The sequence below is a fragment of the Argopecten irradians genome, chromosome 14, assembly GCF_041381155.1.
Source record: "Argopecten irradians isolate NY chromosome 14, Ai_NY, whole genome shotgun sequence".
Taxonomy (NCBI): domain Eukaryota; kingdom Metazoa; phylum Mollusca; class Bivalvia; order Pectinida; family Pectinidae; genus Argopecten; species Argopecten irradians.
This window is the reverse complement of record NC_091147.1, coordinates 33,461,594-33,533,682: the sequence shown is the minus strand read 5'-3', so window position 1 is coordinate 33,533,682 and position 72,089 is coordinate 33,461,594. Positions and strand designations below refer to the sequence as shown.

The 72,089-nt window shown below is 34.2% G+C and overlaps 1 protein-coding gene across 2 annotated transcripts; it reads left to right on the top strand.

The window, feature by feature from the left end:
- The first annotated feature begins 24,696 nt into the window (after window positions 1-24,696).
- LOC138307531 (protein Wnt-11b-2-like) lies at window positions 24,697-69,372 on the top strand. Of its 2 annotated transcripts, XM_069248331.1 has the most exons (6): window positions 24,697-24,904; window positions 24,999-25,278; window positions 63,605-63,837; window positions 65,931-66,211; window positions 67,440-67,732; window positions 68,091-69,372. In XM_069248331.1, the coding sequence occupies exons 2-6, from the start codon at window positions 25,193-25,195 to the stop codon at window positions 68,263-68,265; spliced, it is 1,068 nt and encodes a 355-aa protein (XP_069104432.1). In that variant the 5' UTR covers window positions 24,697-24,904; window positions 24,999-25,192; the 3' UTR covers window positions 68,266-69,372. The 2 variants fall into 2 exon arrangements, with proteins under 2 accessions (XP_069104432.1, XP_069104431.1); XM_069248330.1 differs by having other exon boundaries at window positions 24,697-25,278.
- Window positions 69,373-72,089: the final 2,717 nt, after the last annotated feature.

The window sequence follows — 72,089 nt, the reverse complement described above, 5'->3', positions numbered from 1 at the left end:
CTGTATGTCGGCTTTGATCTGCTGTCTGTCTATAAGTAAAATCCGGGTATTAATAAAGTTTCCCTGTCAAATGATAAATTTACGTCAATTTTGCGGTTTTTGTGGGATTTAAATGTGAGGGATAGTGTATGCAGGGTATCATATGAGGATGATAACGCTAGTTATCATACCTGTTGGGCAGGTGAGTCTCTCTGGCAGTATACGAGGTCATAAACACATCCGGGTGTTAGGTTTACGCCGTTAACACCTTTATCCGCTCCTTTCCGATAATTCTGATACAACGGTGCAATAAAACGCGACCGGATGCATCAGGTTCCAGCCTCACTATCGATTCCATTGGAAGTATCGACACATCTAAGACGTAAGAAGGGGGAGGGGTGTGGAGGGGGAATCGGGAAGAGGGGCTCTACTGCTTTTCTTCATAAAACAGGTAACGATAAGTGAGTCATTTGTAAACTCATCAGTTTCTCTAGTCAATTTATGACATGCTAAATAGATATTATTGCAGTTGCATGATATTTTTTCTTGATGAAATATGTGACAGGAAATGAAATAAATATTACAAGTAATCAAACACTCTGGAGTGAATTCTTTACTATCTTTACGTACAGCCATTAAAACAATATTTACGGTAACCAAACAGAAGGATCGTGCATAGAAAAATCGGAAGTAGAAATAAATGTCGCGTAAAATATTTGTTTATTTGTTTTATCTGTCCTAACACACACATGAAGACTATGTGGTTATTTTTCCTATAAAATATAGAATGCCACAAATTCAGAGGAATGGTTGAAATTATATTCTCAAAGTAAAAAAAAAATTAACGCAGACTGGTGCGTTGCTCGATTTAACGAGAAACCCAAACATCTACGGACAGGTGGCCGGTTGGTAATGTACCTGTATACTGTATGATCAATAGACTAAGCTTATTCAAACGTATGAAGGACGAGTGAAATAAGAAGAAAAACGTAACCGACATCATCCGATAATATTATCCTCCAACAAAACACTGATATTCTATATAAAGATTTACAGCCGATACAGCTATCACGACTATCATCGTGACGACAGAGGGCGCTCGGGTATTTGACAAGTCTGCGAAGGCAATACGCCTCAACAAGAATGACACACCGTTACTTACAACGTTTTATAGACAAAAACTTATCCACACCAATCTTGTTCGTACAAAAAGTGTTAATTTGTTTCTCGCTATTTCGGTTTATTAGAGGTGGGATGAATGCTTGTAAAAGAACACCGAGAGATATAGGTGTCAGTGCTAGCGAAAAAGGTGAGGATAAGGGATACTTGTACCAGGGCAAGACCTTCAGCTTACCATAATCCTCTATCAAACGTCATCAAATCACGTGTTAACATTCACACTATTTCCATTTTATCATTTTAGTTATTCAAATGTGTTATGCCACGTGGTTGACACTTTAATCGATAAAATGTTTACTTCGTTTATACGATTTCAAGCGTATTTGTGATTCGGAATAAAGTTGACGTAGTTGTGGACCGGCTGCCCTCGATCTCGTTAATTTACGCAGGGCAAAGTCAGAAAGACTAGTACACAACTCGACTGTCTGATTTAAGCTCTCATAAAACACGGATCAAAGATGGCGTGCAAATTACACAGACCACGTGACGATATAAATGACACTAGTGTCAGTGGAAATCTCACGCGATCAGAAGACAGTACTGGCGCGCTTGTTCATGCCCGAAAGTTTCCGGAATGCACGAGGGCTCTCGTAAACAGAGCAGATGAGGAAGCTATTTCAGTTTCCGTGTTTTTCTTGTACCAAAAAAATTAATGCTGTCTTATAGACGAGAGAAAATGCGTTTAAATGTTTTCATTTTGTTTTTGTCTTTTTTGAGTCAAATGGAAATTACCTTCAAAAGTGATTGACCCTCGTGGGTGATTTGATAGTTTTGAACCAAGTACGTCCTCTAGTGAGGCATGGATTGAAGCAGTTTGGTGAAAGTGATAGTTACTTCTGTCTAGTGCTCAGCGGTTACCTTTATATATAATTATATATATAAGGTGAAATGAGTTTCCTGTATCACAATAAGACACATCATGTTTTGTTAAATTGATGGTTACTTGTGCCTAGTGCTTATCGGTTATCTGTATAAATATAAATAATGTAAGCGAGTCGAGTGCACTGTTCGGAGTCTTTGGTATTATGCTTTAGTTAGGACGTACTCAAAGGTGAAAAGAGTTGCCTGTATCACAAAATGACAAGACACGAATGTATCGAATACCCCCCAAAATACAAACACAATCGTATTCGCAATTGCAGTCGAAAAATGTTAAGAAAACTTCATGCATTTCCTTCTATACGTGATGCGATTCCTTCATCACAAATTCCAATTAACTGCTCTTCAGTTTGGTATCGGTAATATAAATATAAGACTGGATGACTTGTCTTAGTACCAATTCTCTCCGCTAGGCAGCGCTCATAAATAGTCTAAGAGCGACACCTAAAGGAGGGTAGAAGAACTACGGCAGATAATCCAGTCTACGGTATAAATGAACAATTTATATCATCATTTTTTTCCGCGAAAATTTACGTTGTTTTTTTCTGTCAATTATGTCATCATATAGACTACCCACAAAGGCAGATACATCTGTAATAACATACACCTAATATCGTCATTCGTCAAATATATCACAAAAACGCTCTCTTGAAATGTTGTCCACATGGTGCTCGTGTCCAATCAATTGTTTATCATTGTCTCTTTTGAAGACAACCTTTGCTTTCCATTGTTATTCACCAAAATTCATTGCAATTCTTTAGTATATAGGATGGGTCGTGATTTATGCCTTAAAAGTTCCTCCAAGATATGTTAAAGAGATCCGCCGACTCGGAATACCGACGATAAAATGCTGACAATCGGCACTGGAGATGATCCATGAAATGGAAGATGCCGAGTGTGGGTGCATTGCGCTGTTTTATAGTTCTTCTGCTGTTTTGGTGTAGTGTTGACATGAAAACGGAATGCCGCCATGTCCTATACGCATTCCAAATATTCTGAGATACAACAGGGGCTTGGTACAAACAAATAAATAAATTATAAACGACGTTTTTGACGTCATTATGATATCTTCGTTTTATATACCAGTAGATAAGACAAAATTCTAGTATCTAACAAACTTGATTTTATTGAATACAGAATAGCATAGATAGGGGTAGGTTTACCACCAGTCTCTATGATATTATATACATGTACATCACAAAAATTTGGCTTAATAATTTTGCCTCTGAGACATGTCCGATTCTAAGTTTCAAACTAGGGGAGATAATCTAGTATTAGAACTTTGCTAAAAAAACACACACGCAAAAAAATAAAAATAAAAAACGATTAATAAAAACTGAGGGTCTGGTGGCCAGACTAAGATAAAGGGCTTAGTTTGGTTTATTGTTTAATGTGCTATAAATAGACACGGTTGTTGACGGAAGTGCCAGGTTTAGGATTTGGAGGGAGGTCGGAGTACTTTGGATTTTCTTTCGGAAAAGAATAATGATAAATCACTTTAAATATTTTAAAATTAAAATTGTCAGATGTATATAGAGGACACTGTGTCCCAACAACGTGCATTGTATCACGTAGTAAAGGTAATCGTACCAGGAACTGAGATTTTTCTACGAGTACTGCGGCTATCTTCCACATTCGGAACACGCATGTATTAATGAAAATAAACTAAACTATGTTGACTACGAGTTACAAACTCATCTTTCACTGTCAAACAATATTTTGATTTATCAGTTACTTCCCCTTGTTTCACTACTAAGACACTTGCTAATACAAAAGAATCGTTGATACAAGCCGGAGTTTTTTTTTTTTTTTGGTCTTTGTTTTTTGTTTAATGTTGTATTGACGACCAGGATTTTTCGTGAGTTTTCACAGATAAGTAATCAGTACCAGGCGTTGGTCTCATGTAAGTTTAGAACTCGCAACCCACAGATGTGGGGCTAGTGGGGCATGTAGAATTTCTAATTAATCCACCTGTTGCCGCTACCACTCATAAAATACGGACACAAGACTAACACCTAACTATAAAGGTACTATAATAATGGAAGTACAAGTTTAATTAAAAGATAGATATTACTAATCGACTGACCAATTGTATAATATAATGCTACCACGTAGGTGTTGATACGTGACAAACTAAAACAGGTTAACTTTTACCCCTGGAAAATGTAAACATTGGTTTTGTAATGAGATAGAAATTTTAATTAGCAAATAAGAAAAAGTGTCCCATTTTAACATTGTCCTTTCTCGGAATTGTTTAAGTGTTTTGTATGATTCAATTGTCATGGTTTGTTCAATGATGAATTTGCAGTAACTTGAATTCGCTGAATTGAACCGCTGTACGAACTATGTTTATGATAACCATATTGATTCGCTAATGCAACGTAATGTAAGAACTAATAAAAACTAACAAAATAAGCTACCGAATTTAAGGAAAATTAACCTACAGATAAATAAAATAGATAAATGAATTGCACAACAATAATCGATTTTAAATTTGGACATTTTGTTGATAAGTTAGTTCAGAGCTAAAGAGTACAAAATATTGTGCATTGTGTGTTTGTTGGAAAAATAACATATTTACCTCTACTATAAGGATAGCAAAAACGAAAATGTCTAAAACTCGTTTCATAAAATCTCCATTGAGATTTACATCCATCAATCAAAATCGATATTAATTTATTAATTTAAACAAAACTCTATGAAATGTGTTTTAAGATCAAATTTAATATATGTGGCTGTATTCAATAACCAATGTTTAAGTCGAGGCAAATTTGACTCATCACTTAAATGTTTTAATTATGTCGTCATAAACATACATATAAGTATATAGTTATGAATAGGAAGAAAATGAAAGAAAAGGAAAATTCTATCGGATTTGACAAATGTTTGATATTATGAACTAGATAATTATTGGTATCATGTCGGTTTTCTTTATTAGACATTTTGTTAGATACCTGTCATATCTACATAATCTGCGATATATACGTACTAATTGAGGAAAATCACTTATACACAGTAGAAAGGGTAAGTATGGGTGTAACAATGAGCGGCGTGTAGTGTCGGGCACCTGCCACACACGATGTATATATCATACCTATACTTACCTGTCCCAGGTGTGAAGACAACAGGTGTTCTCACCTGTCGAATGTCTTGTAATACAGAAAATTGCGGTGAAATCCCATTAATCGCGATGGGATGTATATACATCAACGGGTAAGTTATCTGTAGCAGACAACTATATGGACATAGTTTAGTCCAACCATTGGCTGGAAAATCGCCGTAAATATAATAGATGATGGGGCATAAACTACTCCAAGTTGAAAGAGCAAATGCAATGGTAAAGAAATAAAAAGGTTAAACAATTCTGGTTTGTAAAATTACTCATGTCGGCAATCTTGAGTTTTCTGCGCGGACAAAATGATGAAAAACTTGGTAAAAAGCAGTCATGATTTTGTGGCCTTGTAATAGAAAATAAAAAAGTAAAGACTTTATTTAATCTTTCGCTCACTTTGTCAAATTATTAGATCTTCTCTCCGCTCATGGGGATTATTTCATGTTAGATTATTTGGGATTTAGGGAGATTCATTATTCTCTCCGGCTTAGCTGTGCATATGGAGTAATGGAAAAATCGCTGTATGTACGATCTTCAACATTGCTTGTAAATAAAAACACCTAACTATTACCAGTAGTGGGAGCTCGTTGCATTAAAACTTAAATTTAACACTTATGATTACGTTCGCAGGTGGGTTATCGGCAATTATACGTAAACCAAATAAACCTGTCGAACAAAAAAAGCCTTAGATTTAGACAACCTTCGAAAGAAACGGATCAACATGCCACCGTCACACTCAATGTGTGGTTACGTTTCCTAAACCTACCTATGCTCATTATATGTCCAAAAACCTCTGATAATTTCCCACTATTGCGATGCTTATTTATTTTTAATCACGAAAAGGTGCTGTTTTGTCAACAATTTAAGCGCAATTTGTAGTATAAACTGGCAGATGGGATTACGACAAATATCAATATCAACATGCGATATTTCTTTTCACAAGAAATACCATAAGCAACGACCACTTGTTGCGTCACAAACACTTACATCTATATAACTTATGCGTTAAATCTTCATGTCGTGTTAATTTCTTTTCAAATATTTGCGTATTAAAATAAAACTAATCAACTCGGATTTCCGTTAGATGCCTAGATGACCTGTTCTCTGTAATTTTTCTATCAGAATCAATATAATGACGTCATTCAAATGTTCAACAGTTGTATAACGTGAACAACTAAAAAGTCCTTCTATAGAAGAGAACCCACCCTCGACATTGCAGGGGTTACTATAACTGTCGTTATACCAACCCTGACTCACCCTTGATACTCCAGGGGTTAATATCACTGTCGTTATACCCACCCTGACTCACCCTTGATACTCCAGGGGTTAACATCACTGTCGTTATATCCACCCTGATCCACCCTTGATACTCCAGGGGTTAACATCACTGTCGTTATATCCACCCTGAGCCACCCTTGATACTCCAGGGGTTACTATCACTGTCGTTATATCCACCCTGACCCACCCTTGATACTCCAGGGGTTAATATCACTGTCGTTATATCCACCCTGACCCACCCTTGATACTCCAGGGGTTAATATCACTGTCGTTATATCCACCCTGACTCACCCTTGATACTCCAGGGGTTAATATCACTGTCGTTATATCCACCCTGACCCACCCTTGATACTCCAGGGGTTAATATCACTGTCGTTATATCCACCCTGACCCACCCTTGATACTCCAGGGGTTACTATCACTGTCGTTATACCCACCATGACCCACCCTTGATATTCCATGGGTTACTATCACTGTCGTTATATCCACCCTGACTCACCCTTGATACTCCAGGGGTAACTATCACTGTCGTTATAGCCACACTGACCCACCCTCGATATTCTAGGGGTTACTATCACTGTCGTTATATCCACCCTGACTCACCCTTGATACTCCAGGGGTTAATATCACTGTCGTTATATCCACCCTGACCCACCCTTGATACTCTAGGGGTTACATCACTGTCGTTATATCCACCCTGACCCACCCTTGATACTCCAGGGGTTAATATCACTGTCGTTATACCCACCCTGACCCACCCTTGATACTCCAGGGGTTAATATCACTGTCGTTATATTCATCCTGACCCACCCTTGATACTCTAGGGGTTACTATCACTGTCGTAATATCTACCCTGACCCACACGTGATACTCCATGGGTTACTATCACTGTCGTTATACCCACCCTGACTCACCCTTGATACTCCAGGGGTTAATATCACTGTCGTTATATCCACCCTGACTCACCCTTGATATTCCAGGGGTTACTATCACTGTCGTTATACCCACCCTGACTCACCCTTGATACTCCAGGGGTTAATATCACTGTCGTTATACCCACCCTGACTCACCCTTGATACTTCAGGGGTTACTATCACTGTCGTTATATCCACCCTGACCCACCCTTGATACTCCAGGGGTTAATATCACTGTCGTTATACCCACCATGAGCCACCCTTGATACTCCAGGGGTTACTATCACTGTCGTTATATCCACCCTGACTCACCCTCGATATTCCAGGGGTTACTATCACTGTCGTTATATCCACCCTGACCCACCCTTGATATTCCAGGGGTTACTATCACTGTCGTTATACCCATCCTGACTCACCCTTGATACTCTAGGGGTTACATCACTGTCGTTATATCCATCCTGACTCACCCTCGATATTCCAGGGGTTACTATCACTGTCGTTATACCCATCCTGACTCACCCTTGATACTCCAGGGGTTAATATCACTGTCGTTATATTTACCCTGACCCACCCTTAATAGTCAAAGGGTTACTATCACTGTCGTTATATTCATCCTGAACCACCCTCGATATTCTAGGGGTTACTATCACTGTCGTTATATCCACCTTGACTCACCCTCGATATTCTAGGGGTTACTATCACTGTCGTTATATCCACCTTGACTCACCCTTGATACTCCAGGGGTTAATATCACTGTCGTTATACCCATCCTGACTCACCCTTGATACTCCAGGGGTTAATATCACTGTCGTTATATCCACCCTGACCCACCCTTGATACTCCAGGTGTTAATATCACTGTCGTTATATCCACCCTGACCCACCCTTGATACTCCAGGGGTTAATATCACTGTCGTTATATCCACCCTGACTCACCCTTGATACTCCAGGGGTTACTATCACTGTCGTTATATCCACCCTGACCCACCCTTGATACTCCAGGGGTTAATATCACTGTCGTTATATCCACCCTGAACCACCCTTGATACTCCAGGGGTTAATATCACTGTCGTTATATTTACCCTGACCCACCCTTGATACTCCAGGGGTTAATATCACTGTCGTTATATTTACCCTGACCCACCCTCGATATTCTAGGGGTTACTATCACTGTCGTTATATCCACCTTGACTCACCCTTGATACTCCAGGGGTTAATATCACTGTCGTTATACCCACCCTGATCCACCCTTGATACTCCAGGGGTTAACATCACTGTCGTTATACCCATCCTGACTCACCCTTGATACTCCAGGGGTTAATATCACTGTCGTTATATCCACCCTGACCCACCCTTGATACTCCAGGTGTTAATATCACTGTCGTTATATCCACCCTGACTCACCCTTGATACTCCAGGGGTTAATATCACTGTCGTTATATCCACCTTGACTCACCCTTGATACTCCAGGGGTTACTATCACTGTCGTTATATCCACCCTGACCCACCCTTGATACTCCAGGGGTTAATATCACTGTCGTTATATCCACCCTGAACCACCCTTGATACTCCAGGGGTTAATATCACTGTCGTTATATTTACCCTGACCCACCCTTGATACTCCAGGGGTTAATATCACTGTCGTTATATTTACCCTGACCCACCCTCGATATTCTAGGGGTTACTATCACTGTCGTTATATCCACCTTGACTCACCCTTGATACTCCAGGGGTTAATATCACTGTCGTTATATCCACCCTGACTCACCCTCGATATTCTAGGGGTTAACATCACTGTCGTTATATCCACCCTGATCCACCCTTGATACTCCATGGGTTAATATCACTGTCGTTATATCCACCCTGATCCACCCTTGATACTCCAGGGGTTAACATCACTGTCGTTATATCCACCCTGACTCACCCTCGATATTCTAGGGGTTACTATCACTGTCGTTATACCCACCCTGACTCACCCTTGATATTCCAGGGGTTACTATCACTGTCGTTATATTTACCCTGACCCACCCTTGATACTCCAGGGGTTACTATCACTGTCGTTATATTCATCCTGAACCACCCTTGATATTCCAGGGGTTACTAACAGTGTCGTTATATCCACCCTGACTCACCCTTGATACTCCAGGGGTTAATATCACTGTCGTTATACCCACCTTGACTCACCCTTGATACTCCAGGGTTACTATCACTGTCGTTATACCCACCTTGACTCACCCTTGATACTCCAGGGTTACTATCACTGTCGTTATACCCACCTTGACTCACCCTTGATACTCCAGGGGTTAATATCACTGTCGTTGTATCCACCCTGACCCACCCTTGATACTCCAGGGTTACATCACTGTCGTTATATCCACCCTGACCCACCCTCGATATTCCAGGGGTTAATATCACTGTCGTTATATCCACCCTGACCCACCCTTGATACTCCAGGGGTTACTATCACTGTCGTTATATCCACCCTGACCCACCCTCGATATTCCAGGGGTTAATATCACTGTCGTTGTATCCACCCTGACCCACCCTTGATATTCCAGGGGTTACCATTGCTGTCGTTTTATCCATGGCATAGTCCAAGGTGGATATTACAACAGTTGGTTTATTTTGCGTTACTTGTTAGTATTTCCACATTACATACGGTGAATTAAAACATCTGCCAATAAAAGCAAATATACTATGTATGTCTGGAATTTACTACTTTTTTAATTGATGACGGTTGAAAAGTACACATGGTCATGATCAAAAACCTGTTTTTCATACATGTAGATATGTAAATATCTGTTGGAAATTGATTTTATCTTTTAGTTGCTAATCAACATTAACACGACTTAAAGAATCACTCAAAAATACAATGTTTTCTAAGGAAAAACAATTTTACATACTCAACGGATCGTGACTTGCGAGATTTTCAAATCGAATAAAAACCTGAGCATTTTAAACCTAGAATCTTTATCTGTAAACGTGAATTTTAACAATATAAGCGCTTATTTACAAGCCCCCTGTCGGCTTTCTTCATTATAAAGCGACTTTTACACTGATCAGATATACCGTTATATAGCCGCACTTGCCACGGGCAAAACTTAAAATCTAATGTGCGTCTAAAAGCCATAATTCGAGAAGATTTTTAAAACATATATCGTCGCGGAGAGGTAAACGACTTGAGCAATATGCAATATGGAAAATTTTGTGATATTTTATGTTGTTGGTTTTTTTTCAGAAGTCTGGTAATTTCTCAATCAGGATGGGTCGAAGCGGAACTTGTGTCTTAAGTAAGAAATGGACTTACTAAGTAAAAACTGGACTTTCACCTGTACACTAAGGTAGACATTAATCCACCTGTAAAATGACAGAACAAACTTTGAATCGGGACGAGCTTACGGAGTTTATAGACCCCTCTTTTTACAACAAGACGTTTGTAATTTAAAATGGTGGACCTTAACCTAACGGTATAAAGTTATTTCAGGACTATACAACGCATTATTTGTCGTAAGTACAAACTCAAGGGAATCATTTTTTAACATTTCTTGTTATTTCATTCCTTTAGTGTATCTTGAGTTCATAATATTGATATTTTGATTTCTTGCTAATATTGGTAGTGCTGAGAGATTAAACATAGCTGAAAATCGTCTAAGGTCATGATTTCTGCTATTAGGAATCACGATGAATTTTCTATATGTATGATAAACTTGATTGAAATGTAGAATTTGATTAGCTGGCTTGTTTGCTGGTATTTTAAGTCAACGCTAATTTGAATACCGTCAATACATTCTGTCATTTAGTTCATACGTTTTCCTCCTGTACTCCTCGGATCCTGTTGAAGAACACGAATCTTATCTTTCCATATGAAATTTTAATTCCTTCTTAAAATATATTATTATTTTTAACATTTTGGTCTATGAAAATTACCTCCCCTTCTTTTTCCTCTCGATGGCAGTGCGATAGCTTGAAAGCCGAAGGGCCTAAAATACCCTACATTTGTACTTGACATTTGGATGTATATCGTACCTTTAAACTGAGGCGTGTATCGTTTCAAATGATCATGCTAATGTACTTAGGTATGAGGTAAGCTATCTAAGGAGTTTTTTCATTGTAAAAAAATTCTTTTTTGCGTCCTTTAAGTATCCAGGGTGGAGGAAAACCGGAGTACTTAACGAAAAATCCTCCTCCTACGGCCAAAGCCTGACAACTTTATAACTGTAGTTGATTACATATATATGGGGAGTAAATCTTGTCATTCTAAATAAAACGATTATCTCATTAGTTAAGGCGGTTAACTGCATTAAAATGCTTTCGAACTCACTACTCGTAGGCGGAGGTATACGTAGGGGCTAGTGGGTAATGTGTCCCTGACCCTGTTTCACTATAGGCCACCATTGTCCCTTAACTAATAATGTCTTACATTCATTACAGGTGGGGTACAGTTCAAGGTGTTCTAATAACTCCAAACATAGTATCATCGTACTTCGGTGTGTCGGTACTTATCATAAATATAGCTTGATAAAAATGTCAGTTACGACAGATAGAAGTTATTTTTTTCAGGCCGAGATAATTGTTTTCAAAAGTACAGACAGATATAACCCCAGCGGATGGGAGGAGTGCGAACTTAAGTAGTTCCAATTATACACACATACCGTCACAGAACACGAAATACCAACCTATTTTTTAACTGTAGCTAATTTATGATTATTGAGTGACTTTGACGTGAACTTAAAAGAGAAAGTTAAGTTACGACGATAAGTTACGAAGGTAAAATTACCGTGTAACCATGAAATTAATTAAAACGTAAAATTTAAAACTGTTTAAATGGACCGGTAATATTATAGGTTTAATGGTATATTACCCAATGCGCGCAAGTTTTTTTTTCATAACACAGTAACATGTTAAAGTAGATACATATATCGATGTTTTCAGGTTACATTTGGATGCATACCCCTGAAATTCTATTGAGGACTGTATAGTGCTATTTAGACATACCCAACGGATTTGGTGAGTACCGTATATGTAAGTATATTCCTTGTATTGTTTCATACTGCGTAGAGATCTGACCAGGTTAAGAGAACTGGTGTTTTTGATGACTGAGGTCCTGTCCTTTCATAGCATTAATTTAAAAGAGTTTTCAGTAGACGTTACGAAACATTACAGACCCATAAATACTCACGTAGTGTTATATATATCGGTCGATGATTTTCCTCCGATGTTTCCATCTTACATATTAGCAACACGTGGACATAGAAATTAGTTACAGTTACATATATTTGGGACATTTCCTAGTGTTCGTAGATACCTTTTAATACGAAAAGGTAACATTTTGATATCTGTATGCTATTAATGCATTCAAGTTGTGATATTTACAAATTTTTGATCAAAGACCACTAAAATATTTAAAAAGGACCAATGTACAAATATACACCGTAGGGTAAGTCCAAAATATTTAAACTGTTTCTGCAATGTAATTCATTAATGTAAACTCATGCCTTGTGATTATGTAGATTACGTTATGGGGATGATTCAGCGACCCTGGCTGTTAATGGAACGTTACCCCTAAACAGACCAACGGTCAGAATGTCTAGATCTGGTGTAAGGGTTAGAGGAAACTCGGAGTATGTATGGAAAATTGTTGTATCTATGGGCGTACCATTTATTTGCCGAACCACGTGTTGTAACCAAAATTATATGTACATATGTACAGTATGTATATGATATTTAAAGCTAAACTAAAGTCAAACTTCGCGAATTGGATATTCACATAAGTCGAACCGGAACATAGTTTGCCTCGACTTAAGTGATGTCGGATTTTCAGTTCATTACGTTCGATGTAACCAAATTGCAAGGAATTGTAAGAGTTTATGGCACCTATCTGATTAAGTCAGATGTTTGAGACATGTAGCAAGGAAGAATGAAATCAGGATTCAAGTAAGGGTGTATTTGTACTTTCATTTGACTTTCTCAATACTCCTGGGGGCTACTATTACTGGCGCTAGAACGTTAGAAATAGTAACTCATGGAGTATCAAGGATGATCCTTTGAAGAAAAATGCATTTTCATTTTCATCTGAAATAAGCACTACTTCCAGCAGTTGTTTTCCCGCAATACAAAGTAAAACAATCTAAATATACCAGGAATATCCAGTTTGCACATGTATATGTACATCTAGTAATCTACACATGCTAGTTACCTTTTAAAAGTCAAATTACAATTGAATATTATGAATAAAACCAAATAAGATGTTGAACAAAATAACAGAAAATTCAACCAGATCTTATATTATAACGTTTTTAGTTTACACAACATCTTGTTCGCCTAAAATGAACATAGAAAATGCATGGGACCGGAGAGTTGATATTATGTATAATATCATTTTATAGTAAATTATTTCAGGACATTTGCATATCTACCAAATAACTCTCCTGAGCTCTTCAAGTATTGAGAAAATAAACTTTTAACCAAAAGAATGGAAAAATGTTTAAATCTAATATTCTGAATGCCAATCAATATGAAAATTTATTAAGATACAGACATACATGTACTGTAAGATCGACTAATTGACCAGCTTCAATGTCAATCAGACACGCGTTTGGACCGTTCCGGAGACATTAATTACTTATCTGATAAATCTACTAATCTGTTGTCAATCACCTTTTGTATTAAAGTAGTCATTGTTACCTGTCTCAGTCTAGCTGGCATCCCCATTAAACCAGTTCTGTCCCACCTTCTGTCTGTCCGCCATCGGCATGTCCGCCTATAGCCAATCAGGGACAACTTCCGGTGGCTGTCTCGCTTCCGGCGATTGTGTCTTACTTTTCAAATTGTAAAACAATCGATTTGTCAAAGGATTGGAAATTAAGGTATGTTATTTTAATTTTAATTAATTAATGATGTTAAATTAATTAGATTATGGATTTATTATGAACTATTATTGTAATTTTAATTAATTAATGTTATTCAATTAATTATTTTTAGATAATTTTTTACCAACTTTGCTAGCAAAGGTGTGTTCAATAAGATAGGAAGAGTACCATACCGAATACCTTTAGTTACATGATTAAAAACGGGTTTATTACAAATTAAGGGGATATTCATTGTTTCATGGTGAATAACAGTTATAATTTCATCAAGTTGGGTGGAAGTTTGTTATTTTTCACGAATGCGAAAACACATACGCTTTCTTAGATAAATAGACATGGGATTTGCTATTTAAGTAAATAGGTATGGTGATATGTTTGTGTTACGTATGTACGGACATTCAAATCAAAATTAAGGTCTATTTCTGCTATATACGCAGCCTCAAGATCGTGAAACAGTTGAAGGTCTAGAATAATCTTATATTTATCCAATATAAATAATGATACATTTTTGATTGTCTAAGTAAAAAAGTTGGCGTAAGATCGTTTCATGGTCTCAGAGGTCGATTTAAATGGTAATTTTCTTATGGGTCCCATCCGTTGGTGTACCGAGAAGTTTCACATATAAACTATACTTAAAAAGTATTTTTCTATTTCTAAAAGTGAAATGAAGAAAGTAATTCTCATTTTTTATGATATTGATGGCATTGCGGGACGTATTACTTTAGCAAATTATCTGTGTTCATGTTTTGATGTTAGTTGTTGATATTTTAATTCCGGACCAACTGAAAGCATATGCAAGTCTGTTTATGAGTTCGTGGAGTTAGGCCTATTCATCGCTGGTAAAATAAAAGTGTATTTCTTCTATTTTTTCTTCTTCTGGAAGCTTGTTAGCATTTTGACAATGTCTGTCATGTTCGTGAAAATATATAACCACGTTATAGGAATGCGTATCTATATACTCCCCCTGTGGTACTCACACGGGATCTGTCGACGAGGTACTAAGTCACGTGAAAGTCGGACAAAAGTGCACATACGCAGCCTTGAGCCGATAAAGTACATAGTGCACCATTAGTACTCCAAAAAGGGATGCCTCGCCTGACCTTTGACCCTGATTCGACTAACCAGTTCTCCCAAAACAGTGACAGAAAATGATACAGTCTGGTGCATGAAATCAAACGGTGCATTCCTGACTATAAATACTATGTGTTAACACCGGTTTTCGAGAGTCTTGATGGACCACAGAAGGCCCGCACGCAGTCACGGATCGTTGCCATGATGTGACGTCACTCAACGAATTTCTACTGAAGTATTGATTCAATTCGCGCCCAAATCGTTTTATAATAGTAAAGAATTAAGGAGCTATTTGTTTTTATATCACCAGTAAGGTTGTGTCTTTTAATCTATAAATAGGCCACGTCTAGAAGTCGGTTACCATGACGAAAAGTACCTATAAGCACCTACTTAGTCCTGTGTTTACAAAAGATTTACAAAAATACTTACGATGTTATGATACGTGTGGTACCAATGCGTCTAGATAGCGACAGAAAATTTCACCTTAACTTAGTATGACGTAAGAAAAATAAACGATGCTCATTCATTCTAATAGTGTGTTACTAAACGGTTGGAAATACAATATCACTATATGAAAACACATGTTGGCAATTTAGTATAGCTAAATTTGTCTTATGTATTCATTTTTTTCTATTCTGAAGGCTAAACTACAGTATACAGCCGTTTCACAGTCAAAACGTCTGGGTCAGTTGAATTCGATTTTTGTCGACCTTTATTTTAAGTACATGGAGTTGAACCGCTTTTCTGTTCACTTTTCGGGTAGTTGAATCTGACCGATTAAATTGATTTTGTCATGAAGTTTAAATATGGAATTGTTATATCTGTTCAGATGTCGGAAAGTTGAAATATTCTGTTCACTGTATTTTCTAGCTGTGAAGAATTTTTTTTTAAGTTTACATAAGTTAAATCGATTATTTCTATTGTCAGAAATTAAAATTCGTATTCAATTCACCTATCTGTGTATCTTACCGTACCTGTTTTCTGTCTCCTCCTTCCTTCTGCATCTGTCCCTCCCTCTTCAAATTGTTCATATGTATTGTCATCATTCCTTTCCAATCATAAGCCACTTATGTCAGCGTAAAACAATACATCCTAGTTGTAAATTATTCGAAAGTTAATCTTCCATGAACCTTTGGCAAATCAAAACACATAAAGAACTATGTTTTTGATAAAAACGCAATCAAGCAGGTACAGTTTGTATAGACAACACATATCCTTATAATAAATATGAAACTTTACAACATATATGTGAAAACCACATCATTTTTGAAGTTTCCGATAAAACAAATGACCAAATGTGGAAAAAAACAATTCGATTTTGTTTGTAGTTTGCCCATGAACTGTAAAACTCCGGCGAATTTTCACCTTTATCTATCTTATTTGAAGTTTAAATGTTAACCAAGTTTATAATGTTTCTTAAATCAAGTACGAAAAATATTTCATCGTGAAATTACCATCGTCGAGTCACCACGGATGTTTAAAATCGTTCTAACATCCACATGCAGATAACAATGATTATTCTCTGCAGCTTAACGTAACAACGAAGAAAGGTCATAATGTGTTGTTATAAAAGTTTAGGAATATACTAAATGCTATATGTAATACTATGAAACGAAATTCTTCTGTGATATTGGCATTTAGTTAATTAATGCTCTTATCGACAAACAAATTTAACGTTGTTGAGTTATCTGTAAGTTATGCCGACCAAAACAGAGCAGAGAGAACTTGGGCATGTAGTATTATTTTCAACCAGCTAAATATGAAGGTATAATTACTTAGATACAAATATTTGGTGTTAATTAATTTATGATTTCCTGACCGACACATTATCTACACACACTAAAGTCTTCATATCATAATATCGGGTTGGATAAGGCTTATTACCTAACCGCAATACCGCTTAACTCAACTCCGCGCACTGAGACAAACGCGAACATCCGCAAGACATTTGTAATCATAATTTGCCAAACAAAAGTTAAGTGTGATAATTGAATTGAATTATAGGGCTGTATAGAGTTATGGTGTCTGAATTTGTCCCACCAATGCTATCGTTAACACATGCCTCAAGGGACAGCGCAGTTATGGTGTTTTAAAAGTGACGGCAATTTTTACGACTCCGCGACCCGAGGCTACAACTATTATTAAGCTGTAAAAAAGCCGTTCGTCTTTGTTCCATACCTCGATCCAAACTCTCTTCCATTTCTAAACTATAACTTCTAAGACCAAATTATGTTCTTGTCATTACCATTGGACCGCGGATAGTGCTGTTAGGGAACTTGTAGGCTATTGTCGAAACGCTTGCTTTCGTGACCAGTCTTGACCGCCGAACTGACCATAGTTATTTTTAGGAATTATTTCTAAGTGGTAAGTGTTGTTTAATTTAGTTCTGTGTGTGCCTTTTTCTTGTTAATTTGTATTTTCTTTCTTAATATGTTTTCCCCTGTCCATTTGTCGACCCTAATATTTCAAAGCTTATTAGACTTTAGAAATATCTTTAGTAGTATGTAATATGATGCATAAAGTATTCTAAAAAGAAAGTTAACATTGTGAAAAGGTTTAAGATGAAATCAATTATTTCTTTCGATGGTTGGATATTGATTTTATTTGTGTAAAGTGTAGGTGTAAAATATGCTAAATGAGAACAACATATCGAATCTATGTGATTTGTTTTAAATAATTTATCTTCTGTCTATCCGTATATGCTCCTTCCTTCTGCCGGTCTTGTAAGTAATATAATAAACATCTTAAAATCAAACTGAAATTTCAAAACACAATATCACTTTTGAAACTATAATAATGACGCCGAAAATTTATGAATGGTTATTAAGGATACCAGAACTACGCGTTAGACTTTCCCTACACATTTTCGTATATTGCATCAAGAACTGAAATCAATAGGACGTTTGCCGTTCAACTATTTCGCAACATTCTTTATTACGGATGCCAAACTTGCACTTGATGTTAGCTCTCAGGTTTTAAGGTTATCGAATTAACCTCCATATCCTAATGAAAGTTTCCAACTAAGTCACTGCATTTCACACAATTATTTTATCTGAATGTTTATAACTTTGTCAGTGGGTAAAATACGTTTCCGCTTGGTCGACTTGTACACAATTACATGAAATAAAGTATTAGGAACTTCGAAGTGCAATTTACGACTTAAAAAACACTAATTTAAAGATTTTACGATTACACGCATAACGAAAAAAAACCCGGTATTTTTGCTTGTAAGGCAATCCCATTTCAACACCTGTATTTTAAAAATTACGTCCTGTGCTTTAAATAGGAAATAAACGAAAGGGGACAACCCAATTACAAAAATGATAACTGGGAGTTATATCGAAATGTCAAATATTTTCAAGTAATAACTCTTTCTTTTCGATTTGAGATCAAAAGTCAAGATAAAAAAAAACATTGACATTTTTCGTTCATTCATATTTATATGCTATGATTGATATCTTATAATGAACGATATTTTCATTATTTAAATACTCTTAAGTCTCTTCAAATCCTTGGTCGATATATTCTTTCCATATCTCGTGGGCCTTGGATACGCGACTATTTACATCGCAACGTTATTAATCAATACGGTTCTATTACCAACCCCCATTGAAACTTTGGTAGTAATTCTAACTTTTTGTATGGGTTTTAATCTTCTAGACGATTATTTGTTTCAATAAAACACTTTTCTACCATTTAATAATACAGGTATATTTGTTTCTAATGTGGGTTTCCGCCTTTGAGAATTGGTATTACAGCTAGGAGATCAAAGATAAAATGGGAGACTGACTCAATTAAATTTTTTGTATGTTCTTGATGACTAAAGTTGAATTATTTAAATGAAGCAGCAGGCAAAAGGGATACGGGCGAGACATTTAATAGGAGAACAGTGACCATATGTAAAAACGAAAGGAACTATCAATATATCTCAAATCATCACCAATCCTCAATTTTTAATTTCTGTCTGCTTCACACATTAAAATTGCGTGGACAAGGTTTGTCTGATATTCTGAAGCTTCCCGTCTAACCGGCGTGATTCTAGTGTACAATGAATTATTATACAACTATATTATCCATTATCTCATGTATGTTTCTGTAATTCTATAAAAAAATCTATTTCATTTTAATCATTTTATTTTATGAAAGTAATAAATTTAATAAACTTCGATATCTCGAAATACATAGAATTGATATAATAAGACTTTGAGATATCTTGATTATTGATTACTGATATATTTGAGGGAGTTTTTCTTTTAATTTTCTTCTTATCTATCTGAAGTGATAATTGTTAATTGTTGGAGATTGACCGGTTTAATAGGATGGGAGTCCTTTTGTAACACTTAGGTATTTTCATCTCACATGCAGTTCAACAAATAGGTCATAGCGTACCAAGGATGGAAAGCTTGTGTTAAAGTATCAGGAATCTAAAGCTGGTGACCATGACTCTCCAATATAAATATAAAATGAAATCAGTAATTCATTTATGTTTTTTTTTATATTTGATATCTTGAAAGTACAAAAAAGAAAAAATGAAAAAAATGGTATAGGAAATTACAGTAATATTTGCTGAATGAAGAAAATGCAATTGATATAGCTAAAATAATGTAGCTGTTTCAGTGACGAAAATTTTCAATATCATGATATCTTGCATCCACAAGTTGTGTTCTTATATATATACTTATCTGGAATTCAAATTTGATATACATATTATGCAGAATTATTAAAGCATTAATAAAGTACGTAGAGAATTTACTAAAGTAAAGAAACCACAGGATTCCATGCAACATAATGTAGTAAGCCAAAATTTAGGAAGTGAATTCTTGCGAAATCAAATTTGTAAGTCTTGGCATGGGAATTCTAAAGTAATGATTTAATTGTTCCACCTGTGTAAAAGTCTACTTTGATTTAAGGTATGGCGTTAATTAAACGCAGTTTTTGCGAGTTCTGCACGCGATAAGTGGATTATTGAGATTTTGCACGTGTTAAATGCTGCACGAAGACGCAGCGATGTTATGGCGGTCCCCCATATGTGTTGTAGGCACGGCGTGAATTGGTTGGTATGATGGGGAGGAGGTGTTGTGTAGGGCACAGGAATGGTACAACCGTCATAACTCTGTTTCTGAGTAATTACAATGGCCCTTTTGTTCATTTTGAGTGTTAGCCTTTGATATATTTATCCACTTATCAAAAACAGGCGCTTCATACAAAACTCTTATGTTCTTATCAAACACAGGCGCTTCATACAAAACTCTTATGTTCTTATCAAACACAAGCGCTTCATACAAAACTCTTATATTCGTATCAAAAACAGGCGCTTCATACAAAACTCTTATGTCCTTATCAAAACAGACGCTTCATACAAAACTCTTATGTTCTTATTAAACACATGCGCTTTGTTTAAATGTCTTATGTTCTCATTAAACACAGGCGCTTCGTTCAAAACTCTTATGTTCCTATTAAACGTAGGCGTTTCATACACAACTCTTTTGTTCTTATTAAACACACGCGGTTTGCTCAAAACTCTTGTGTTCTTATTAAACACACGCGCTTCGTTCGAAACTCTTAAGTTCTTATCAATTATAGGCGCTTCATTCACAACTTCTGTGTTCTTATTAAACATAGGCGCTTCATTCAAAACTCTTATATTCGTATTAAATACATGCGTTTCGAAAAAAAATCTTATGTTCTTATTAAGCACAGGATCCTGTTATTACCACAGGCGACTCATACCAAACCCCTAACACATACAGCTAAGCCTCTTTGACCCGATGTCGAAAGGACATGATATAACGTATTTGAGTAAAATGTATTTCTTTACACATTTTGGCTATGGTGAACTTATGATCTCGAATTAGAGATGCTCTACTGCCGACAGAGCATAAATGATATTCATCATTTGAACAATAAATGGTGTATAATCGTGTATATATATATGTCTAATTAACATAAAAAGATAATATGAAATAATCTATTTTGCCTTTGGTACATGAGCAATCAGTACTTCATTCCATATAGGATATAGTGCCACGGAATTTTTTTCGGGATGCAATTAATTATTTTTCATATTTTTAACTTGAAGTAAAATTAGAAGCTCAAACTTTTCAATGGTGGTTATAGTGTAAAGTTAGTAACTTTTGTAACTGAAGAAAAGTACTAAATCGTCTGCTCCTGTTTTTGATAGTGAAAAAATATCATTTGTCAGCAGCGGTGGAGCATCTTTAAAGAGTCTATGAATTAAACGATGATTTCTTATTTATAGATCAAGTCGATAATGCACAAACATTTTTTTTAGATGTTTGACGATTTGAGTTTACAACAGTTGAAGATAGTACCAGCTTGTAGCATTGTACGTGATAGACCTAGACCATATCGTATATCTCTACCGACAAAACAACGACAGCGACGAAGACGACAGCGATGATACAATGAACCCTTGTAAACTGTAAATCAGCATTTGTCGGTAGATCTAGACATGTTCGCTTTACAGAGACACAAACAAAGCACAGATGAGTTACTACTTGTGAATGTCCATATCTTGGTGGGCAAAAACAAAATCAAGCTAAACTTAACATGTAAATAGGTGCAAATTCACCCAGCACGACCCTTGCAAATTACACCACAATTTCGTCTCTTTCATTGTCGGACTCTATTTGACAACCATGGTTCTAGTAGGTTCACTAATCGGTTCCGGTTACACTTTTGGCACACGCTTGAATCACGTGTTGACCTATAGTCAACTTCATCTAGGCGCTTGAAAGAACTAATTTTGATTTGAGCTATAAATTGTCTAACGTTGCACATCCAATAGCGACTTTAAAAGGTATATGTTGAAAATTAAATGAACGAAATTCAGACAGCATGCCGGCTCTTGACTGATTAATATATTAGAATATCCGCCGAAACCGACTTCTAAATTAGTCTACAGTATGTGGTGCTTATTCAACCAACGAACATTAAATGTGCAGTTTTATTACTTGATGTTGCCATTAATCCATTCATACGATATAGATCGTATCCAATTCAGAAACTACGAAGAACAGTTGTGTGTATGTTTTGTGTTAAAGATATAAAATGTAAAAACGAGAGAAAACGTATGTCCTGTTGGATTTGAGAAATGAACAAATGATGAACCAAAAACAACAAAACTGAAATTATATAGCATAAAAATAACTATTCTGACTTTAACAACATTAAACTGTTGTCATTAATAAAACATGAATGCCACCTAGACAACAGTATAGCCAATACTCAAACTTTGTGAGAATTAAATATAATTATAACAAGCAACAATACATCTAACTAGAATGATTAAACCTATCAATGTCTTCTAACATTGAATGACCGATTTCAAGTCCGTCGCTTACGATTGCTATTGTAAAAATTGTAAAGTCACAGCGATGTTTCTTCCATTATGTGCACTCGAGGCATGACAGGTTCCACATATCGAGGATCTGTTGACAGATGTCAACTTCGACATTCAGACCTCGAAATAGAATGTCGTATAGAATACGTAGGGTCCAGCGAAGTTGAACAAATGTGAATATGTAATGTGTTTCAGCATTTTTTAACTTAAAGGAATTCCACAACTAAAATTAACCATAGAAAAGCATTAAGGAAAATTTTAAAGAAAGTTCTTTAAAGGCCCACTACCGTTCCGGAGCAGTATCTTAAGGTTTCTAAAAAACATTCATAACATAAAATATAAAATATATATCGATGGCCTAAGATGAGGGTACAACATGAAGTTTATGCAAGATATCCTGCGTAATATATGATAACAGTTGGGTTTCATTTCGCTGTTTTGTCTTCTGGCACAGTGATAATCAACTACCGCGCGGTATTTAGGACGCCGGCGGGAAACATAAGACGACCCGCGTTATGAAAATTAACATTTTATTTATCTAAATTAAATTGTTCAGAAGGTGATGATAAGTGTAGCATTACCGGTAAGTTGATAACTTTTGCGACTCTATAAAATTATCAATCTCGTTTTACATTTCCATTTTAAAAATTAAAAGCCGTTTGGGAAAGGTAGTGGGCCTTTAAGTTGATTTCTAAGAAAAATTTTTTTTAATGTTTTTAATGCTATGGAGAATTTTAAGTTAAGGAATTCCTTGAGTAAGGAATATTGATGAAACTGAAATTCTAACTAGAAAGACATCACATATCCACATTTATTCAATTTCATTAGATAATAGAGCCTGTTATTAAAACGACGCAAACAAGTACTGGGTTTTACTGAACAAATATATACATGGTGTTATTGTTAACTTTCCTAGAATTTTAATGCAGCATTTATCATAACACTAAGGTCATAGTTCTGTACTACAAATTTTAGTTCAATTTAATAATTTTTCGAGACTAATTGAAATACAAACTAATAATGTAATGTAGGGCTGTAGATAGCGAGGGAAGCGTAACTTGCACGAACCAGTGCCATTATTTCACTAAGGCACATTATTATATAAAATAATTAATGTTTATGAACGTCCAGTGAAGTGTATTGAATCAGTTTTAAGTAAAATGTTTCAAAATTATCTCTTTTGTTTATGTCAATGCTTCACTAGTCACAACCATAACTAAATAACTAACACCATAGACAATTCTAGAATTTATCCTTAATTTGCACATATTTACTTTCAATGGTCCGTAAAATTACCATACAAAACTCGACAACATGCAAATAATTATCTCAAATAATTCGTAACAAACCGACACTTATCGTTAATTAGCCATTAGATGTTCAAACGAAATTTCAATGACGTGTGAAATCCATCCACTTATAATCAATGTTCCATGACAAGTCACAAAATTGTCCGCGCTAATCCTGCATCTTCAATGAACTGTAACATGTTCATACTCAATTATATAGCTTTGGAATATATGTGAAATATCCATGATCACTGATCCGTGTCATGCTCACATTTTTTTGTTTTTGTGCAAATGAACCGTGACATATTCAGTAAATACTGATATGCAAGGCTTTTTTTAGAAACATTCCCGCGAATCTTCAATGAACCATGAAGTATCAATACACATGTACTAACCTAAATAACCCATGCCTTGTTCACGATCGCCTTCAATGAACCGTGAAGTATCCAAACTTACCACAAATGATCCGTGTCATGTCCATAGTCATCTTCAATGAACCGCAACATTGCCACACTAGTAACTGCAATCACCTTTTGCCATCCACTTTAACACATTACATAAAAACAACAAACTCACATTACTCAAATTTTCCGTTAACACACAAAAAACTCAAATACTTAGGTCTCCCTAATCAAGAATTTACTTCCGTAACATATTGTAATGCTATTTAAATTAATCGTATATTCCTTACGTGTGAACATGCACATGAACTGATCCATGACTTGTAAACATGTACCCGCCAGTACCCTATAGTGGGCTGCTAGTAGTCTGTGTCATTCCTCGCTCGCTCCCGCTAGTGTCTACACCTGTCCTGAACACCATCGCCACAGTCTCGCGCAGTCTCACACTGACAGACAAGCTTCTCCGACAGTGACCTAACTTTTGGTCTCTTTGAACAAAAATTCTTCAGAAAATGTGTAGGGATTGCTCAATAAGCTATATAAACAAAATGTATCGGAATGTTCTCGGGACGAGGTAACTTCTGCAGACCGTATGTATAGTGTGCTCCGTGTTAAAGCTCCGGTAGATATGTTACTAGTAAGAACTCACATTCTACTTTTATTTTCAGTGATTTCTAACACCAAAGGACGCGGAGAAACAGGAGGATTCAGTAAAGCACCGTGATTTGTGTGGGATTTAACCGGGCACAAAAAAGATTCCTGATTTGTGAAGATGTGTTGTTTGTGTTTTAGCATAGTGTCCGTCTGATTAGACGTTATATGTCAATGTGTCCGTCCTGGTGTCCGCGCTTTGACACGTGACATGAAGATGGTACTGGGGCAGTGGATAAATCGCCTCCTCCTGCTGTTCCTGGTTTGTGCTGATTGTGGATTCTCGGTCAAGTGGCTGTAAGTATCGATCTATCGATCATTTATCGATCATATATCGATCACAAAATAACGATATTAAAATTATCAAATGTAAAATCAAATAGAAAACTAATACAAATGTAGATAGATAGGATTAAAAAAGGGTTGTTATGGAAAGTAAAAAATGTCAGGGTTTCATTGTGTTAATTACACTTTACAAACAAGACCTTACTTACTGTTTTTAAAGCGACTGTTCTATCGGAACATACAGGTAGGGATATCAGTTATGTTCATTGGTAGCATTTTTTAGTAGCAAAACTAATCAGAAATTTTTATTTTATTTTATTTTCCGGAATGTTTTATGGACAGTGAACAAAACAATTGAGAATGAAGCAAAGCCATAAACCGGAAAAAAACTTACCGTGGTTCGTAACAAAAATTATAAAACTAACGGAAACCAAGGAAACAAAATAAAATTGTATTGGTTATGATGAAAGTCTCATTTTAAGTTGTGGAATTATCGTTCGTTGCAGAAACGATGTTTGTTGTCATCGAATGACAGTTCAATATGTATTTATGTCAGTTTGACGGCTAAATACCTACATTTAAAAACGCCGTCAACATGCGTCATTCTACCATTTACTTCAATCACATCGAATTTTATTAGGTATTAAAATTCCAAATACAACATAAAATATCACTAGATTGAATTTATAAATATACTGTCTTACAATTCATTCCGTAATGTATACAAATAGTTCGATCGAACACGTAACATTGTTTAAATATCTAATAAATTCATAGTGATAGGTGTATACATGTAATTTTTGTCGATGCTTCCGTCCCAACAGGACAGGCTAACGGAAACTTTGATTTAATTACGATCAATATAAATCATTTACCTGTGTCTAACATGTCGTGAAATTTTTCTGTACATTTGCGTAGACAGTCATTGACAAATCAGTCCATAATTAAAGTCAATTAAGACGCAGGCACTCAGCTAGATCAAGTATCTACTCTCAAACAAATTGTTTCTTCACTTATCTAATTTCAAGAATTTCTGTATTTCTTACAAATACCTTAACACCTGTACGTTACTCTGTGTCGTATATTTCGGGCTGTGTTACCTGATCAACATAACATTTCACACACGTGTTCCCTCAATCAACATTCCTTAATTTGATTTATAGGTCTTACAAGTTTCACATGTGTAAGCTTATGCAAATTAGCATAGGATTGATTATCATGTGTTTGAAAAATTGAAGAAATAATCTTTAACTACTTGCTGTAATGTGTTTTTGGAGAGATTTATGTTTTATGCAAATTATCATAGGATTTGATATAAACTGTTTAAAAATAGATACAAATATCTTTTAATTACGATATAATGTGATTTAATTTTATTTAAAATGTCATTTTCAGTTTCAAAGTTAATAAAACGGACACTCATTACATTTTTTTATCAACAGTATAACAAATTAAATATACAAATCTATCTAATACGAAATCCTATCTGAGCTAGAAATGTCTATTTCTAGTCCACCAGATGTCAATGTTAAACTATACGTTTAAAAATATTCTGTTTAAATATAAAACACATGCTTACCGATTTGTCATACTCACAGCAGCCTAACAAGACTCTAATGGCATACATATTAGGGACATCACAGCTTTCTTCTCTACTCCGCTGTAGACTTTTTCTAATCGTTTTGTTTAGGATTTGTCATTTGATGACATAATACAATGGTCATATGGGCACGTAGTGTTCCTTAATTGTGTAATAAGACTTAGTCATCTCTGAGTTATTTTAGATTAGATCACATTAGATAAAGAGTATAATTATAAAGACAACTCTTCTTTATGCTACTTTATCTGGCCCTTAAATCTTTTTATAAATATTTTATCAGAAATAAGCTAAAACAAAATTGGTAAACCTCATCAAGTAGATGATAAAATATGTAAGTTTTTTGACAGTATACAAGCATATGCATTATTGTTTATTGTTTCTCTTTTATGACTTTCAACGGAATGTAACTTATTCAAGCCTTTCATATTTGAATCTAAATGATACCAATATATAAATGATATATTTTATATACATTATATATAACTTAAGGTGGTATGACGTCCCTTTAATATCATTCAACTTAATATATCATTTGTTATATTACATAAATCATACAGGATACATAATGTAAGGCAGTATGCCCCGCGTTAAATTAGTATTTAACCTAACACTATTTATACATTATTACACTTTGTTACACTATGTTAACATTAAAGTTCTATATTACATACATTGTATGTTGTTAAAAATACAGTACGTATGGCACAAGGCTTTATTCAACTTTGTTACATTATATATAGAGTACATATAACACAAGACAGTATACACTTATACTAATATCATTTAACTTAATGATACATATTTTGTTATATACAGTACATTAAATACAAGGCAGTACACTCATGCTTATGTTAATAACATTCAACGTAAGATGTCCTTTGATTTTAGTGTATGTATACTGAATATATAACGCCAGACAGTATGGTCTTGGGTAAATATCATTCGACTGAATATATTTTTGATATATCATATATTCAGTTATGTATTTAGTATCTATATAACACAGAACACTATGAACTCCTGTTAATAGCATTCAACTTAATATATACTTTGTTCTTTAGTCTTTACATCTGAAATACAACATATCCGCCAACACAGCGACTGCTATGCCTTTGATCATGGGCCATTCAGCTGTTCGGTATTAAACCCAAGGTTTGCATTAGATGTGATACATGTGCAGAAAGGTTAGGTTTAATTCAAACATTCTTATGAAATATCGTCTAGGGTCGAAATACAACACTGCCATACGCTTACAAACCCAGTATCCATGTGTCTCACACATATCAAAGCGTCAAACTTCTGTGTAAATCGTTAAGTAAAATTAACACTCATTAACGACCTATAATATGTATCCTTTTAGAAGTGAGCCATTTTTATTCTTTATTCCTTTTTAACGATGATTGATATGGCGTTACCATTTTCACTGTTTATAAAGGGCTCGGTAACGTCCCCCAATACACATTATGACGTTAGGTTTTTACTGTTTTATGAAATATCTAAACTTGAAATTATCCAATCCTCGATAGAGCAGAACCTGACATGCCTTTCTGTCTTTCACAGCGCTGTACGGTTGCTGATAAAAATACCACACATATCTTTGGGGTATCTAGATACAAATTATGCTTTAATTCCGCTAGAGCAACATATATGCAATGGTGCCTCTGTGTTGGACACGAGGCATTAAAATTTACGGTCGAAAAAAAAATAGAAAAAAGTTAACTAAAACAGTAAATTGTAACAAATATGCAGGTTGTCAAATAGATACTAACACATATCGGGTAGTAATACTTTTGTGCTAAAGTAAGTGTTCTCCACTACAAACGCAAATGTTGACAAGAACAAAAAATCCTTTAACTGAAGGTCGATGTTGGAAACAGCTAACAGGAACTTGTCATCATTGTTAAATACAACACATTTTGAATAAATGCAATTTTAAAGTATATAAATCAGTTTTATATAAGGATTACCAATTGAACTTATCAGGGACCGTACTATTCCTCGTATTTTTAAAGTGATTGGTACATTTGATAAAATACTATTCCCCATAGTGGGCTTAGGAGCTAAGATTTTTGTTATAATCAGCTAGGTTAAGATCAAGGTATTTGAACGTGTGCAATTTCCATCATCATTGATCTTTAATGTTTTTAGTCTGTTGATGATCAGGGCTAGTGATGCATGATGTTTTCATATCTACAGTAATCTTGATTTGTATGAGTCTATCTTACTAAGGAAAGTTTTGATGCGTGGTTTGGAAATGTTTTGGAAGTTTGTATTGGGTAGTCTTTATCAATATTGTCAGGGTTTTCAATTTGTTTGATTTGGCAATCTTCATTATTCTGGATAAAGTGTTGGTCGATTTGTGGTCCATGATTTGGAACGTTTGAAATGTTGTTGTCTGGAGTAGTTGGACGAATGGTGGTCAATGTTGCAGGAGGCGCATGTATGTATCTAGTTTACTACCAGTTTGTTGTATTCCAGAACTGTTCTGTTTGTTTTAATCAACGGATCGTATGTTAATGACTCCCCAAAAGCTTTATATTATTAGGGAGCTTAGATATTTAGTATATATGAGAATCCGGTAATTTGCTGAGATCGTTTAGTTTTTTCGATGACAGAGATGCTAATTAAAATGGCTAGATATTTCAAAGTAAATCATAAAAAGCATTTGCTTTACTGAAAACAAACTATAATACTCTAAATTTCGAGCTAAAAGACTGAGAAAGTCAGGCTATTGAATGCAACTGATAAATGCAGAGCAACAGTATATTCAGATGCTGATTTTGGGTATGTTTGCGTACTTATTAACCAACACATACAATAGAAGACTGTGGAAAAGTCCAAATGCTTTTTTCAATGGATAAGGATCTTACGCACTGTATATTGAAATTATATTTTGTGGTTATATTTTATTATTTATGTTCTAAAGTGGACCTGGCTAATATTCTTGACGGATATATTCCATTACTGGTAATGTATTTTAGTACTGATATTGAGACACAGTTGAAGGCGTGCTGTTGAAAGCTCCACCTGAAACAAGTATGTGTCTGTGTAATGATTTTAATGTATAGATTTACAGGGTTTATTGTATTTCGGTACCTCACAAAAACAAAAAACAAGACCAGACTATTGAAAGCTCGCGGTGATCACTGTCTTTACCGCTAGATACGTATGTAACATATACTTATTTAAACACTTATATCAGTTCTGGGGCGGTGTGTCTGTTTATTACGTGAAAATGTTGTTTCGCTGTCTCCGTACAGACGTGACGGTATCACTGTGTCAACTATAGGTGTTAATCATGGGTATAGCCGGATTTCTCACGAATATTCTCCTCATCGCTTAGTACGTCCTAAAGTTAGGTATGTTATCATGATCTACGATTTATATAACATCACATCAACACTGCAACAGTCTTCTGTAAGTTCACATATATACCTACTATCGTAACGTCAAGTGCGTATACTGTAAGCTTTAATGATGAATTTGTACTGTAAAGTACTAAATTGTATTTTAAACACGAATTTGGATAAACTCTATAAAATATATTATAAAATAAAGTTTATATTTAATCTGCAATCATTACTACAAAAGTAACACAATAATATCGATGTTTTTTATCATTTATGTTTTAAATCTTGCAATGTGTAATATCATTGTATATATTAGGTATTTGTACTTCAATACTGTCATAAAATTAATGACTAATCTCAAAGCATACAAGAATTATTGGTGTGAATGAGGCTTATTATAAAGATTATCAAGATTTCCAAATTTCTTTAATAAATATATCAGCATGTTAAGTGTTTAATAAATAACATTACCACTATATCTGCACTCCAGCAGAATTACACTTCCCTGTTAATTCCATTTTCAATGCACATGCACGAGAGCAAATAAACAATTAATGAATCACATGATTGAACTAGGTGGAATGAACTTACCAAATTGCATTTTCAATCGTAATAATTGTGATTTCAAACGATAAATAAAATCACAATGTTTAATACGATCAGGAGTACTAAATACAAGATGATGATAATGTGTTGTGATAGTTTTAAACAGAAGTGTAACATCAATACAAAAAGCATGCCTTTTATCTTTAATTTCCATAAACAAATTATGACATATATAATGATTATGGAAATGTGTATGTTAAAAAGTTTCAGTATATCCGTCATCATTAATACATGTCGTCAAAGGATTAATTATTTAGTGGATATAACAATAAACAAACAATGATGAAAAGTAATTGTAATGTTTATTAATTTATGACAAGCTGTTCCTCTCTTCACTGGCGTGGTTTGGCAGTCTACAGGAAATACAGCCTGCGTTGCCATCAAAGCACGTAATGTTCCACAACAACAACTAACGACGACCCGCATTATTATGCTTGTTAACGAACATCTCTCTCGCTCCGAGAATAAAACCATCCTACATTATATAACCTAATTCGAAAATTACTCACAGCAATTTACCGTTTTTGTACCCTTTGTAACTGCGATGCACCAGACAAGTTTAAGACAAAATGGTTTTTTTTTCTTATGCCAGGAATACAATTACTTAAAATCTCAGAATGTCAGAGCTTTTGGAAACACTGGCCATTCATGCGTTAGGTCAATATTTCACTTGGTACAATAAGGGATATTTTTTTTTTACATATTGTATCTAACGATTGCCAAAAGTGAGATGGTCGCTCTATAGGAATTTTTTATGAAAAATATGATTTATATAAGTATTTCTGGGGTAAGAACTACCTTACATTATACTCTAAACGATTGTATTTTGACGCAATCAAATTTTAGCGCAATAGCACAGGTAAACGCATGCGCATAGATGAATTAGCGTAATCACTATAATAGCTTTATAAATCATTTACAACTTATAAATTACCGCAACAATTTTTACCGTAACAATTAAAATTTGTACAATTACATCATATGAATTCCTTCATAAAAGATAAATTTTAACACATTAACTCATTCACCCCTGAAACTACATAATGGACTAGTCTTGTCTGTGATTTAGAAGAGTCTAAATGTATCTACGGGGGTAAATGGGTTTATGGTACAGATAGAGAGTTCGCAAGTTCTTATAGTAAAAGCCAAAATAAAGAACAACATACGGATATTTTTGATTCATTTAACAACAAAAGCGTGGTTACCACTTTGTTATTAAGCACGTAGTGTCCGATTAACGATTGATCCATGGGGCGTATCTATGTCTACTCATTTGCGTAAATTTCCAGGATACGATGATCACGGCGATAGAGTTTAGTCAGATTTGATGTTATGGACAAGGGCATAACGACATAGTTGTGCTAGGTTTTACACTAGATGCGATGTTGATGTTTTATTTTGAAATTTTGTGAATGGCCTTTTTTTTAGAATGCCTCCGTTTTGTGAATGAACTTGCTCTTCATTGACAAAGTACCAACAGCAATGAATGTGTTGTCGTGTCGTCGTCTTGTCTGTAGCCGGAAAAGATAACAAACTGATTTGGCAGATATCGATACGGATCTGAAAGATCAAACAGCTGGTCATTGGGGTGTGATGCGTTTTAGGGTCTCTGTTTTATGGACTGTGAGGGGAGCTCATTGCTTTTTTCTTCCCTATATGGAAATACTTTAACGTAAAAACGTCATAGGCTAGGAGTGTTGTCTGAAACTAGTTTGAGAACTTGAAACAAGTTTGGGGGTTTATTTTCATGCAATTAAATTTACAGAAGAAAACTTATCTGTTGATTTTACTATTTGTTTATGGGGAAGTTCAAGACTAAAATTCTGAAAGCAAATTTGAATAATAAGATTTATTCCAATTAAAAGAAGGAGTTTATCATGGCTTTCTATGATTTTCTTAACAAATCTTCAGCGGGATTTTGAGCGGGGTTGCATGATGAGGATTATGTGAGTTTTAAAACAAATACTGTAGAAGAAATATACTATCTGTTCCCATGTGATATATGGTGGGATGTTAAGCGGGGCTGAGATCAAAAACGTGAGATTAGCTATTTTAGTTAGAGAGGAGGTGGAAATCAAAACAGTAAAATTATGAAGATATGCAATTAAAAAATTTATGCATCGCTTAAGAAAATAAATACAAAATTCGATATCCAAAGAATTTTGTGAATTATGCAACAAATTGTAATATCATATTTCGATTAGAGACCTTATGCAGTTCGCTGACGTCATTTGAAGATAACCTGACTCAATCACACATCACTAGAAAACGAAAAACATATGCTGGGATCAGTTACCGTCTATTGAATGAACAATTTTCACACTACTAATTCAATTATATTCTCACCGCAAGACGCATCCATAACCTTTATATTTTTTCTGAGATCTCATACTATATAATTTAATAAACGCAAACTGAATAAGTTCAATAGGTAAAGGACTGTTTTTCATCACGGTGCATGACTACTCTTTGTTAATCTTAGTGAATGGAGTGTTTGTCTCTCTCAGCGAACTCTCATTCCACCTCTTGGTTCCGCCCTGAAGATCAAGAGCCAACAAATTCACGTTACTTAGTCACGGTGAATGCGCGCGCCATTTGCACGTGGTCGATAATGACACGGAATATTGTTACAAATTGATCAATTAATCTACTAAATTGTTTAGATAAACCGAATTAGAGAGTAGAGGACCGCCGTGGGGAGGTGCGATGTCTGTCTACTGTCATTCAAGAAATTAGATATGTTATCCTTTGAACCCTCTGGCTATCCGCTCGACCCGGTGTCCTTTTTTACAGGTGCTTGGTCCCTTATGCCAGTGCAATTTTCACCTTGACGGTAAACAGTATTTAATTAAATCTGTACCTGCCGTATTCACCTCCCGGGCAACAGAATTAGTGTCATAACAATCGATAAAGACAACGTATTGTTATCGGAATCAAGACATCAGAATATATCTCTGTTATTATCTATAATTGAATTGTTAGATGAGAGAGCGGATATTTTATATTTACACCTATGTCAAAACATTAAAGAACTATCAGACGGAGATATTGTAGTTATCATACACGAACAAATGGCCTCCCCTTATTGCCACTCTTGTGGTATCTTGGCGTGTCTTTAATAATCCATTAAACGTCTCTACGTGTTGTCACTTTCCCTATAACAGTTAAAACCGCTTGACGTCTGACTGATCCGTAGAATCGAATGCGTTTGATATACATGTTCGTAATTCATCAAACTTGTCTTGGTTGTCTTGTCCATAGGTATCAATATTAATTAACTATTACAGAACACCTGTCAAGATCCCATAATAGTTGCAAATTATTACAGCCGGACAAACGCAGTGATGGATAACCGACATAAAATGATATTAATATATTTCCTCTGTGGGTATATATAAGTAATTATAATAGTAAGTACATTATCAATTATGAAATTGCCAAATATCTATAAAAACAAACAATAAAAAGGATGTATTTACGCCGAATCAACAGGCAATAATTTGTTATAAAACACTAATAAAGTGCTCTATTCCATATGTAACCATACAATCGTAGTATTGTACAAATAAGTTTATTTAATGTCAATAGTGAAAATATGATATATGATGTAGAACAACTGCATTTTATTACAGTTACATAACTTTGTTTAGGATACAATTAAATTATGTTATTTATAAAATAACGAAGGAATTCTGAATTCCTTTAAACACAATGGATGTGTTGAATTGATATAATTTTACGTAAAGTTGCTTTCAAATATTTACATATGATGCACTCCAATATCAGAAAGAAAGTAAAACGAAAAAGGTACATACATGTATCTTTAAATGTTCAAAAAGGCTTAAATGTTCAGCCATCTTCTTGCATTTGGCTAAAATTCAAAAGTACATTGATATAACATACTAAAGGTGCGTATAAAAGACGGGCAAGAGAATGCCCAGAGAGGGAATGTTCATAAGATTCAAAGAAACTGTAATTGTGTTATTTACACACCTTCAAATGTGTATATATGACTTTGTAATTTAATTGTCGAGGTCATATTGACGGTGAGTATGGGCAATGAAATATGTTTGAAGGCTATGGAAAAAATGTGTGTTTTGACAGGGAACGCTAATATATAGGGGTATGTAGACACGACAATGCTGAAAGAACTACTCCTGGGCCTTGGAATTCTGAGTGAAAAAGTTATAACAGAAATTGGAGCCAGTCTGATGCTTAAATTGCGACTAGTCGGAATGAAACAGAAAATTTACTGCCCGGGGAATATTAACATTACACGAGCAGGAGAATTGGCAAATAATTAGTGTAATGGTAGTTGTAAAAAGTGTATAAAGTCTGCGGAGACAATATTGTGCTAGTAGTTTTAATTTGTCTGAAATGTACAGGTATCGCACAGTTAAGCGGGTTTACTGCGAGTTGAAGTAAGAAAGCCGGGCCGAAAATTTATAACTCAGGTCTTTATTGACGTAAGAGCCGCTGTATTTCCTCCGACAACTGCCGAATCTTCTTTTGATTAACACTATCTGTACATGAACGGAAAACTACTCTGGTAAATTAGGTAACTTTAAACCGACAATTTGCCTTACAGTGACAAATAACTAAATTAATTTTACTGAATTGCTTCATTTATAACAGATGGTTAAGTAGGTTCAGAATATAGCTTATGCTAGCCTGTTTTAACGATAAGACATGTTCAGGAGAAAGGATACCTACATAGTAATAAAACGAGAATCAAAATATAAACAAGACATACATTTGTAAAAAGACTCGCAAAAGAAACTCACATAACAGCAGATCCATGCGTTTCAGCATACATATGCTTTCTGTATGAAACAAAGCTTTTCATTAACCACTAAATAATGTTTACATTTTCCCATTGACTTTTTCTATTCATATTCTTTATGCATAACTTCATGCATATTAAACGTTTACACATTTAGCATATTGCATATTTATATACTTTTTTAACTTTCTTTTGTCACAACCCGCATTGTTCAAAAGTAAATCATTGTTTTAAATATTTAGGAGGAGTTATTTGAAATAAATTAAAACCATCTGCATCACTAGTGTATAAGTAAGTCAGCCGTTTTTCGTATTCATGTCTTCGATACATGTACATTTGTAGTTATCAATCACATTATACCGCCTACATCTGTACTAGTTATGTATTGGTGTCTGTATCAAAATTAAAGCTAGGAGAATCTTAGTATTTAATGTACAGTAATGCAATCAGTCCAGATGAAAAATAAACTCATTCATTCATTCATTATTAATTATTACACTGATTGATTGATTGATTCATTCATTTATTGGTTATCGATCTTTCATTTGTGGATTTAAAGTTTGAATTTTACAAGGTCATTATGGAAGGTAAGCTATGGTTCATAAAACTTTCTTCATTAATAGGAGTGTTCATCAAACAAACTCCCCTTCTTAAAAATACCCGATTCCGTTATACTGACAACGAAGCACTGCATAAAACGTCCTTCTTTAGTTTCCTCGGTGTATATGATACTTTTTGCTATCGGGTCTAAATACTTCTGTGTATGAATATCATCAAGTATTGATTTCATGATATAATTTGATATTAAGTCTATTGGAACTGTAAAAAACACAAATAGAATTAAATTTTGTATTATCCTTAGGTGATTCTGCACGTGTTCTTAAGAAATAATACCATAACACATGTTGTCATGAGGATATGAAAGGTCTATATATCATATTGTCACACATTAAGCGTTAAAGCTACATATGTAAAATTTGATTGAGAAAAGCATACAATTAATGAACAGATGCATAACATCACAAAGCCCCTAATTAATCAAATATCACGTCAGTAAACTGAATATGGATTAAGACATAAGCATATACTACATAACATTATCTCAAAAGCTTAACATATATATGGATGTACGTAATAAAGTAAAATATCGCACAGGTGTCTCTGATTGGAGATTTGAGGTTGATATCGATTATACGATAATGTTTTGTTAATGAAATGAATAAAGGGCAAACAGTTCAAACCAATTAAAAACAGCAAGTATGTGTCTACTTTGCTATTTGAATGTCTGGGGATTCTTCATATCTATCACAATATTTTATTTTTTTTTCATAACCATACTTTCAAGTAACATTAAAGAAATGAGGTTTAAGTCATATTAAAAAGAATACTATCAGATAGATTTTGCTCTAGTAAATGATTTCTTACAAAAACAAAATATTTCCGCTTCCTACAAACGAAAATGAACAATGTCTTCAACCGTTTTCTCTCATCTTACCCCCATAACCACATCCCCCTTTAACTGTGATTTGACCTGAAATTGACTTATATTTTCATGTTTAATATCGACAATAAGTATATACGCTTGATATTTCGGATCGCGTTGTTATATTTTCATTACATCTTTTTTCTCGATGGTTCGGTTATTTTCTTTGTATTTTTTTTATAATAAGCATTGTTTACAATTATATTGCTATTTAATTGCGAGTTATATTGATATTTGTTACATGTTATTATTAATTCAAACGCATTAACTTAGCCTCGAAGCATATTTAATCATTTAGTACTATAACATTAATTCAAAAAGACAATTCTTTTTAATGCATCTAAGTATCACTTTGATATTTTTATCATTCAAAAACAAACCAGTATCAACGATCCATATACCCCTTTAATTTCTGTCTATATCTTTATCTGATAAGCTAGGTTTATAATATATTTATTGGGTAACAGCACATATTCCGGAAATGCTGACAACTACGCCTTTACATTTAATATAGCAGATAACACTCCATCTACCCCTTAACTATAACTATACCGACAGACGACATACTTTACCATATAGTCCTCTGTTTCTTCCCTCCAAGTGACGGACCATAAAAATAGCGGACATCGACGACTGTATACCTTTTGTATGATAAACACATTGTGCACATCTGAGGTATTAGGGAGGGACAGATGTATTTGATATCGGGATCTTCTTTGTACCAAAGACGGATGGTGAATCATGCATGATAAAGGCACGGGGTCTCCTATGGCCTTCTGTTTTAAAGCACGTAGAGACTTAATAACTAACTCAAATTTGATATAAATTTATTTCCTTTAAAAGTCAATAATGAAATGAAACAAGCGAGATACATAAACCGTTTTATTTGACAGAGTTGGCATTTAGGAAAATTGACACAATTATTAATGAAATTTTAAACAAACACGTTTTGTACATGAACATTTTTATGTATTTTGTAGGCGATAAGCATTCGCGAAAATTGATTGCCGTTTAATCAACAAGTATAACAGTATAGCGTTTAAAAATGCAAATGGCATTATAGATTCAATTCCTTGCACAAGTAAACGGAACGTTAAGTGTTCGCTCCGCGAATATAAGTTGATTTCCAGTATATCGATATGAATGCAGTTGTACATTTTATTTAACGTAAAAAGAGTAATATAACTATTTAAACCAACATAATGATGAAAATTAAAATTATTAAATGTTAAGTTGTTCTCAGTATTATAGCAAAAAATACAAGAACAAAATATGGTCCTAACAGAATACTCTTGAGCTTAACTTGTTAATGCTAGGGTACACACTCTCGAGTTGTTACCCATTGATGTTAAACGGGTACGTGCCCCTTTATTCGGTTCACTTGTCGCCACTGTACACATTTTCATTGAAATATTCTCTCTTTATGTGAAAAAAAGTTTTTCCCATGCTCAAGTACAGCCATCAGGCAGTGATGGTATCTACATGTCGTGGTATTAAAACTAAATCGACTTGGTTAAATTTCCATAGAAAATATTTTATAGCTCAAGTGATAATCGCTGGATAGCAGATTTGATTGCTGTATAAACGAAGATTTTGGGATAAGTTTTAAACCAAATCTTAATATTGCTAAAATTCGTGACGATGGGATGCTGATCCAGTGTGTTCAGAAAAAAACCTTGTTAACATATTAAAGTAAGAGATAAAGCGGGTATGACTCAATTCTAATTTTATTTTGAGATAATCCGAAATCAAGAAAAAGTATGTGCATCCATGTGGTTTTAAAAATGATTTATTTATGCTAGTAGGGTATAGGTATGTTCTTAGAGAAACGCCATTAGATACACCAAGATGTTTTCTCCTTCATTGACTGAAAATTCACGTTATCTTACTAAGGGCCATTAATATGGCATCGATTCGGTCCAGTGAACACGCATTTGAATGATACTATCATCTTTGTTTATTAAACCATGCAAAACACATATATCATACCGGCTATTAAACTCTGTATTCTGGGGATATCATGAGATTTGCGACCGAGGATATTTCTAAAGTAGATACGTATAATTTGTGATTTACGTGTTTGTTCAACATAGGTTCTGTAATACCACACAACATCACAGATACCATATACTTACTCTGTAAGATAATCATTATATTACTGATGGTGATCAGACCAGCTTTGTGACGTCGTTTCCTGGATTAGTTTTAGTGTGGTGTTTGTTGAATCGCACAAGAAAACTCTAAATCTTCAGTTTTCTTCTTTATTGTAAGACCATGATATTGAAAACGTAATTGTAAATGCAAAAATTACTGTGAACCACTTTATTTCACGAATGCTTAACTTCGCGTCTTCGTTCGTTTTAATATATTTACAAATACATTAATTCGCGTGTTCGTTCGTTTTAATATATTCATGAATACATTAATTCGCGTCTTCGTTCGTTTTGATATGTTGGCAAAAACATTAATTCGCGTCTTCGTTCGTTTTAATATATTTACAAATACCTTAACTCGCTTCTTAGTTCGTTTTGATATATTTATGAATACATTAATTCGCGTCTTCGTTCGTTTTGATATATTCACAAATACATTAATTCGCGTCTTCGTTCGTTTTAATATATTCACAAATACATTAATTCGCGTCTTAGTTCGTTTTGATATATTCACAAATACATTAATTCGCGTCTTAGTTCGTTTTGATATATTCACAAATACATTAATTCGCGTCTTAGTTCGTTTTAATATATTCACAAATACATTAATTCGAAATCAAAGGGTGTTATAAAGTATATTTCTATTTTGGAATTTCGTTCTGTACAAGTTATCGTGAAACATTTAAATTCGCGTTTGAACTCTCGCGAAAGACCGCGAAAATTGGCATCTCCCGAATATAAAGCAGTTCACCGTGTGTTAAATCCTGAAATAATATATGGTGACATGACGAAATCGTGCATCTTACTAAAAAACAAGTAAAAAGGTCAAGTATAAACCAAATCAAATTATCAGATATCAACAGTTGTGTGTTACCATTGCGTTATATTGAGAGTATTCGTACTTTTCCAAATACAGATATGTCGAAGGTCTAAAAGTTCAACAAGATAATGCATTTTATTGAGATACAGAGAACCAAAAAAGAATTAACTAATGATATACATTTGTTTTATTGCATTTGAATAAATCATCTTTTCACAGAAGGAAATACCAAGCATATTTGCCTGGCGCATTACCGTATATAACCAATGAGGTTATACATATTTCACTCACAGGTGTAATATATGCACCTATCAAACCTTTGTAGTACAGCTATTTTATCGAACCAATGTGTTCGGTGTTCCTTGTCCATCATTTCGTTTCCCTCACATTTTCATTCCGTAAGTTGCATTTCCTACTTCCCTGAGAAAGGTCATAGGTTAATTGTGTCTAATTATCATTGATTAATACATCTCGAACCTTGTTATGAATTATTCACGTTAGATAGCTATAAGGACATGCTGTTAAATTCAACTGCATGTAAAACTCCATAACGACAGGGTTAATTACATTTATATAAACAATGACATTAATGTGATACAATGCAATGAAATGATACTTTATACCATATAATAAAACAATACCTTACGTCACACAATAAAACAATACCTTACGTCACACAATAAAACAATACCTTACTTCACATAATGAAACAATACCTTACGTCACATAAATAAACAATACCTTACGTCACATAATAAAACAATACCTTACGTCACATAATTAAACAATACCTTACGTCACATAATGAAACAATACCTTACGTCACACAATAAAACAATACCTTACGTCACACAAAAAAACAATACCTTACGTCACATAATGAAACAATACCTTACGTCACATAATTAAACAATACCTTACGTCACATAAATAAACAATACCTTACGTCACATAAATAAACAATACCTTACGTCACATAAATAAACAATACCTTACGTCACATAAATAAACAATACCTTACGTCACACAATAAAAGAATACCTTACGTCACATAATGAAACAATACCTTACGTCACACAATAAAACAATACCTTACGTCACACAAAAAAACAATACCTTACGTCACATAATGAAACAATACCTTACGTCACATAATGAAACAATACCTTACGTCACATAATGAAACAATACCTTACGTCACATAAATAAACAATACCTTACGTCACATAAATAAACAATACCTTACGTCACATAAATAAACAATACCTTACGTCACATAAATAAACAATACCTTACGTCACATAAATAAACAATACCTTACGTCACATAATAAACAATACCTTACGTCACATAATAAACAATACCTTACGTCACATAAATAAAACAATACCTTACGTCACATAATGAAACAATACCTTACGTCACATAAATAAACAATACCTTACGTCACATAATTAAACAATACCTTACGTCACATAATTAAACAATACCTTACGTCACATAATTAAACAATACCTTACGTCACATAATTAAACAATACCTTACGTCACATAATGAAACAATACCTTACGTCACATAAATAAACAATACCTTACGTCACATAAATAAACAATACCTTACGTCACATAATTAAACAATACCTTACGTCACATAATTAAACAATACCTTACGTCACACAATAAAACAATACCTTACGTCACATAATGAAACAATACCTTACGTCACATAAAAAACAATACCTTACGTCACATAAATAAACAATACCTTACGTCACATAATTAAACAATACCTTACGTCACATAATTAAACAATACCTTACGTCACATAATTAAACAAATACCTTACGTCACATAATAAACAATACCTTACGTCACATAATAAACAATACCTTACGTCACATAATTAAACAATACCTTACGTCACATAAAATACTAGTCACAATAAAACAATACCTTACGTCACATAATTAAACAATACCTTACGTCACACAATAAAACAATACCTTACGTCACATAATGAAACAATACCTTACGTCACATAAATAAACAATACCTTACGTCACATAATGAAACAATACCTTACGTCACATAAATAAACAATACCTTACGTCACATAATGAAACAATACCTTACGTCACATAAATAAACAATACCTTACGTCACATAATGAAACAATACCTTACGTCACATAATTAAACAATACCTTACGTCACACAATAAAACAATACCTTACGTCACATAATGAAACAATACCTTACGTCACATAATTAAACAATACCTTACGTCACATAAATAAACAATACCTTACGTCACATAATTAAACAATACCTTACGTCACATAATTAAACAATACCTTACGTCACATAATTAAACAATACCTTACGTCACATAATAAAACAACACCTTACGTTACACAATACAAGTATACCTTACATACCATTGTAAGTAAAGGTAGTAGTACTGGCAATATCAAAATCAGAACGCCTAATTTGAAATGTATAACTTATGGCATAATCAATAAACTCAGAACAATATGCCATGAATGTTGAATAATCATGTTTTAATCGAAACCCATGCATATTGCTTATCTATCTGGGTAATTCATATTGTAGAAATAATGTGAATTTGAACATCATTGACAAACATTGAAGGGACGATTACAATTACCCGATTCATATTCGTTTATACTGCTTTATACTATTTCACTGGCGAATTAGAAGTCAAACAATATGTTCTGATCACAGGTATACAAGAAGAATATGGATATACCAAACTTATATTGTCTCTACTTTCTGTATTCAAAACAAACAGAAACTTTTTTATCCAAAATATGTCTTTTTCAAAACTAATTAATGTGTAGAATGTTAGTTGTAACACAACTTTTGGAGGGCAGTATAAATCGCGATGGACATATCTTGTGAAGTAATAACTTTCTTTATAGTACGCTATATACGACAAAGTAAAAATAAATAAATAAATAAATAAATAAATAAATAAGCAGCCTCCGGTTATTTTGCAAGTTTATGTATAACCTATGAATTAGGTGCGTTAATCTCTGATAGTCTTCTCTAGTTATCAAATACTACAAATACTAGTGACATAAGAAAATTAGAAAATCCATATTCTAAAGCGTGGAAATAAAGGTGATATGTTGATTATGATTTTAATTAAATATAAAGTTGAACCCAGTACTGAACTGTATTTTTACATGTGAATGATTGATATGCAATAGATAAGATTTTAGTCGACGACATTTTAATGATCTCAATATAAAGTTCGCTTCTTTGAAGTTAGTTTATAAGGATAGAGTTCTTTGCAAAGAATGAAAATTTCCTTTCGAAATTAGTACGCATTAAACATTTAAATTGCAATCGTGACAAAATAAGATAACTGATGGCATCATATTTGAAAAGATCAAAGTGATTATTAAGTTGCATAACAAGGAAAAAATGTTTTGCCTTTAATTTGGTTTTTTTTCTTCACGTAATGATGAATTACTGTAAAGGTAAAACTATTTTATATAGGTTAAATATATATGTCCAGTGCAGAAACTGACTTTAAACCATATTCTATAATTAACTTTGTGATCTTCTTTAATTTGCAAAGCTCAATGTTAATTTCATTTATCAAGAAATTAATCATCATCGACACGGAATAATTAGGACTGCGTTCGTTTCTACGTCAAACAATTTTCTTTTTGGTATCTTTTTTTGAAAAGCTTAATGTAAATTTCCATTTCAAGAAATTAATTAATGTTAACACGGAATAATTAGCATTGCGTATATTTCTTCTGCTTTATTTTGGTTGGATGGTTAACAATCCGTTGTTCAACAAATTACGTGTGGTTTTGAATTCATTCGATGATTTATATGCAGTGATCAACCTACAGGAAAGTAAAGGCGTTGGTCTTTACATTGATAGCGGAATAGGTCGAGGGGTCGTCTTATCAAAGTGAAAGACTTATTGATTTCATTATTCGGTTATCAAATGTGACAAATACTTTTGATTTTTCCTTGTCGCCTTGATATTTTAATTTTAATATTTTATGACAAATCGTCGTTGTGATTGTGTTTTAATCCGGAAGCAAGTCAATATGTACAAAAACGTGCATCAGGTGGTGAATATTTTTGTATATACTTTTAGTAGATTTGCATATTTGATATATCTTTACCCCAAAAATGTATAAACTATTTTAATTTCTTTTCGTAACCATCAAACTAGACAAGAATAAGAAGACGGTGTCTTTAGACCTGGCCTATTTCCTAGATCCTTTTTGCAATAACATCGGATATTAAAATATTCTGAAATGAAATAAATAAGGATAATAAAGGACATTAGTTCTGAAATGAAATGAACAACAAGAAAAATAAGGACAAGATGAACGATAAAGAAATGAAATCAACAAGAAAATGAATAGGAAACGGTTAAATATTCCGAAATGAAATGAACACTTGAACATGAACACTTGAACATAACTCATTCTTCAATGGAATGTTCCGAAATGATATTAACAAGAAAATGAATAGGAAACGGTTAAATATTCCGAAATGAAATGAACACTTGAACATAACTCATTCTTCAATGGAATGTTCCGAAATGATATTAACAAGAAAAGATGAATTATTCCTAAATGAAATGTTCCTAACGGAAGTGAACAAGGAAAGACGAATTATTCTAAAATGTATTGAACAAGAATGAGAAATATTTGTAATGTTCACACATACGTCTAACAGGAACAGGTGACAAACTTCTGATGTGCTGTGTAGTTTGGACCCGGTTATGTGAGATCTAATAGTAGGGTTATATTAAGCAGGAGATGAGAGACTTCTCGACACATGTTCTTGTCGTGCATAGTACAAGCCCCTGGCTACATAGCCTCAGAATCTCACACCGAACATAAAACAGAATAAAAACATATAACCTTAGGCACACATCATGCAAATAAAAATCATACTTTACGTCTTCAAAAAGAAACGAAAAGTTGGCGCGCAACAGCTGCAAAGTCTAGGCCCGTTCATCATTCACGTGTCTCTACATCAAGACACGCGCTGCTTCTGTCCATACAGCTTATCTTTCCTGCTCAAACGTACCAAGTATGTAATGCGCCGGTATTAAACACATCTTCATGTTGGTGGATTTCTAGCCATCAGTTCGTCAGTCGTTATAAATCGCTTGCTTCCGATGTAGTTAATGTTTCCCGAGTACGCAGGGGTCTTGGAAAGTGGGAACTACAGAGCGCTCACGCTTTCTACGTCAACCAATGTCAATATGTGTATTTATTAACACCATTGCTTGTGAAACATTGGATATTGATAACAGATTGTGTGTTATTGTCAGTTAATCTGTATGTATTTTGTCATTAATTATATAAAATAACAGACGGAAAAACCAAAAGAAAAAAAAGAGAAAGACTAAACTTAAAGATAAAAAAAGAAAACATTTCAAAAGATTAAAAGGAAAACAAAATAGATAAGAAAATGAAATCTGAAGAATTTTAGTTTCATAAAGATAAATAAAACCACAATTAAGAAAACGAGAATGTAAAGAAAGAAACAAAGAAATAAAGCACAAGTGTTTATGATAGTAAATAAATGAATTAAGAAAAATAAAGTATTCAAAAACACGAATTAAATTGAAAACGAAAAATTAATAAATAAACCCAGCTACCTACTTATCTATTTTGTATTCAGATATCGTATTACAAGTACTTTTTATTACCATCGAAACAGGAAAATGAACTGTTGCTCCTGTTCTGTGATGATCTATCCCGCAACAGAACGATGTTCTGCGTTCACTCTAACTGATAAAAATCATACTTATGTGGTATGATCAATTTCTGTATATCAGCCTGATGGAATATCATTGATACATCCCTTTGCCAACTTCTTAAAGCGAACTTTCCCCGGAAAACCAAAATCTGAAAATAGTAACAAAGTTGGCGATATCAGATGATATTAACAAAGCGTTCTAGATATTTAAGAAAATACAGTTATTTCAATAGAAAATACGATAAGAAGCGGTGTTAACAACAGTACATATTTGAAAGACAGTTATAATTTGTTTTCTTTCTAACATCTCTTTCTTAAATTTCCTTAACTTTTCCTTAGTAAGAATTTCACAACAATCTGTTAAGGTGACCTATAGCAAAGTATCATTTACTTTTAAGATATATGTGTACATATAAATTCACAATAATTATATCAATGTGAAAAATATATCTAAAAAAATAACCAAAGAAAAATAATTGTTAAGCAAGAAACACGTAATGTTTTTGAAATATTGATATTCTCATATTGCAATAGGTAAACATTCATAACATAATATTCTTTGTTCATTTCTTCAGCATATTGGTATTTTGTAATGTCCGTTTCGTCTTCGCTACGCATGTTGCTAGCACAACAGCTTGTACAATGTGTATAAGAAATGAACTGTAGATGTACAAAAGGTGTCGTCTGCTGCAGTGCAAACAATTTCATTTCAATTAAAGTCCTTAACAGCCGTGACGAACTGAAAGATAATTTAAAGAGTAAATTAAAAGTTACCTAAATTGTTTTTAGTTCGACAGCCAATTCGAATTCATTTGCCAACGAAGTACTAGAAAACACCAAAAAGTTGATTGCTTCCGGTTCCGGCGAAATGCCATGGTAACGCAGTAAACATTTACACCTATCACAGTTTAGTATTAACTTTCTGTAGAGGTATTCACGGTTATGTGTACTTTGTGGAAAATGTTTATGTTTATTTTAAGGATATTTGGTAAAGCTTTAAATACAGCTGTTCAACATACGCTTTGATGTATGTGCACAATAAATCATATATAGGATATAAAACGCACCGCGTTAAACCTCCCAAATATTTCTTTAGACAAAGAAAAACGATCGTATTTCCCATGAACGTCAGTCCCACACCATGTGGTTTATAATGGAAGCCTGACTTCAGACTGACTCTGTTTAACTGCACCTACTTAGCACTAACAAATTCCAAGGTGTCTCCTCTTTTTTGTCCTCGTACATTATGAACTGATGAAAACCAAATCACTCAATTTATCCAAAATCAGTATTAATAAAATCGTTAATCATTCATTACATATATCTTGCAAGTTGAACACAAAACATATACTCACCAAGAAAGTGTTTTTTGAATTTCTGATGTAGTTTGAACATTAATGCACACCTTGAAAATGTTGCGATGTTTTCAATTGGATACAATTTGCAATGTTATCAGGCGGATAATTCTAATAGATTCACCGAATTAAATATGATCCTCTGATTTGCTTTCTGATTAATTGCTTTCTAGATCATAAACTATTTTCATGGAATACACGCTTTGAGTCACAAAACCATGGATCAAAATCAGAGCAAGTGATCACAAATTTAGAAAACTTTCTAAGTATTTACCCCCTCACCAATTATGGTTTGTCAAACTGTTTTAGAATTTATGCAAATTAGTCATTCTATTTGATACCTTTCTGACCACTGTAATTTGGCCGTATGACGATTATGTGGCATTAACAAATGACTGATTACTATCGACAAAAACACTCATCGCCATCACAGAACTACATTATTCAACATCGTGTCAAAAGCATAAAAACAGAAAAATCCTTAGTATTTCAACACGACTAATCGTTTTCAATATGTAAACTCACATGTCATTTGTTTGACCTTGAAATGTTGCCAAGATGATATGTGTCGTTATAATTAGCGTAGAGTCGGAGGGATATTTTAGTCTCTCTGCGTCTATTGTTGGAGATGTGTCCTATATGCGTTGAGAACGAGACTAGCACTAGTAACAGGTGTTAGCTGAAACCTGTGTAACCCAGCGCTACCAATACGTATCCTTATTCCTAATCTATTTCGAAATTTGCTCGGCACTAAAAATGTCATTTACGCTAGACATATCGTGCGAAGTTTTACCCCTAACAAAACTCGCGTAAAGTCCCGACATTCCTCGCATACATCATGCAATTGTTTCTTTTGACCTCAAAGAAGGAGAAACATCACTGAAGTTGTTGTTTGGGTTACTCAATACCATTGCTAGATCTCTTGTTCTTGCTTTGATCCGGTGAGTATGCCTTGCGTTCAATTCACGATATTCATCCGAACGACGTGAGAGCGTTGCTGTATATAAGGTTTAGCTTGTATACCAGCAGGACCTCTAGCCCATAATAACTTTATCGTGGTATCAAAGATGTGATAACATCATAGCCGTTACCTGTGTAACTCCCAACACTAACAAATCTACATCCTGATCTAAAGAAACGTTACATAATTCCACTTGTCTGTTCCCCACAAAGATTTTTTAGTTGTCTTCTGCATTCATCTTATGTATGTAAGGTACAAATACACCCTATAGCGAACATCGCAAACATAGCGCTTAGTCACAATTATGTCATATTGGAATCATTTTAAAATATGCAATAATAAAAACATAAAAATGCACTTAATTCCCTGGAGCTCCTGGTCGCATTTTATCATACTTACTTCTTTCTCCGTATAAGCCTTATTCAGAATAAATAGTAAGATATATTCGGAAAAGTATTATATTTATGGTTCAATATTTCCAGCATTCTTGTCTTTTTCTACGTTTAAAATAATCAAAGTACGTGATTATATTTATATATTTATATAAGTCACTTTTCGATGGCCTGAATGTAAGCGTGGGAGGGATCTAAGAGTGTAAGGCAAAAGAAGTGTCCAGCGAAAGCACATATGATAGGACATGTAACCTCTAACATTTCATCTTCGTACCATAGATCGAACCCCGATCGGCTTTGTGATGGGCGAATGCCTTAAACAAAACACCACCCCGATTATCCCTACTTATATTTGTCTTTATATAGATCCTAAGACAACATAACGTCTTTGATGATATGCCTCAGTCTACTATGTATCTGGCTACTGTAGGGAGGTGGTAGGAACTTGTGAACGGAACTTGCTATCGATACCAGTAGACAGCGCAAGGTGTTACAGCAGAGCGCTACCTCATGTAAACGCAAAACACCTGATACTGTGCTGTCAACGTCTATGGATAACAGGGGTACACGCAAACAGCATAGCCAAGTAGGAAAGGTCAGTCGAGCGGTGATTAGGATTCAGAGACACCAGTTACATAATGTTAAAACAGACCAGAGAAGCCGATAAGTTGTGTAAATATCACTATATAACACTATACTGGCAGACATGATTGAGTAGCCCAAAGGTTAAGGTCGAGCGACCCAACTCTCGTCAAGGTCTCGCACGTTACGAGTTTATATTGCTATCTCGATTTTTGTTACATGAACCCCGTGAGGTATCGTTATAAGCTGTAGTCGGTCGACATGCATGAGTTAGCCCCCTATCAGCAGCTCTCAGATCTTACTTAATTCGGGGATAATAAACTAATCTCTTTCTGCGTCAGGTAGTCTTGTGTATTTGCAGGGAATAATCTGTAGCCATTGTAAAGTCATCACGTAACTTAACTTACCAATTACATTGTATCAAAGAGTGCCCAATTACGACGTCTGAAGCTGTGGCTGATTGATGGCTACTAAACTGGGGCTGTCAAAGTAGTTATACCAATCTAAGCGGTTAACATAACATGCCTTCAGTTTTTAACGATAGGAAGTGGAGATGGATACTTTTTTCTGTTCTTGTCGGTAAAGTAGGCAAAACATAGTATAAAGCGTTATCTAATTTCTAATATTTCATATACAAGTGTATACCTAACGCGGATATGATTTTACAGTACAGAAAATTGATGAAAAGGTTAAATAGCAATCCTCGTTCTTGCATTTATCAAGGCAATGTTGCAGCTTTTTGCCGTCTAAAGTGTTAAACCACTTGAATGAACAAAGTCGACTAACCACATGAACGTTTTGCTACCTCTACAAACAATTTATAAACAGAATTATCTAGAATATTATATAAATGAAGGTCTTTAATTATAACACGCATGAAATCAAGACTGAGTCAAGCATTTCTTAACATGGATAAGGTATTGTGGATTATCTTAGTGGTTTGCTGAGTGAATAAAATGTTCAATATTCTACATTTTCTTACACCTTTGTCTCTGTTGGTTTAATATTAGCATTCTTCTGAGCATGGTCGATGCTTCTTTCTCTGAGATCCCGGGTGTCCAAATCTAGTGCGGCCTTAACTTTGAGTCTACTGGTGGAACGCCTTAGACCAAATGCTCACCATGGCCTTCTTATCAATCATGTAAATAAAAAGACATGGCAGGTTTATATAAAGTTATATTAAACTTCTTGTTTTAAAAAGTAGGTCCATAGATCCGTTAAGTTTTTCAACTTTGAAAACCATTGAAAATAAAATATTCCTTCGCAATAGAAATAAAATTCTCTGTGTGTTGCTCATTTACAAAAACAAGAATTGTTATCATAAAGAAAAAATCGCTGATGTATTTTGGACAATGTTTGTTAATAATATATCGGAAGAATGCCTTTAAACTTAAAAGTTTTTCGTATATTGGATTAGATTCAATAGTTTACTTTCCCACCGGAAATGAATGAACAGCACCTTGAGTAATTTACATATGGTGTGTGATAGGAATTCCTTGTGATGGAGCCGTTTTGATGTTCGACAGTTTGGAACTGTAGTCGTTAGTTTCCCATTTTGTAACTATAAACCTGTACATACTATCGCTGACAGCTATCTTTTTATGTTGCAATAACTAAACTTATCTCCCAAACCTAATTACACCCATGCCATAGAAAACTAGCACATCCAAGTAATGTTCATCCTACTTGTTTTATTCCTTTGTATAAACCTTAATCTCAAAACCAAAAGGTTAGATTTAGATGAATAAAAAACCGACATGCATTTGATGCATTGGCATAAGATTTTTACACAATGGAGAAACATTTCATTGAAATAGTTTGCATGTAAACTGTGAAATTCTCTAAGTAGGGATATAACGGCACCAACAAACATACCATAGATTGCATACCTTCTCCGAGTGTACGAACGTCTCTAAACCAAACACAAAAGATAACATTAGGCAGATAATTTGATATCTTGACAGGAATATTCATTTGTGCTTGAAAAATTGAAACAATATTATTCCAGAGTTGCAATATTAATGCAACGTGAAACTAATGAAATCCTAGCGTTGGTGCGGAGCTATTGTTGACATCACGTGACACTGATCCATTCCCGTGACCTTGGGTTTGACCTCTACTTTCCGTGAGTGTTAACACAGGAATGTCCCCTTACAAAGGCGATATTGAATAAGCTGTTATGATCGGTCATCACAGTTAATGATCTAATAACTAGTCATATGATACCAGGTGTTCTAATATCAGAGGAAACGATCGAGCAAATTGCAATAAGGGACATCGGTAGCACAGGAGAAGACGCAGATTTGGTTATTCATATTTATTTAACGAGGATTGAGAAACAACTTATACTAATCTCCCTGTTGGCTGTCTCGCGGATGGTCTCAGTTATCTGCAAGTTTGTCACAAAAGAAATACTTAGCATGCACGAATCACTTGTCTAAAATCTGAGTCAACGCCATATCCGTCAAATGCTGTCGGTACAAATTAAATGTTTATTAATTTTTCTTTCTATTTTCCTATCTTTATATACTAAAATTAGAAAATCTGTATTCTTTAAAGATAAAATGTTCAAATTCATGAATCATAATCGCTGTCATTAGTGAAGAGAAAACATGTGTTCCACAGTATCCAGAAGCACAGCCACAGATCCATGCACGGAAGCCGTTGATGGGACATTAATAAAGAAAGGATCTTAATCTAGGCCATGTAGTCATTAACAGTAAAGATATGTGCTAACGTGTGACTTTGTTACCAAATGCATTGTCATAGTAGAAATAGTTAGATTAGCATTGTTCACCTTTGGACAGAGACAGGGGATCTCAACCCGAGGGGCCAAATTTTTATGGTTCCATACATATAGCTCTGATGCTTGGCAACTTTAGAATTACCCCGAGGGAGTCGATCACCCCTGTCGCATTCCTATGGAGGTTAATGGTTATTTTTGTAACTAGTACCCTGTTAACCCTCGTATGTATTAAATAAAGATGCGTCAAAAATGCAAGGCAAAGTAATTTGAGTTGATGTTTGAGTTACAGGTTTGACGTCATTGTATTATTTTATAACGTGCCTGTAGTGTTTTTGACGCCATTTACTTGTTGAAAGCGCGAGAAGACTGGATTTACCCAGGAGTTTGTTTGGCGAGAAGACTGGATTTACCCAGGGGTTTGTTTGGCGAGAAGACTGGATTTACTCAGGGGTTTGTTTGGCGGGAAGACTGGATTTACCCAGGGGTTTATTTGGCGAGAAGACTGGATTTACCCGGGGGTTTGTTTGGCGAGAAGACTGAATTTACCCAGGGGTTTGTTTGGCGAGAAGACTGAATTAACCGGGGGTTTGTTTGGCGAGAAGACTGGATTTACCCAGGGGTTTGTTTGGCGAGAAGACTGAATTTACCCGGGGGTTTGTTTGGCGAGAAGACTGAATTTTCCCAGGGGTTTGTTTGGCGAGAAGACTGGATTTACCCAGGGGTTTGTTTGGGGAGAAGACTGGATTTACCCATGGGTTTGTTTGGGGAGAAGACTGGATTTACCCATGGGTTTGTTTGGGAAAAACTACCTTAATTCTAAAATAACGTTTACCTTTGCACATGGGTAAAGACAATATTCCACCAATAATTGAATAATCCATTCCTCACGAAATTCTCCCGGTTTTTACTTTGCATCCACAATAACAGGTATGAAAGACGTAAAGAAATGTGCTCTGTTAGATATATAGATAGATAAATATTAGATAGATAGATAGTTAAGAATTTCAAAGTGTTTTAAAAACGCTTCAATATAAAGAAAATGCTTCTATGTTTGAAATTTTGTGATTAAACATGTATTACAACAGACAATATTAGTATTGTTCATAATTGATAGGTCATTTTCACGAAATATACACCAGTATTCTGCTGCATGTAGAACACGATTCCATTGCAGAATACATTTCATTGCCATACTACCATAGTAAAACCTTATCTCTATGGAAATTTGCTTGTGAAGGTTAAAAGGAAAATGCTTGGAGTTATCTGTCTTAATGCAACATTGAACTTAATGGAGTAGATTGTCTATAACATGGGCTATCTTTATATTGTTAAGGCATTAACCCTTCGACAAAAAGCAAATCACAACGCTCATAAATCTAACATGTTTAATATGTATTTCCATCAAAGATACACTAAATGGGCGGGCATCACAAAAGTCTATAGTCTTTAACACTGATAAGTAAGATAGGGTTACACTTGCCAAACAACGATTTCTTTAAATTAATAATGATAGAGAGCTCTTACACTTCGTGAAGTTGTATGCACCAATGCTATCGTTCGTGGAAGAATGTGTGGGCCTACGGTATCTGATAGTGCCCCTTGCTCCAAAAGTTTTAGCTTATTTTTCTTTCAAGACAATGTATATTTAGATTCTATTGCTTCTAAGGCAATTGGAGTTTACATAATATTCTCCAAACTCCAAATGTTAATTGTGTTCGCTTCTCTTGAAGATGATAATCGATATTATCTTGTCCTGATAGCAATTTGTATTTATCACTATTGTTCACAATGTCATATATATTAACCTTTTTTCCCCTGGTAGGCAAGTGATATTTCAATATTCTTGCTCTTTAGAAATTATGTTTCATTCCATACTATCAAAATAATTTTCTTAATCCATAGCTTTTGTTCCAGTGGTTAGAAATATTTCCTTAATTCCGTTTTCAGAAGCAAGCATGTTAAGATTATGACTAAATTGTATATTACTTGACTGATATAGGAAAGCAACTTCGACAAAATAAATGTTTTCTAACTAAAGTAAGACATAATCACTGTGTAGAATATTGGAAAACTTACTTTAACATGTATGAATGATGGTTTTGGGAGGACATTGATTAAAGCGATATTCATGTTAGGTGTTGATAGATATCAAATTAAGTAATATATTAAAGTGCCTGCGTCACATATTAACTACTGGTGAATCGTACAAAGTGAACGATCTCGTGTAGTAAATTATCTAACTATAGGCCCAATACGATATGCAAATATCCTTTATCAGTATCAGTAACATGTGGTAAGTAGGAGGAATACGAAAAAAACCCAATTTAGAAAAAAAAATCAATATATTGTAGAATCATACTTTTACAACGATGAGTTCTATATCTATGATGGAGATTTATTTACACGCGAGCATTCTTATGTCTAACTCGAATACTTTGAAATATTGTGAATTATGCAATGATAGAAAACCCTTGCTCTTATCTTAATTTTGTCTTCACTCCCATTGAAATACGTTGCCAGTCTCAAACCCACCTTTGTTACGATGTATAATGAGAAAACATGTCGGTGGTTGAGAAACGATTTTCATTTACATTTAAAAACAGCAGCTGAATTGTAAATTTATATTATCACACCTCAGAATACATATATGAGGGTTTTGATTGATAATTAGCTGATGATGATGAGAGACTTGTGAGGTGAAGCAGAGTTTAGCAGTTCTCTAGTAGGATGACACCTTATGTCAGAAATAAAATGGAGTGACAAATGGTGGTAACTCGGTCTATACGCAAACGCGAAGAAAAATAGTCTTAATATTTATTGTAATAAAGGGTATATATCAATGATTTGTACCATTACTGGCTGCTGTTTCCACACACACGCACTTGATATCGGAACATCCCAAACCATAACCCTATATTAATTAACAACTCATGTCTGGTTAGCATTACAAGTGAAGGAAGCGCATTCGATTTGATTTATATATTAGTTTTAAAAATATCTGATATAGTTTGATGATGAAATACTTAACTCCTAGCGGGCGACTGGACTCTGTATTCGGATCAGTCTACATGTGCTCTGTTTTACATATCCCTCTCTCGCAAATTAACTCCACAGTTCGCGGCAGGATATTCGTCGTATATAAATGACTACGTCTGGACGGTGAACTATTACGCGTAGTAATACACACGGCCTAATACTTTTTAGATTAAACTATTCAAGATGTTGTTGTGTAGTTCGACTTTGACTTAATTTGAAATGATTTATTTTTAATCGTCATCACAAGTGTTTGTTGCGATTTTATTGCGGAACTCTCGGAGATATTTTAAGTTAATCAGTTACGTTGAGGTAAGGTGTATTCACTATCGTCTTTATATTGATATAGGTAAGGATACGATGAGGAAATGTCTCGATCTTTAAAAGAATTTCTGGAAGCCGGTGCCTGATAATTTGCTCGAGAAATAGGAAGTTAAGATAACATCACTGATATGTTTCTGCCCTGCAGGCGATTTCTTACCTACGCATCTTCATTCGCTAATCAACCACTGGTTGTTTACATAAAAATTAAAACAAATAATTATTTCATTCAGCACTCTTATGTAGTTCTAATTATTATCAACTTTAACATCCTTTAATAATGAAAGTACATGTACAAAAAAGAAATGTTTCTATTTTATTTATGATAAAGTATTTTTTTTATTGAAAAAAAAGTTATTTTTTACATTTTACTAGCCTGATAAAAATTGAACCAAGGCTCGACATCTCAATGTATATAGGTCGTTCAGGGCAGTAGACTCGAAAAGAAGCAAACGCCTACAGAAGGCTGAATATGTAGAGAAGATGCGGCGAAAGACATGGTTTGAACCGATAAATATGCCAACTGTTACACTGGTTGCCAGGGTGCAATGGTTGCCAGGGTGCAATGGTTGCCAGAAGGGAAAAGGTACCTATAATTGTTTCCCCATGACTTCTTGGGATTTTTTCCGGAAAATTTTTTTATTTGTTTATTGGAATACACAATTTTTGGGTTTCGTGTCATATAAAAATAGATCATCTATTCATGTTGTGTTCAAATTTGTCGCTGGTAAGATGATATCTTAATTCATTCGAAATTAAATGAAACAATTAATATCAGCATAATTATAAATATGATTACAATATATTTTTGACATAAAAAAATCATAATAAAAATGAAAGGTATATTTGTTTTATCCAAGAGGTAAAGGCATATCTAAATATTTAATACGTTTCCACTTTATTAAACAATATCTAGACATATTTAGGTCCCACCATTGCCATATTCAGATCTGATAATCAATATATGACATTAGTGCTAAATTCAAAATTATTAAAGCATCATGAAGCTGGATTCGTTCTATAAAAACATTCTTTGAAATATATACTAATATTTACGATTGATATGTCCAGTCAAAATTAGCGACCTTCAGTGTATAAAAACACCTGCTGAATAAGACAACTTTCTTTGGTCAGTTGCAACAAGTGTGAATTTGCATAAAAAACCATTTGGCTGTAAATTTGACCATTTTTTCCTTTTCCCGATTGGGCGGTCTTTATAGACATGTTTTTACTGTGAATACCATTAGGAGATATATTCACTGTCATATTAGATTTAACAATAGGTGACAAGACAGGTAAAGGTAACAGAGATATCAGGAACAGGTGAATCTCCTCGAGGGAGAGGATACGAGTAGTCTACATATGTAAACAAATTTGATTTGTAACGAGCATATTTGCTGTCAGGAATAATCCCATAAACCCTTTGTGCTACACGAGTGCAGTACTTAAGGAGTGGAAGTTATAAACATTGATTTCTGATAGATGGCTGTATAACTTATACAAGAGGTCCATGGGGAGCGAGAGGACGACAGATAGCTACGATACAGGGGTTTAAATAAGTATTACACATTTATTTGATATGTGTTTGGCAACCATTCTAAATATTAAGTAGGAAGGCGAGAGGACGACACGTAGCTATGACACAGAGGTGCGGTGGGGGAGGGGGTGGGGGAGGGGTGTGGGAGGAGAATTATTCAAAATATTAAGGAGGTAATTACATCACACTTGGCAAGAAAACTTAAAATAATTGCTGCAAGGTATTTTAACGTAAATTGTATTTCCATTCCGTTTCTTTTTCTATACACATACTAAAAAGTAGCGTCAGACAGAACATGAAAGAAATATGATTTGAAAGTTTAAAATTTATATTCATTTATATTGACTCGGTTCTATAGTATTCCTAAAGTGTTATCAATGTAGTTTTATGTTAAGATACTATTTAGAAGGTAAAAAATTGGATTTAATTGCAAAGTAACATAAATAATAGATTTATCTATAAGGATAATGTACTGCAAAACTTTTTTTCGAGTGCGATACAATTTCGCGTATTAATACAGGTGATTTGACAATACATGTAGAATTTTGGACAAATACTTGATAATAATATATTAAAATAACGATATGGGTCAAAGACGTAACGTCAACGTTTGTATTCCAGATAAAACAATATTCTTATCAATGTATGTCTTTAGAATACGAATTACTTGAAGTAGTTAATATGGAGCAAAGAAGTAATTCTAACAGTGTGGACAAAATATTGTCAAATGTTTGAGGTAATCTGCGTATTTATCTAGACACAAAAGGACAAATACCATGATAAATATCAAATATTATAGCGTTATATTTACATTAATACATGTGTGTGTGTAAATGAGATTGAACCAATTGTCTCAGTACATATAGCATATAGAAGGAAATTATAACAGGGAAAGTGATTTATGATTGAAGACAATAACATATAATCAATAATTTAGTTCCACTGAGTAAAACAATGTATAAGATATAGATAAGGTACATGCATGTACATACTCTTCAATATTTAATTTGAAACACAATTTTCAACACAAAATATTGTTTTTCATCGAAATGTTGGTTTGATAATTATCAGAACATTGTGGACAATATGGGAAATCACGCGTATAAAAGCCTATCGATGACAATATACTGAGGATTTTTTTAGTTTTGTTCGATACATTTGGTGTATGATAATTATTGAAGTAGTAACTTAAGTTTGTTTTTCATAAAAAATGATATCGAACCTTTGCAAAATCTGCATCATGCCACAGTAAAGTAAGGTAATTTCTATAAGATATCATTTGACAATACGAAGAGGATATATTTATAACTTAGAATACATTCAAACAGTTTCAAAGATATTGCATGTTATCAAATAGGAAGATCAGAACAGTTACCTGTCATTAGATTTCAAGTGGCCACCCCACAACTTTCCATTGAGCGATATATCGACAATGGCTGTTCTCAATGGTTTTGTGTTATGACTTTGATGTCGCATGTCTGTGTACATAGTATCGCCGTGAAAGGCGAGCCACTCAGCCGATCCTCTCAAGTACCTTATTTATGACGAGTCGAAGCGATGATCTACTCCAACTCAACAACACTTCGTTTGATATTTCGTTTTGATAAAATCTCAAGTATCACTTATACTTTCATTGAAGTCTAAAATAACGAAACGAGCGATTTCAAAAGTGTTATCAATGAAAAGAAGTAGAATTTCAAATTACCATGTCAAGAGGATTAACAAGAGATAGTGGGTAATGCGAGATTGGGACTATTCTATACAAGGGTCAAAGGTCAATCTATTAGAACATATGAAACATTGCAATTCATTCAAGAACTAGGTAGACATGTTATATAATTGGTGGCCCCCGTTAAAGGGATAAAAAGAGGTTGGTAGTACGAGGGCATACAACGTCACGCGTTAAGCGTTGATTACTTTATGGACTGTGTAAACATTATACAGAATGTCACCAATATCGCCTATTTAAAAAAGGGCAATGCGATACACAGTCGGTCTATCTTGTAAAAATCACGTGATCGGGATTCGTCTGCAGATTTCATTACGTTAATTAGTAGTTAATGCATCTCAGGTGTTTTTTTTTTAGAGATTAACGCCTCTGACGAGATGTCACGTGATATTAAATGCTCTTCCGGGCTGGTTTTTGTTTCGATTCAAGGCCAGACTTTGCTCCATTGTGAACAGTCGTATGTGGTATCCGCTGATCTCCAGGGATACATGTTTAAATGCGTTATAAAAAGAAGCAAGTGTTAGAGTATGATCTTGTGACAAATCGTTTAGATCAGCAGAGACAGGTCTTTTGTTTCATTTTTATGAAGCTCCCGAAAGAGACATTTATGGCTTTCTTGATGCGGTGCAGGCTAGCGTCTGTTTTGGTTACTCACACGGAAAGTGTCTTGTACCTCACCAATGCAGCCTCGAGTCGAAGATCCCTTTAAATCGTTATAACCCCCAGAAGTGTAGTTAACAAGATTCTCAAAAGGATTGGGATATTGTAACTGGACACATTAAACCAGTTTCTTTCATGGCTAAGGAATCACGAGATGTTCTTTTACAAGTTCGCATGTTCGGAAAAAGTAACTTTCAAAACAGAATTCATTTTAATTATGTTTCAATGTAAGCGAGTTAGACATTTATTTGCGGAGATTTAACAATTGTGAGTTTAATTTGAATATAAAATTGACGAAAGAAAATAACTGATAGAAGCTTTTATTAAAATAACGGATGACAATGTGAGTACAATGTGAATAATACATTATAATATTTTTGGACCAATAATTATTTAAGCTGGATTTTAAGCGAAATATTTTTTTCGTATCGCACTTGAAATTTCTATTGTAGTTATAACATTTCAACATTAGACATTTTGACCCTCTAATTTCTGCAAATTATTATTAGTAAATCCTTTTGTCTTGTGGGTTGAGGGTACAGTATTTACCAGCTGATAATTATCAATTTTACATACAAGTTTTGGTAATTTTACCTGTTGTCTTTTGAAAAAAAAGATATGAATTATACAGCTATCGTTGCAATTGTGTAATGTTAAACTAAAATAAGACATATATATTGATATCAATAAACGCTAAACACGTATCCTCTTTAATCCAAGATTTAACTAGATTTGCCAATATATATATTATTTAAGTTAATCTGCTTTTATACCTTTTGAACTGAACAAAAACATTGAAAAGATTTGCATTATCTATATAAAAAACAGGACTGTTAATAAAATATATGGATTATTTTCCTGCTTGATATTTTTCATGTAAGTTTTCATTGTAACATACACGCTTACATCATCCGTCGCGTTACGTATTTAAAAGCTCGGAAATTCCGAACTGTCAAATATTACCATGCCAAATCAAGGATTTATACTCACGCTGACAAATTCATTCATAACATTTCTGGCACAGTCGAGCGGCGAGTTGGCGAACCCCTATACATGTGACACAAGAAGAGAACAAATTAGAGAAATTTACGGGGTGGGCAGACATCAAATATTGTAACAGTGCGCGAATTACCGGTTAGTTTATACTATAACATGACAAGCATTATTAGTTAGTTTATGTTCCGCTTTCTGAAAGTGTACGCCCGTGAGCCATGGTTTATCGTTGCCCCACCAGCGACGCTTGGCGAATTCTAGGTGTTCCTGCGAGTGATAGTGATGGCAAGAGTTCCTTCTCTGACACCAAATTACGTACATGTAACATTTCATACAAGTGTGTGTTCGTTATCCAATCCGCTGCGCTCAACATTGAAATACTTCTATTGACACTAACTGTAAAACATTCCACAAACTTGTTTTTTCTTTAAATGTTGTGCAGTGATATTTATAGACTGTCAAACAGTCATTAGAATATTAAAACATTCACAGATAATTTTGTCTTAGCGATATGTCTGGTTTCAAACTAGGGAGGAGGTAATCTTGTATTAGGTCTCCCATGAGAAAGTCTTATCAACAACTTAAGGTTCTGTCGCGAGTCTATGATATTAAGAAAACCCGTTTCTTTTCCTAGACTTGAGTAAATATCAATCATCCAATATCAATTTATCCAATTACAAACGTTCATGTTTAGCCTTCATTTTCTTTTATTTTACTATCATTTTCTTTTAAATTTGGATTTTTGAGATAATATGCAGAAGGTGTTGTTATTCGTATGTAGTATGCACATTTATATTTCATTTACATACGATTACTGTTGACGATTTTATACAGACAATGGTTCTATCATCGAATGATTAATTTATTATACAATATGAAATATTCATTATGTTGTTAATTTCAATGCTGTTGTTGTAGCTACAATGGAACAACGAAATGAAATCAAGCTTCAGTCATTATTTGAATCATTATTTCACGTGACAACCTCGAATACTTCTCCCCACGAAATAAACTAAACGTTTCTAATCACGATAGAAAGTACCCTAGGATTTTTTTTATTTTTAGACCTGAAATGATTTTAAAATTCTTAACTACAAAATAAAGTATTCACGGGGATTTAAGACCATTTTAATGATATATGATTACATATACCATAGAAAGTTACACCGCTCAAAAAATTGTAAATCTTGGAAATGTCTTGGTAGATTGTTACTCCCCAATGCTCACATAATAGCCAATGTTATAAATAATGATGTTGCATGTGTTTAAAGAATGAATGGTTATATAATAGCATAAAGGGATATGCATTATATCAATATACATGTACAATATACAGTCAAATAAAGACCTTTCAATGGATAGTGGAAAAGTATTATTCATAGCCATATGGTCTTTACATACAGGCTCAATGTTACACATTTATTGTAAAATTGTAGAATTTTGTTGCAAGTTGTCGTTTCGGATCATAGAAAAGTGGTCTTATTAAGCAGGTTTTCTTTATAGAGCGGTATGGTCGCTAAGACAGGTTTTACTATTTATATTATGTGTACATCACAGACGAGGTTGCATACCACCATCATGTTGCTACAAGTAAGACGTTAGTATGTCACCCAACAACATGACAGAACTGTATTTATAACAGTACAGTTGCTGCTGTGTGTACTGTTAGCAGCCATGATAAGTGTTTTGTGTCGCTGGTTACCAACAGTATGTTAATTGTGGGAGCAATTTACACCTTTTCCACTTGAGATTCCGACGCCTAAGACGCATGACTTCACAGCTCTGCACAGGAGTGCCTCACACAAAACCTAATTTCACGTGTAAAACGTGTAAATCTGTTATCAACGTCATTGAAACAATAAGGAGCTAGCACCTCGTGACACGAACGCATTCCATTGGTCACGTGACTACCTCGATCCCTCCCTCCCCCTCTCGTGCGTCGTTATATAGCTATCAACACACGCGCGTTTCTTTACCTGCCAATTGCAGAGTTATCGTTACCATACAGACAAATCAAACAACCGAACCCTGCACGTTCTGTGTAATTGTTGGCATTTTTTCCTCCTTGTTTCGGCTTCATTGTTAACTACAATCGACCATTTATCTTTGATCTGCAGCCATGCATGATGCTCAAGTTTATATCAATTGGAGCATAATTGCATAAAATACAACAAATAAATAGATTGGAGAAAAAAGTATGTTGGATGAAAGAGGAAAAAATGTTTTTTGGATGAAAGAGTTACACTCGATTCCTTTCACATTGATAAACAATCATGGAAATTCTGCTATATTTAAGGATTTTACAATATCGAATTTGCTATTTTCATCCTGGCGCTATTGTCTTCAATATTGATGAATCGGTTGTTATTTTTACAAAGACTTTATATTGCAAATAAGATTTTCGAAATAATACAATAGTTATTTCCTGTTGTGTGTTGTAGACATGTATAAACATTTCACACAAAATGCTTTTTTTGGGGAAAACTTTTTTTCTAAAATGGCCCCTGTAAAACTTTTGAAAGAACTAGACAATTTTGGCTTTGAAACACGACAAATTTTCTCGTTGGCGAGAAAACCGGAAACAAGTTAAAAAACAGAAGGTGTTCCGTTTATAGTTAATATAATTATAGTGGTAGGACAAAAATTATACTCATTTTACGAAGAATCCATCAAAGGTCAATGCCTTAAACTAGAAATCGCCCTTAGTTAACTGATGTTTAACGTTATTGTCCACTGGTGGTAATGATAACGTTAAATTAGGCCAAAGATGTCGATCTATAGATGTTGACGGAGATGAAAGGTACTTATCTGTTGAACAGGATAATATGCTGACATTGAAGGAGTAGATACGGTTGTTTATGGGAGACACCCGTTTGTCACATTACATGGATTAAACACTAATTAGGATTGGTACGTAGAGCAGGAACAGTGTGCTCAATCGACCGTGAGAATAACCATTGGGTCTGCGGTCCGTATGTCACAATACTGTAATTAGTACCTAGTTTTAACCCTTCATGTTATGTCTTTAACCTTAAATATTTTGAGATAATTAAATTTTTTGAAGATCCATTTTAACACAAATGTAAAAAATGTTGTGATGGTGGAAAACATTATTACGGTAGTTTGTTTTACAAAGTCCATTATTTAGACTTCTTCATTGTTATTCTTGTTGCTGTTACTTTAGATTGGCTACCAGTCTCTAGAATATTGAAAATAGCACTAAAATTTGGTTTTATGATTTATATTTCATATTTGATCCTAAGTTACAAACAAAGGAAGATAATACAGTTTGAGCATTCTGCTGAGGAAATATGATAGTAACTGAGGGCCTGGTAACCAGTCTACTGTTGTTGATGCAATATTATATGTTGTGGTTACGTATTTTCATTATTGTTGTTGCTGATGTTTTTGTTTTCAAAATGAATAGTATCCATTCTTCTACATTACTTTGTCTTTGTATCTTTCAGAGCCTTATATCAAAGTAAACAGAAACCATGGCCAGGGAACCAGAACTGTTCTAAATCATTCGGCATGGTGAAACGACAAATTAAAATATGCAAACAAAACCTCGATCTAATGGGCACTGTGTCGCATGCAGCTCTACTTACAAAAGACACTTGTGAATCCCAGTTCAGTGACCGGAGGTGGAACTGCTCATCGATCCGGAGGACACCTCGTCTTACACGTGACCTGGTCAGAGGTGGGTACTCGTTAAATTCCGTATTGTAACCCCTCCTCGCCATTGGATAGCGTATATAGTGTCATTCGCGTCCGTCCCGTCTTGTTCCCCGTTCTGTCCTGTCGCGTCGTGTCCAAATCTTATAGGGAAGGGGATACTTGGTGTCGGACACATATTTCTGATTAATACTAGTTACCTATCGATATGTTGGTGGCTTATTCATCAGAAAACAACATTTAAACCCACGAAATACCATTATAAAAGCCTACCTTTATCACTAGGTACAAAATGTAAATTTTAGATGATTACTAGAGTATTTGATTCATTAACTTGTCAATATGGGTGACTATCACCTACAGCAAACTGTTAAATATGATTGGTGTTACAATTACAATAAAAAATATGGTATTGCTAGCACAAGTAATGTAGGGTCTCAAGCTTTGTTTTGATCTTTCTAAATTTAGTAATTCTCTAACATACATACTCATAAAACCTTTGAACTATGTTGTTACCATGAGCTTACTGCGTCCGTGTCCAAGTAATCGAAAAAAATATGCTCTTTAGAAAGAGAGTGCTAGAACAAAATAAAATTATATCAGATCTTACAATAACAAGTGCAATTTGTATGTCCTACATGCTAAAAATACAATCGCGTTTATTCACAGACAAATTTCAGAATAATCCATTTTCCTTTCCTAAATATTCTTATTGGCGATATCTATTTGCTTATTACTACACGTATGGGATGAAGCATTGTATCAAAGGCAAGCGATTAGAGTGAAAATAAAACACAGTCCAAAGAGAACCAACTAGAGAGGAGCTTAAATGTTTAAATGGTGCTGTATAAAACCGTAGACGATCACAATAGCACTATTGGAAGGCAGTTCAGTATGGAGGAAGTTAGAGATATAAAATGTCTCAAACGCGTATATAAGATACTGTGGGCCACAAAGAGAGCATCTGTTGCCTGGTAACCAATGTTTGGTGGGGCTGTAAGATGGGGTTGATAGCAGTGTGAAAAAGGTGTGAAGAGCCGGAGCTTATCACCATAAAGTCACTGGTTACAATGGACCTCCCTGAAAGTATCCAGACCAAGCAAGGCTACGTCGTCGACGGCATTCAATGCGTCCAACTTTATATGAGCATCACACAAAGAACTGCCCAGAGGGGCAGAACTCCACAAACTTTACCAGGATTTAATCCCACACACTCCATTGTCAATTTACTGCAGGTTTACTCTATCAATGGGGTATTTATGTACAATAAAACTATATTGTACAAATTGACAAGATTTTGTTAACAAAGATATCGACAATAAATTGCACCAACACGGCGTTATGTTAGCCTTTATGACGTGCCAAGTTAGGGATTGCTTTTCAGTCCAGCATCGCGTTACAAAGACGACTACACGGCGGTACTATTTGGGCTAGGTCGGGAAGTATAACCCATACATCGTAAAATAGAGTTTTATGGGCTTACATGGGTCATGTACACATAAGTTAGGCCTGTTTACAACAAGAGTATCACATTGATATGCCAGTAACTCTAGGACATGTGAAAATATCCTTTTTGCATATTGAATTAAGAGATATATAAAAACTACCATAGGTTGTTTACAGTAAAAAGTATTATTAAAATATATCGCTCTAACAGTAGACTGAGAAAATGTTAAGTGTTCATGTTCCGCCGTATTCAACACGAATACGGATATAAGAAATATGTTCTGTTTAACCTTGATTTTACACTGAATATTAAGTAATGATATGTTGGTTTAAATGAAACTATCAGGTTTCAATTTTCTTTCAAATTTAGCCTAGTTGCAAATACAAGACTTATACGTGCTTATCTGTCTAGCTTTGTCCTTGAAATCTTCACATGAATCAGAAATGGGTTAACCAATACTTTCAAAATTCCAAACGATTGACAGCTTGATGATTAGATATTGTTTACATCACGCATACTTAAAAATTCAGATAACTTGCTTCCGTACCATTTTTTGGAATTTTTGAATGCCCTTTTTATTGTTAAAATAACACAAGTATGCGTATTTTAACAATCATTGATATTGTTGTTTTTTGTTGTTTTTAATTAAGCTGTTCATCATCTTTCCACAGGTACCAGAGAGCAGGCATATCTATATGCTATATCATCCGCTTCGCTCGTGCATTCTGTTGCACGTGCGTGCAGTATAGGTGTGACTACAAAATGCAGTTGCGGGGCCCTCCCGAACAGCCCCCCTGACGGCGAGTTTAAGTGGGGAGGGTGTGGAGACGATGTGAAGTTTGGACTATATCTAAGTGAAAGCTTTACTGACGCGTCTTTGTCAAAACGAGGCAAAATTAAAACATCTAAAAAGGCACAGATGAATCGTCATAACAATGCAGCAGGTCGGAAGGTGGGTTGGATATATCATTATGAATGACTTTATTATCTCCAATAATGAAGAGTTACAGAAATTCATAATATAATAATAAAAACAGTAAGTTTGAGGTGAATTGTAGCTGTAAACCAGTAAAATAATGGCTCAAATAAGGGGAGATAAAATGTAAAGTAACCCACGGGTATAACGAACCACTGAGGATAAGGAAATTACTTGATATAAATTGATGTCGTTATACAAATATAACAAACCCATTATAAGAACATTGACGGAAATAGTACATTACTACGTTATAAAGATGAATTTAATTTAAGTATGTTCGATATAAAATATTTCTATCATTCGGGTTAAAAATTATTTCGCTACAATTAAAGAGATAATGTATACGTTGTACTTGTTGTGAACAGCGTATTATTTAATTTTGTATCTAAATATGCGTCTGCTTCTCTATGAATCTTAAATAATGAAGTACAGTGTTGTGTATTAAGAAGGCTTACATTGTATGTTTAAACTCCTTGTTGATTCAACGCTGCATAACTCAACATTTTCGACAGATATGTGAATATGTATTTTAAAATCATTTATAAATATTAATATAATCAAATACAGCAATGGTGAATGAAAACGTGTGAGGTCTTTTTCCATCATAAATGCCAATACTGACAATGATGGGACTGTTTCTGACAACTTGCATACTTAAAGATATAATCATAACGTACATGTATAACATCAATGATACATTGATCATGACAAAAATATCTATGCAAATTTTATTCTGTTAAGATCATGATAATTCCACAACGTACCAGCCACAATTAACGCCGATAATCTGAAATATACGAATATATTTCCATTGAAACATAAGCGATTGTTTTTATAAGAAATTTACATTGTTAAAGTTATTTGACTCAAGACATTAAATAAAATTTAATAAATACAAAATGTACATTTGTTAAATTTGCTGTTTGTAACATTTTCCTGTTTCCATTATTGTTTTACAAATTGTCTTGATGTATTCATATTAAAATATCTAACAAAAACACTTTAATAGCGACGAAGATAATATTCCTATTTGGTTTATTCTTATATATAAGAATCAATTTCATTGGCTAAAATAGACAAACCAGCCACTGAAAAATTGGTTATGATTGTCTGATAATTTGGCGTAACAATATCTAAGAAAAATAAGTTAAAATGCATTTCAAGATAATTTTAACTTAGGATCTTATTTTCTCTTTCTCAGATTGTCTCAGATAGTCTAACTAAGGCTTGTAAATGCCATGGCGTGTCAGGATCCTGTTCGATAAAGACCTGTTGGAAGGCCCTTCCCGATTTTACATCCATTGGATCCATACTAAAACGTCGCTATACAACAGCGGTGGAGGTTAAAAGGAAGAGGCGGAAAGGGGTCAAAACGTTTCTGCCATTGAATCCGAAAATATCTTCGATAACTAAAGATTCCCTGATTTATTATACGAAATCACCTGATTATTGTAGTCCTGACCCGAAGACAGGGTCAGTGGGCACAGCAGGAAGGTATGTATTAATCCGCGGCTGTGCCGTATCACTTTATTTATTTTATAAGTCATCTTTGCTTTCTAATTGTAAGATATCAGAGCTAATTCCTTAAGACATATTGTTTTCACACAGTATTTATGAGACTAGGAAGTATCTTGTTTTCGACTTATTTTTAACAAATGTGTTAAATAACAGTATTGAACCTATATCTTGTTGGAAATTATCTTTTTTCATGCTAATAATTACCATTTTTCTGTTATTTTTGAGCTACTTATTCTGGCTGTAACTAGAACAATTATACTGTAATGTTGGGTTATGTTTATTTGTCATGCTATGCTAATGTTATGTCAGCTAAGGATGTTCTGATTGTTTACAGGGTATGCGAGAAGAACGGAGACGGATGGGGCGGATGTGATACGATGTGCTGTGGCAGGGGATTTAAAAGTTTTTCTATAGAAATCACCGAACGCTGTGAATGTAAATATTACTGGTGTTGTTATGTCAAGTGCAAGACGTGTAGAAAAACGTTGCATTTGAATACGTGTCGATAGGACGGTTTCGCATGTGTGCTGAATTGTGATAGAGACACTCGCACATGTTGACTGCATGGTCACGTATATGTGCTCAGAAGTGGTAGAGACGCTAAACCAAGTGTTGATTAGACGGTACAATTTGCGTGCGCAAAAATACACTTTTTAACCCATGTCGAATGTAGGTCACAATTGCGTGCTCAAAAGTGATATTGACACTTGCATTGTGCTGTTTTTTATACAGGATCCTGTGATCCTACAGAAAAAAATCCGTGTTGTGAAATATGTGAAGTCTTAAATTCCCGAACTGCTATTTATAAATTTTAAAATAATCTGGAAATATTCAGATAATGACAAAAATGTGGTTTTCAATTACTATTTTAAGCAATATATATTAATGATGCTGCCATTTCAATCCTTATTTTCGAATTCCTATTTATAGAAAATACAAATGAATGAATATGATTATGTTGTTGTTAGAATATGTTAATCAAAAGGAAAAGTTGGTTGCCTATTTATGTATTAGTATTCACGAATATAACTGACAATGATAAAAACAAAAGGCTAATATATTATAAAACTTTGCAATTTTACACAAGGTGATATGATACCCTATTGTTGTAATCAAAATCTTGACCTTCATTATTCTGATTGCCAAACAAATGAATCGGAGACCCGAAAATCCAGTGCTGTGTTTGTAAATGTAAGTAGTTAACTGATTTAACGGTATTATCTTGGTATCTGTGAGTCAATATATAATCATGTGACAAAGGAGTATCCATAATGGTCACGTGATGTTATAATCACGTGATTGTCACAACCAATAGCTGACGTTCTGAATGTTCTCATGGTAATATCATTTTGCGAAATGGTCTAATCATGTGGAGCCGGATTGTGGGCTATGTCATTTGAAGAATATTGACATTTAACTCCCAGTTTGAATCTGTTTATACCTGTTTGTAACATATTTGAAGCAATATTTAATTTAAAACTATTTGTATGATACTGCAGATAATGTTGTTATATTTTTGTACATATAATGTCATCAGCACATCTGTTAACTACAATTGTAAATGATGTCACCCTATGTATATACGTGTACCAAAAGAAATAAATTAATTAACTTCTTGTCAATTTCCTTGTACATTTGTATACTACTGCATTTCCTCTATTTCTGAACACTACACAAACATTAGATATCAATTGAATAATAAAAGAATTTAATATATCTTTTATTTAAATTATCATTCATTGATATTCAAATATTCAAAATTATGTGCATGCCTGGATATAAACCTTTGATCTACATCTGTATCTATCACAATCATATGCTTAAGTAGTCTAGAATACCGGAAACAATAACCCAAAACCATAAAACAATTCCAAGTATTGAATAGAGTTATTGTTTGGGGCATTTCTCGATTGTTCTAGACTAATATACGTGTATTTGCTTACGAAAACTTATCCCCGTTCATTACAAATTTTTTTTCCATCTGGCGAATTTTTGCAATTATCATACGAGTCACTGTAGCGTAATAATAATGTAAAATTCAGTTATTAAGTGATTTTCAATAATGAACAAATTAGTGTCGAAATCTTGTATCACTTCACTCAGCTTGAAAACTGATTTTCTGTATTTTAAACAAAACATATAGTCATAAGATAACATTTAAGAAATGAATATTCAATATTTACATCAAATGAATGCTGAAATACATTTCATTTAAAACAAGTACAGTATGCGTGTTAAGGTTCTACATCGTTTGATGTAGAGTCTACATAGAATCATACATATACCTGATTGCATAATCTATCTTACGGTACCGTCTACTATTAAAGATGCTCCACCGCGACAAATGGTATTTTTTCACTATCAAAAACAGCAGCAGACGATTTAATTTTTTTCTTCAGTTACAAAAGTTACTTACTTTACACCATTATCATCGTTGAAAAGTTTGAGCTTCTAATTTTACTTCAAGTTTAAAATATCGAAAATAATTAATTGCATCCCGAAAAAATTCCGTTGTACTATATCCTATATGGAATGATGTACTGATTGCGCATGCAACAAAGGCAAAATAAATTATTTTATATTATTTTTTGTGTTAATTAGACATATATGTACACGATTAAACAGCAGTTATTGTTCAAATGATGAATATCATTTATGCTCTGTCGGCGGTGGAACATCTTTAAATTGCGAAAGCACAACTTTGGAAATTATCAATCAACTAAAGAGAATACTGTGAACTTTTTTCGTGTCGCAAATATAGTAATTCTCTTGATTTTTAAGCTCAATGCACAGGAATACTGTATATCCTAAGCTGTACCTGGGTACTTTTAGTCGTGGTTTGGAACATTCAAATAACACCGAACACTTCTCAAAAATAGCTTAAGTAATTTAGAATAACGGAAACAATGCCCCCCTCCCCCCACCCCACCCCCCAAAAAATAAAATAAATAAAAAAATAAATAAACAAAAACCAATTAAATTGATAAGAAAACACTTACCCAGTATTGGACTGCTCGCTTCTCACAGATTACTTTATTTTTGGTTGCATTTCCACATAATTCTAGACTTTCTGGACTTTCAAATAATTTCGTGAGTAGAAATATTCGTGATTATAGTCTTTCCGATAACGTTTACTGTCATGAAGTGTTCGTTGTATTTATATACGCGGTTTTATAGCAGCTACAATGAATACCACATTACCAAACGGAAAGTTCATGTTATACTTCAAATTTGAAGGCGAGGAGGACATCACATCTAACATTGATCACTCCCAGTACGCATTATCTAAAACCCTTTAAATGTGATACAAAAAAACAATACAAGTTCTTATTCTTACTCCGCTTCATAGTGTATATGATAGCGTCCTTTTCAACCTTTCAAACCGACCAATCAAAGTACTGTTTTCAAAATGTTGTTGACGGGCCGAAATAGTTAGTAATGAGCTGAGTAAGTCATTTTTGTGTACTTGGTCATTTCGCCCAAAGAGTACAGCATAGCTAGATGTATATGCATATTGTGACGAGATGTCGTTTTCAGTAGATGTAGCAAGGTGGAGAAACGTCATTTAAAGTGAAGCACAGCAAAGTGTCAAGAAAGGTCATCAGAGCGTGACCCCGAATGGGATGTTGTCAGATCCTTTATGACATGAAGTGAGAATAAGGCTAAGGGTTTAAACCAGATTGGTACAGAATAGGGATTGTCAATGCTTCATTAATTAATTATAAGGTATATTATCACATAGATCAGCGTCTTACAATTTTAAGTCTGCTGTCTGTACAATGGGCAGTGCAGTGTACTTTTCGATTCATTTGGCAACATGCTTAATCCTGAATCAATACGAACATACTGCAGTCTCCCAAAACGCAAAGGAAAGCGTTGCAGAAAGAAGAGAATTTCCATAAATAAGCTTTGTATTTAATAGGAAAAAGGTTACCTTAAATACCCTTATTTCTTTAGGGGTGTAATACTGGCTTGTCTAGGGCAATACACTCATTACGCCTGAGGCTGTATTGTATGGCTACCCATGCAATAAAGCCTCATTACGTTACGGCATCATCGAAATTACAATTTCCTCGTTAAAATTTTAACATTTTTGTTCACAAACTTGACTGGTTTTACAATAATAGATGCAAACGACGGAATTTGTGTTGAAGAATCACGTAATTTGTCATGTCTGGAAAAATTGACTTGCAGTCGTAGTTTTCATCGAATTTGTTTCAAAGTGGCGGGATATTATAGTTGTAAATTGCAATAAAACGTCGAGGTATGAAAGAAAAATACTCGTCCATAAGTGGATATGAAGGATAGTGATATTCTACCCTTGGGTTAACAA

What these genes read in the sequence shown, in the direction of transcription:
- LOC138307531 (XM_069248331.1), top strand. Translation starts at nt 25,193, where the DNA reads ATGAAGATGGTACTGGGGCAGTGGATAAATCGCCTCCTCCTGCTGTTC. An exon ending in TACACGTGACCTGGTCAGAG is followed by an intron (nt 63,838 to 65,930) that starts GTGGGTACTCGT and finishes ATCTTTCCACAG; the next exon opens with GTACCAGAGAGCAGGCATAT. An exon ending in TCAGTGGGCACAGCAGGAAG is followed by an intron (nt 67,733 to 68,090) that starts GTATGTATTAAT and finishes GATTGTTTACAG; the next exon opens with GGTATGCGAGAAGAACGGAG.